The 69,755-nt window shown below is 44.2% G+C and overlaps 2 protein-coding genes and 1 pseudogene across 5 annotated transcripts; 1 reads left to right on the top strand and 2 right to left on the bottom strand.

The window, feature by feature from the left end:
• Positions 1-33,622: 33,622 nt before the first annotated feature.
• Positions 33,623-37,499, bottom strand: LOC136503571 (uncharacterized; annotated as a pseudogene).
• Positions 37,500-42,742: 5,243 nt separating this feature from the next.
• LOC136503570 (2-oxoglutarate-dependent dioxygenase 11-like) lies at positions 42,743-46,136 on the bottom strand. The gene is made up of 4 exons (XM_066498602.1): positions 45,873-46,136; positions 45,317-45,564; positions 44,815-45,136; positions 42,743-43,307 (listed from the first exon to the last, which is right to left on the bottom strand). The coding sequence occupies exons 1-4, from the start codon at positions 46,134-46,136 to the stop codon at positions 43,068-43,070; spliced, it is 1,074 nt and encodes a 357-aa protein (XP_066354699.1). The 3' UTR covers positions 42,743-43,067.
• Positions 46,137-48,788: 2,652 nt separating this feature from the next.
• On the top strand, positions 48,789-53,892 carry LOC136504428 (cysteine-rich receptor-like protein kinase 8). 4 transcript variants are annotated; one of them, XM_066499357.1, is made up of 10 exons: positions 48,789-48,869; positions 49,046-49,236; positions 49,699-49,793; positions 49,894-50,201; positions 50,286-50,535; positions 50,710-50,932; positions 51,040-51,160; positions 51,786-51,995; positions 52,380-52,447; positions 52,830-53,892. In XM_066499357.1, exons 4-10 carry the CDS (start codon positions 50,040-50,042, stop codon positions 53,602-53,604), a joined length of 1,809 nt encoding a protein of 602 aa, XP_066355454.1. In that variant the 5' UTR covers positions 48,789-48,869; positions 49,046-49,236; positions 49,699-49,793; positions 49,894-50,039; the 3' UTR covers positions 53,605-53,892. The 4 variants fall into 4 exon arrangements, with proteins under 4 accessions (XP_066355454.1, XP_066355455.1, XP_066355457.1 ...); XM_066499358.1 differs by lacking the exon at positions 48,789-48,869 and having other exon boundaries at positions 48,910-49,098; positions 49,179-49,236; XM_066499360.1 differs by lacking the exon at positions 48,789-48,869 and having other exon boundaries at positions 48,910-49,098; positions 49,179-49,236; positions 49,695-49,793.
• Positions 53,893-69,755: the final 15,863 nt, after the last annotated feature.

Below are 69,755 nucleotides of genomic sequence, written 5' to 3'. Positions count from 1 at the left end.
GCTGGAGGAGGGAGGCAGTGCTAGTCGGATGTGGGTGGAGGGAGGGGCACCGGTTGGATCTGGTAGGAGAGGGAGGCGCCGCCGGCCGGTCTGGAGGAGGGAGGCGCCGCCATCCGGTCTTGCATGGGCAGCCACCGCCGTCTTCCGAGGGAAGGGATGGGAGGAGTTGTAGTGGAGGAGGGGGTGGCCGCCGCGACGGTGGTAGAGAGGAGGGGGAGGCAGATCTAGGGGCAGCGGGCGGCGAAGCTCCTTGGTGCGGCAGGAGGCAGATCTAGGGGCGAAGGCGCCGCCATCCGGTCTTGCATGGGCAGCCACTGCCGTCTTTCGACGGAAGGGAGGGGAGGAGTTGTAGTGGAGGAGGGGGTGGTGGCCTCACTGGTGGAGGAGGGGGTGGCCGCCGTGACGGTGGAAGAGAGGAGGGGGTGGCCGCTGCGAGACCTAGGAGCGACGGGAGTGCGGGGCGTGGTCTCGGGCGGGTGCGGGCGGCGTGTTTGGGATAGGAATGGGCGGCCGCGTCTGGAGATAGGTTTAGGGTTTTTTTGCTTGTATATAGTTTTTCTGTACGTGTATATAGTTTTTCTGTGAGTTTTGAAAAGACCGACAGAATAATGTCAATTTTTTGTGTGTATTGACACGCACAGAAAAATCACGCAATTTTTCTGTGGGTTTTCGAATATTTCTATCGGGATTTTTGAAACACACAGAAAAATTACGAAAACGCACAGAAAAATTCATCACCCACAGAAGTATTCGAGTTTCCAGTAGTGCTTTTCTCCTCTTCTTTTTTGTTTGCTTGGGCCAAAATGAAGAAATGATTCTTTTATGTTTTTGTTTTAGAGCCCATGTTATTGTATTTCCATCGTTATCTCCTGAAAATGAACAATGCACCAAAACCTATGGAATTTGTTAGTTTATAGCCCTATCTCTAGTTTTGGTGTTTCATTTGGATGGATTTTATACAAATGTTGGCGGTAAAAAGTGTGAGTTAAGGACCACTCAACTAAGCTTCCCCCACACTTAGTCCTTTGCTCGTCCTCGAGTAAAGTTTAGGACTAAGATGTTTCATTACCTTGATATGAAATCTGCATACAAGTTATTGCAAGCTTCACCTGAACCTGTGAACATTCTGAGTGTCTACCATAATATCTTGGGTAATTGGATAATGGAGTAGCATGGATTCAAATCCTCTTACTCTACTCATCTTTAGAAACTTCGGGTTTTTGTTTGGTTTTGAAAAGGTAAAGATAGCATTTGCTCCTCGAATGATTCTCTCAGACCACTCATATTTGTATTTGGTTCCTCACCAAGGCATATCTTTTGATGTTTGTCTTCTTTGTGATCATCCTACTCTAAGGGTTTATATGGAGCTTTTGGGTAGGCATGAAAAGTGTGGCACAGCTTATCTTGCATATGTTTTATGGTCAAAGCCCGGATTCAAGGAGAGAAGCGTCGTACTCTTAGATGAAAAATATGCATGTAGTGTGGTATATGGTAGAACTATACTCCTTTTGTTTGATATGATCTTTTTCTCTAGCTTTTTATTTTGAGACATGGCTATCATCTTATTATATTTTTTCTTTCTTTCTTTCTTCACTATGAGCCTTCATGTGCTCATGTATATATATTTTTCAATACTTTTTGCATAGACTTTATATCTCTTTTGCTAGGAACATGCTTAGAGAGATCATATATTTAGAGCATGGAGTATTTATTTCGTGGTGATGGATGGCATGTTTTTGCATACTTCTAGTGTAGAAGTAGCAATTGTATATGGCGTGTACGTGATTTTGATCTTGGGAGCACGGAGAATCTCTCAACAAGGGTCGTAGAACTTGATAAAACTCAACACAAAGTAAGTGGCTTATGTAGAAAGCTTTAAGTCGTGTATGATCATATATGGCCTTGGTAGGATTTTTTATCATTGAGGAGCATGCTATTTGAGTTATGGTTTTATAAAATAAATCCCATGTACTTTTGCATGAGAGAGTAAGTTTTATGTCATCCTTCTATATCTCATACTCCAATTACTCATATAAAAATGGGGTCCCTATGATAAGTTGTTCACAAGTCAATAGGAATTTTAGCGAAGGAAATAAAGAGTATGCAAATTTTAATCAAAAGGTAGAATGGAGTTGGAAGCATTTTTAAACATTCATATTTTAATTTGTTTAAATTTTATCTTTTGTTTAGACATAGGGAGTGAGAGTGCACAAACCGATTTAGGAAATGCTGCTCTTTTGTCCATATTTTTGGAGAGAAATGCATGTGTGGATCGTGTCCCCCACACTTGTTTTTGCACCTATTTTTATTTTTTATTTGGAGACAAAGAAGGGAGCACACAAACAAGTGGAGACAACAATTCTAATAATATGCAATGAATTCTTTATTGAACTATCAAACTTGATACTTGGTGCATTACATGATAAAAATGATTGAAATAATTATAGGAATTTAAAAGATGTGCCTAATTATTTGGCGGGAGTGGCCTCAAAGTGTTGATCGAGAAAGTCCACCACCCCAGCCGCCTTGGCTAGCCTAGTGATTTTCTGGCCTATACCACAGCGAAGGTTTTTTATGTCATCTTCAAGATCTCTGATCTTGATGAGACCCTCAGCCAACCGAGCATTAACGCTCCTAACCTCTTCGCGCAAGGTTTTGTTTGCAGCGCTAAGCGAGGCGATGGTAGGACCCATAGGTGGAGCCTCCTCCTCATCACTCTCAAAAAGAGCGGGGGGCGCCGGACGGTGGTTGGCTTCCTAACCCGCTTGATTCTAAGTGGCTGAGAGGATGACTCCACTTGCTCCTTTTCCTTAGGAGTAAGCTTGGACATGAGAGCCTTCCTGTACCCACCTTTGGGCTTTCTTATGCCCACAATGGTGAAGCACGAGCCGGGAAGGGGGTGCTAGAAGAGGTACATAAGAGGGGCCAGAATAAGAGTGGTGAACTATGTCACCCGAAGGCGTTACAAGACAGCCCCTATAGATTTCGCCTTGACGATGACTTGGCTTGCCTTCTTCGGGTGCCTTCCTCTTGAGCCCAATGGCGCCGGTGGACGTCCGTTTGGTTGGCGCCGCATGTTTGACCTTGGCACCGCCGCGAGGCGCCATGGTATGTGCCATGGATCTCATGCTAGTGCCGCCACTTGTGCCACTGTTCGGCAGTGGCATGATTGCTAGAGGCACCAAGGTGAGCGCCCTCTCCTCCTCCATAACGAACTCGCTAGCCAGTAGGAGCTCGCTGGCTGGTTCGGGCATTCCACTAAGGGCGAAAGTGGTGTTTGAGCTAGTGCGGGAAACAAGAGCACGGCCAGCCATGGTTGATCTTGTAGCAAAGAGAGGAGGGGTAGAGAAGAGCTAGTGGTGCTTGTGTGAGAGGAAGAGAGGCCAAGAGGGTGCTACTTATAGGACTTGGGGCCTGTACTACAATGGAAACCAAATGAATGTACTGCCACACCTCAGGATTCAAGCATTAAATGTCATAATGAGTGAATGGCTGAAGACCGGGGGGGCGGCCGCACCATGGGTGCACCCACACCCTAGGTGCACCCCCATGGCCGTGCTTTTGCCAACCCAAACATGTATGTGTGCAGATTCAAGAAATACAGGTTTGGGATTTTATTGAGCAGGATAACTACGTGATTGTGCAATGATTGTGTCATCCAAATGAAATCAAGGTGCATCAAGAATATCCCAAGACGTTTATGCCACATGATATGAGATAAAGAGTGGTGTATGCTTGTGATCTAGCATTTAGTGAGGGTAAAAATGTCATTGATAAATTATTTAGTCAAAATTAAGTTAGATTTTGTTTCAAATTGGTTAAATTAAAAGCAAATTCATTTGAATTTATTTTGGAGTTTTATTCTAATTTGTCAAAATCAACTAAATTGATTACATCAATTTCTTTTTCAAATTTGTATGAAGGCTCTAGGAAAACTTTTAAACGTTGACCAATACCTTCAAGATATTACCGTCATCATCTTGAATTGTGATCGCGCCATGTGGCGATGTGTTGATGACGGTGAACGGTCCTTTCCATTTGTTGCGTAGTTTTCCTTCACCGAAGAGCTTGACTCGAGAGTTGAAGAGTAGAACCTTGTCTCCCTCTTTGAATTTTTTTTTTTGCTTGATTTGGTGATCGTGACATCTCTTGGTTCTCTCTTTGTAGAGCTTGGCACTATGATAAGCCTTCTCCCTCCATTCTTCTAGCTCGGCTATTTGTTTTTGTCGATTTATGCTGGCTAGTTTCACATCCATATTCCAGCTCTTAATTGCCCAGTGAGCTATGTGCTCTAACTCAACTGGCAAGTGGCAGCTCTTTCCGTATACTAGCTGGTACGGTGACATGCCGATGGGGGTTTTGTAAGCTGTCCTGTATGCCCAGAGTGCATTCAGGAAGCTTGTTCTTCCATTCTTTCCCCATCTCATTGACCATCTTCTGTAGGATATTTTTGATTTATTTATTGGAAGTCTCTGCCTGACCGCTTGTTTGAGGATGATAGGGTGTGGCTATGTTGTGCTTTGATCCAAGTTCCTTCAGGAATGCTCAGAAGGTCTTATCCACGAAGTGAGATCCCCCATCACTTATCATCGTCCTTGGTGTTCCAAAGCGAGGGAAGATCACTTCATGGAACATCTTCCTTGCATGCTTGGCAACAGCAGCTCTACATGGCAATGCTTCCACCCATTTGGATACGTAGTCGATGATGACAAGGATGTACTCACAATCTTGGGACTTTTGGAATGGCCCCATGAAGTCAATGCCCCATACATCTAAATATCTCCATTTATAGGTTGAAATTGAGGGGCATTGCATTGCGAGCGGTGATACTCCCATGAATCTGGCACTTTCGATACCTTCTGATGAATTCTTTGGTGTCTTCATACATCGTCGGCCAGAAGAATCCACACTGCCAAATTTTGGCTTGTGTGCGGAATACTCCGTAATGGCCTTCGTACGGTGCGGCATGACATTTCTTAATGATTTGTATTCCTTCCACTATTGGCACGCACCTCCTCAACAATCCGTCAGAACATACCCGTATATAGGTACAGTGTCATCCCAAAGGTGATGTCTGCTCTCGACTTGAAGTTTCCTCCTGTTTTCCCTTGGTGGTACATATCCTGCAACCATGAAATTCACAATGTTTGCATACTACAGGTTGGAGTCCATCACATTCAGTAGCATGTCGTCACGTAGAAAGTCATTTATTGGTAATTCTTATATGTTAGTGACTTGCATACGCGATAAATGATCTACAATAGTGTTCTCTACTCCTTTTTTATCTTTTATCTTGATATCGAATTCTTGGAGTAGAAGTATCCATCTAATTAGTCTAGGTTTAAAGTCTTTCTTAGTGAGCAAATATTTCATTGCAGCATGATCAGTGTAGATGATAACTTTTGCTCGTACTAAGTAAGACCTAAACTTGTAAATAGCGAAAACAACTGCTAAAAGCTCTTTTTCGGTAGTAGTGTAGTTAAGTTGAGCTCATGTCAGCATTTTGCTAGCGTAAGTGATTGCGTGATGCTTCTTATCTTTGGTTTGGCCAAGGGCCTGCCCCAATAGCATAGTCACTAGCATCACACATTATTTCAAAATGCAGTGACCAATCGGGAGATTGGATGATTGGTGCTGAGATGGAACGCTTTCTTGAGAGTGTGAAAAGCGTTCAAACACTCATCGGTGAACTCAAAAGGTGCATCTTTAGCTAGTAGGTTCGTGAGGGGTCTAGAGATTTGAAAAAAATCTCTGATAAATTGTCTATAAAATCTCGCATGTCCTAAAAAGCTTGCGGATTCCGTTCACGTTCACAGGGGGTGGTAGTTCCTCGATAACTTCGATCTTATCCTTATCCACCTCAATCCCACTCTCGGACACAAGGTGTCCCCGAACGATGCCCTCTCGGACCATGAAGTGGCACTTTTCCCAATTTAGTACCAGGTCTTTTTCTTGGCATCTTTACAAGACTTTGTCTAAATTCTCTAGACAATGATCGAAGGTTTTCCCATAGACCGGAAAAGTCATCCATGAAGACTTCCATGATGTCTTCGATCATGTCAGAGAAAATAGACATCATACAGCGTTGAAATGATGTGGGTGCATTACACAACCTAAATGACATTCGTCGATAAGCATATGTTCCATACGGGCAAGTGAAAGTCGTCTTGCTTTTATCATCGGGGTGGATAGGGATTTGATGATACCCCGAATACCCATCAAGGAAACAAAAGAAAGAATGTTTTGCCAACCGCTCTAACATCTCATCAATGAAGGACAGTGGGAAGTGGTCTTTCTTTGTAGCCGAGCTGAGTTTTCGGCAATCAATGTACATTCTCCACCTCGTGACCGTTCGTTGTGAGGTCAACTCGTTCTTACTATTTTCAACGACTGTCGTCCGTCCTTTCTTTGGTACCACTTGGACGGGGCTAACCCAGTCGCTATGTGGTACATGATAAATGATCTCGGCGTGAAGAAGTTAAGAACTTTCTTCTTCATGACTTCCCACATCGCATTGTTCAGCCTACGCTGAGGCTCTCTAAATGGTGCGCTAGAAGGGTCTATTGGAATGCAATGGGTGACAAGAGTTGGACTTATCCCCTTAAGATCTTGCAGGGAATACACAAAATAGGCCTATGTTTCTATAAGACGGCGATTAGTTTGGATGTCTCCTCATCAGAAAGCTTATCACTTATGATTACATGAGTTTCTTTGTCGCCATTTAAGAAAGCATAACGCAGGCCAGCGGGTAGGGGCTTAAGTTCAACTGGAGGTCGTGCTGGTGCTTCTTCCTTAGGAAGCTCGATAGTTTCTCCTAAGTCATCCTCTTCTTTTATGAAAAGTTCGGCATCATTTTCCAAAGATGACTCAAGAGACTCAAAGGGTGAAACAGATATGACCTCTTTGGGTGGTTTTGAGTAAGGGAGAGATTCCAGCACCGAATTTTTGGCTCTAGTGATAGGAATGGAAAACGAATCTTTCCCGAGCTTTATGTCCAGGTTCCCTAAAGTTGGCGTCTCAATGAAAAGCTTCTCTAAGGGATGCCCTATCATGATATCGAAATCTTGGATTTCGAAGACATGAAAATCAAGAGTCACCTCAGCTTGTAAGTGCTGGACTGTTATGTTGTGGAGAATTCCACGTCCTTCCAGGCTAAACCGTGGGGCGCCTCCGCTGCCTGCGCTTCCTTCCGCCGTGTCGTCTCTGACGGCCGTTTTCTCTGCCGCTTCGGGTCCCTCCACCGCCGGCCCGTCCTTGGGTTGCTGCTCGACGATCATAGTCACTGCGAAACCGTCCTTGGGTTGCTGCTCGACGATCATAGTCACTACGAAACAGGATTATTCTACGCAGCCCAGCCGCCGCGGATCTCCGCTCTAGCCGCTGCCAGCTTCGCGAAAGGCGCCGACTTCAACTTCGCTTTCGTCCCTGACCGCAGCCACTGGCGGGTCTGTGACGTCCGAGACGGCCGCGTCCTCCTCACCCGGCGCCCTAATCTTCATTACATGTTCGAGGACCTTGTGGTCTACGACCCCTTGCACTGGCGGCACGTCCAGATTCCAGCAATCCCCGATGACCTGCTACTAGCTGCAGAGCACGGTATCGATGGCAACAACAAGATATTGACATTCGATGATCCCTTCCTCGCAGCCGAGGACGAGATAGATGATGATGATGATGAGTCGTCGGTCCGGTTCCGGGTTGTGTGCACTGCTCTATCCAACACGGAGCCACGGAGGTGGTGGCCTTCGTCTTCTCTTCAGCCAGCGGGCAATGGCGACGCGGCACGTCATTTCACAATCTAAGCTATCATTGGACGAATCTACCTTGGTTGTGGTTTCGCCGGTACGTGCACGGCTGCGTCTGCTAGGAGCATCATGCTGCAAACTTCATGCTTGTGTTTGACACGCGTGAGATGAAACTCTCGATCGCTGACCTCCCACACGAAAGCATTGGCAAGTATAAGATGGCCGTGGAGGCAGGGGATGGAAGGCTTGGTCTATTACTTCTCGGCGATGGATGCACAGCGATGGATCTGTATAGTAAGGCTTTGCAAGGCATCCAAGAACCGGAAGAGTGGTGGCACGACGGTTCGATCCCACTAATACCAGGCTTTCATTTGATGCAAGCTTCCCTCCTCCGTTTTCTCCACCAAGTGTATGAAATTGTAAGAACCTTCCTTTTTCTTTCTTTGCCCGTCGATGACTGGAACATGTGATCATATTCATCGATCGAGCTGCATTATTATATTAGTTTGGGGCCTCGTTTATTTGGTAGAGCTCTCACAGGGTCCAACCTCGCACTGTTCATGCACTGTTCACGTGAGCTTTTTCTTTCTCTCCTATCTCCTCCTCTCACAGAGCCGGTAGAGCCAGTTTTTTTGCTTCACCTGGCATCACGCTTTGTGAGAGGAGAAAGGAGAGAGAAAAAGAGCTGGAGGCAGTGGGAGATCTACCGAACAGGGCCATAATATATTAGGAAAAAGTCTACTTGACCCCCCCAACTATCATACTTGGTCTACTTCACCCCCTCAACTATGAAACCGTCTGTTTTACCCCCTGAACTATCTAAAACCGTCTGTTTTACCCCCTGGGGCGGTTTTCAGCGGCGGTTTTGCTACAGTAACAGCGGGTTGCTACAGTGACAGCAAACCCGCTGTTGCTGTAGCAAAACCGCCGCTGAAAACCGCCCCAGGAGGTAAAACAGACGGTTTCATAGTTGAAGGGGTGAAGTAGACCAAGTATGATAGTTGGGGGGGTCAAGTAGACTTTTTCCTAATATATTATGATGCTTTAACTAACAGTATTCTTGGTCAGGCTCTTTAGTGTTGACATCTACTTGTATTAGTCTGATAATCAAGCTCTTCTCTTTAGTGTCTGCATTCTTGGTCATCCCTCTTCCCTATATATTGTACGGACTTTTAAGCGCTCTAATAGTATATTATTAAAATTGTTGAATGTTTTTAAAGATAGAAAAAGGAATATTTCTGGAGTGAAATGGATTTGTACAATTTGAACCTTTTTTGTTAGACTAATTGAGAACAACATGGTGATTCAAATGGATTTTCAAACAATAGGTTCATTTATTAGTAGAGGAGTAAAAAGTTCACTCACACACGAAGCTATGGGTAGTCCGCATATGCAGTTCGCAATACGCAGGCAGGGAGCAGACGGCAAAGGCTTTGGTTGGCTCTAATCCAGATGATTGTCTTGATTTGGTTACCAAAATAATTTCGGTAATCCTTACAAGTGGAGAGGACTTTTTTATTGGGATTTGTGTAAAAAGGTAATTTTATGGTTCGTTTTTTTTATATGTATGTGATACAAGAAGGGGTAGTTTCCCAAAAGAACCCTCTATATATGGAACATGAAGGTACCTCTGAAAATTAAGATCTTCCTTTGGTACCTTCAAGAAGGGGTTACTCACAAAAGACAATCTAGCAAAAAGAAAATGGCAAGGTAGCACCAATTGTTGTTTTGTAGCTCTACTATACATATGGATCGAGACGATACATCTTTTCTTTGATTGCCACTTTGCAAGATTTGTTTGGAATACTGTTTATATCACCTTTGGAATTCAGACGCCTTCTAGCTTTGCGAACATGTTTGATTCTTGGTTGAATGCCATTTGGCCAAAACTTAGAAATCAAATTTTTGTAGGAGCTGCTGCTTTATGTTGAGCTACGTGGTTGAATAGAAATGATATGGCATTTAATAATTCTAAATCTAATACATTTCTACAGGTCATCTTCGGGGCAATATATTGGATTAGACAATGGTCCCTACTACATAAAGAAGATCTTCAGCCTGTTCAGCAGGCTGGGCTTGCTCGTATACGATCGTAAATTTTCAGCCGGAATAGTATTTTTCTCTCACACTAAACCAGTCAAACCAGCCAGCAGTAAATAATCCACGATCGTTTACGGCCTGCTGAACAGGCTGGGCAAACATATTGGATTTGACAATGGTCCCTACTACATAAAGAAGAGGCCATATCAAACCTCAAGAATGGATGCAGATTGTTGGAGACGGTAATTATGGAGGTTTTTGCGAACTTCGCTTCAAAATTTAGGAATTCCTTTCTTTATTTGCAGTTTGATCTCTCGTGGTGTTGGAGCCTATGTGTTTGTTTTTGTATTGAACAGCTCTGTACTTTCTGCTTGCAAAGTAGAAACTGGAACTTTGTTCATTATTAAAAAAATCACTTACGAAGCTATATGGGTGTCCGCAGTCCACTATCTGCAGGCATGGGAGCTGGCTTTGGTGTTCTTCATCGAGCAGACAGAACAGATGCATGTCTCGGCATCTGGAAGTTGGGCCGCTTGAGCAGGCCATGGCGTTACCGTGGACGTGGAGCTATGTTTGGGCTGGGCTTTAATTGGTTTGGGCTTTCAAAAATATAATAACTAGTTGGACAATTTGGATCAAAATCTAGGATAGTTTTAGCCAAACTACCCACCTCTACACGCGGGCAGCCGACGCACGACCTCCCTCGACTAGTGTGGTCGTTCGATTTTTCCTTCTAAACTACAAAACCAGTTTTTTTTTACCACCTTCAAGTTTCAAAACCATTTGTTTTTTTCCTTTTGGATGGTTTTGATTATGGTTTTGCTTATGTGACACCACGTCAGAGAGAGTAAATTAGAGAGGTAAATCCGACCAGAAATATTTTTATAAAGAAATATAAAAAATCATAAAAATACATATTCAAAATTTTATCTAAATATATTTTTACATGGAAAAACCAATGCAATTAATGAAAATCCTAAAATCTAGTTTAATCTTAGAAAATCCGTAGAAAATTTATTTTACCTCAAAAAATTATGAAACTAATTTTAGACTTTTTTTTAAATCATGCTTTATCTTATCGTGCATAGCTTGAAATTGTTGGAATCCTTATGGACTCATTTGGTCCGAAAATCTCGTCATTTGGTAGTCGCACCCTGCGCCTGCACCCGCTCGCCTGCTACGCTACCGCCTCCGCACCATTGGCACCTCGCCGAATCCGGCAGAGTGCAGATTGAAGCGAGCGGCGTTGGTAGCGAGTGTGAAGCCCTCGAGTAATATGAAATAGAGAAAAGGGAAGGAGTCCATATCGGACACACCAGGAACTTCGCTTTGGATTCAATTCCGATTTACCATGCCAATGACTAGGGATGAAAACGGATCGGATACGGACGGATATCACCGATATTACATTTGTTTTCATATTTCTGTCCGGATTCGGATTCGAATACGGATAGTGTCAACTGTGTCGGATAGGATACGATTGGATGTCGACATCATAAATATGCGATTTGAGTATTCGGGTACGGATACGATAGCGGATGTTGGATATCCGGACTCGGATACGGACAGACCTCAACCCCTCTAAATGGATTCGGTTTCAAATACGATCGGAAAATATCCATACCGTTTTCATCCCTACCAATGACACATAGCGTCGAGAAGATGTTAGGAGAAGGTTAGCAGAGCTTGCAGCCATACGAGGAAAGGCCAAGCGGGGCTCACTAGTGCGTTGTGTGGTTGGGCTATATTGAATGGGCCAGACCAAAAATAAGACAGCAATTTTGCGTCTTTAATGTTATAATAATAATATATAGATATATAGATACAAATTATTATTATTAGAGTTAGAGTTAAATGCACGAGAGGCACTCGAACTTGTCATGGGCTGTCACTTAGTCACCTGAACTTTAAAACTGTGTTTTTGTCCCTAAACTTTATTTGTAGAAACCCCCCCTATCTTTCTTTTTCTGTCACATGCTTACCCTCCCTGCCCAACGAGGTGCACTGCAGGCTGAACGACGGCGCTTGGTCGCTGCCCCTAACGCGGGCCTTTCTCTCTGGTTGCTCCTCGCTGGTCGCTGCCCTGCACGTGCCATGTCTACCGCACACGCTGGTTGCACCTAACGCCGGCGTACCAGGTGTGTACACGGGAGGCGTACCGTGTGATGCACATGCACACATCAACGTATATGCATGCATATATGGTCGTTGCATGAAGATGCAGATAACTAGCTATATTAACTTGTTTGCCTCTTGAACACGACGCATGCATGGACGACATATGTGTAAACGCAACTAGCTAGCTAGCTACTCAGAGTAGTTAGTACGTACTGTGTGTTCCTTAGCACATGCGAAGATACGCACATACGTCTTGTATGCAAGTACGCAGAGCACCTGCTAGCTTCTTCTAGCATTGCTTTCTTTTCCCTCTTAAAGCCCCATATGCAATTAGCTAGCTTTGCTTTCTTTCTTTCTTTTCTCTTCTAGCATCTTTGAAAGCACATATAAATATACCTGCGAATTTAAAAAGTTTTAGCTCGCCGGCGTTGGAGACGAGAGTAGTCGAAGAAGAGCTGCTGGCGCACGGTGACCGGCTGCTCGACGGCTCGACCCAGTGCCGGACAAGAAGAACAGGGCCACAAGGGCAGCAAAGGTGCACACCGCGGCGAGCAGGTTAATTATCTTGATCTCTTGCTTGCTTTGCACTGCCCTGTGGTCATGCTGTGCATTCGACTTACGTGGGACGGCGGGCCGCCGCGCAAACCACAAAACCAGGTGAACACGAACAGCGTCGTGGGCAGGGGCGGATCCAGAACGGGCTGCGCCCCGGGCTGAGCTGCTGATTCACGTTCAAAATAGTCTGATCTTACTTCCTAGGCCTTCTTTTGTCTAATTAAGATCATAGTTTTTTAGGCTAAACACCACATATGTTAAAGGGGCTACCTGGACTCGTCCCGGGCTGCAGCCCGGGCCGTGGATCCGCCCCTGGTCGTGGGCACGCTGGGGTACATGTCGCCCGAGTACGCGATGGACTCTTCTCCGTGCGCTCCGACGTGTACAGCTTCGGCATCCTCGGCTCCGACGTGTACAGCTTCGACATCGTCGGCTACGCGTGTGTTAGCAGATTCGTAGTTGGGAGGAGTAGGATTTAGGAATTTGGGGTAGAAGGAAGCATGAACACGATAGGTGGGAGGAATACAGCTTGCAGAGGTAAGCTTAACACAATTCAGATTTTGGGTTTACAATTTCGTTACCCTTCCTCTCTTTCTCCCCTTCCTTAAGTACTATGCGCTAACAGCTAATGGCTCCACATTGGGCCCGATACAAAGGGGTTGGGCTTCTTCTTCCTGTCGGCCGGAGTAGCACAGCCCACGTCCATCGCTTCAGGTTCTTCAGTGATTGCCTCAGGCTCACCAGTACTTGTTGCCGGATCAGGTACAGTCTGACATTCACCCTTCCTTCAGAACCGGCATGCCCCCATGCCAGAGCGCGCGGAAACTGCTGCTTGAGCTGTTCGATGTTCTCCTAAGTTACCAGTGACACCGGCATGTGGGACCACTGAATGAGTACTTGCTCAACTGGATGTTCGCCTGTCAACCATCGGCGCTGGAGCACGCGTTGAGGAACCTGAAACTCAACAGCAGAGTTGGGAGGGTCGGAGGTAACTGGTTCAGTACCGTGAGAAGCCTTCAGCTGGGAGACGTGGAACACCGGGTGGGTTGCGCCTTGCGGAAGTAGAAGGCAATGCCAGCTTGTAAGCAACTGCACCAATACGTTCCACAATGCGGTATGGCCCGAAGAAACGAAAGGACAACTTCTGGTTAGAGCAATAGCTGACTGATGACTGAACGTAGGGTTGGAGCTTGAGGAAAACCCAATCGCCAACTTGGAATTGCCGCTCTGATCTTGATTTGTCAGATTGGCGCTTCATTCTTTCTTGAGCACGAAGAAGATGTTGACAAACGAGACTCTGCATCAGTTCACGCTCAGACAACCATTTAGACAATGACGGGACTGCGGTTTCAGTCGATTAAGGAGTCAGGCCATAGTAATAGGGCTCACGGCCATAAAGCACGACAAATGGAGAATGGCCTAAGGCAGAGGGCAAACTTGAATTATACCAGAACTCGGCCAAGGGTAACCACTAAATCCATTTTGTCGGGCAAGCATGCACAAAAGCACCGCAGTAGGTCTCCAAACATTGATTAAGGCGTTCGGTTTGTCCGTCCGTATGAGGATGGTAAGCTGAGCTCAGCCTGAGATCCACGCCAGCCAAGGTACATAGTGTTTTCCAGAACTGACTTGTAAAGATCCAGTCACGATCTGACACAATAGTATGGGGCAATCCATGGAGATGATAGACATTATTAAGGAAAAGCTTAGCCACGGTTGCTGCAGTAAACGGGTGCTTCAATGGAATGAAGTGACCAAATTTAGAGAATCTGTCGATCACAACTAAGATAACATTGGCAGATCCCAATTTTGGAAGTCCTTCAACGAAGTCCAAGGATATGAATGACCAGGCAGTTGAAGGCAACGGCAGCGGTTGGAGCAACCCAGGGTAGCGGGCTCTGTCAGGCTTAGCCTGCTGGCAAGTTCGACAACTCTGAACCCACTGGTAAATGTAAGATTTCATGGATGGCCAATAGAAAAGCTGACGAATACGGTGGTATGTGGCAGGGGCAACTGAATGGCCACCTACCGCACTTGAATGCAGTGCAGCAAACACCCTGGAATGTAAGGTAGAATTGGAGCCCAACCAAATCTTACCATTGTATCGAAGGAAGCCACTGTGTAAACTAAAATGGGGATCAGTAACACCACATGACTGCCAACTTACTCAACATATCTAAAGCCACAGGATCTGATGCATAACCTGTACTGACATCTTCCAGGCACTGAGGTGTGATAGTACTTACTGACAGCAAGTGATCATCATGTGGCATGCGTGATAGAGCATCAGCAGCACTCTTGTCAATTCCTCTTTTATAGACAATCTTGTAATTGAGTCCCAAAAGCTTGGTGAACATTTTTTGCTACCAGTGTGTATGAAGACGTTGCTCATTAAGATGCTTCAAGCTCTGCTGGTCAGTGTGAATGATCAGTTCTCCTTGCAAGAAATATGGTCTCCACTAATCAACAGCAATCAAAATGGCAAGATATTCCTTCTCATAGGTCGACAGACCCTGGTTTTTGGGACCCAAAGCCTTACTAACATAAGCCAAGGGATGACCATTCTGCAACAAGACTGCTCCAACTCCAACTGCAGATGAATCAGTTTCTATATGGAATGGAACTGAAAAGTCAGGCAATGCCAGACAAGGAGCAGTGGATAGTGCCTGTTTCAGCAATTGAAAGGCAGCAGTATGAGTGTCAGTCCATATAAAGGGAGTGTCCTTACAGAGCAACTGAGTTAAGGGCTTGGCAATAATGCCAAAATTCTTGACATATTTTCTGTAGTAGCCTGCCAGGCCAAGGAATCCTCTTACTTCCTTCACATTTTTAGGTGTTGGCCAGTTTTGGACTGCCTGAACCTTAAGAGGGTCTGTAGAAACACCAGATGCACTGATAACATGGCCTAAATAAGCACTAGACTACTGGGCAAACTTGCACTTGCTGAATTTCAGTTGCCACTGATCATTAGACAGCCATTGAAAAACTTGCTGTAAATGAGATATATGCTCAGTGAAGGACTGACTGTAAACAAGGATATCATCAAAGAAAACCAGTACAAATTTTCGAAGTCCAAGAGCCAATGTGAGCCCCTTGGAAGGAAGCAGGAGCTCCAGTGAGGCCATCTCTAAACTCATAGTGACCCAAATGAGTTTGAAAGGTTGTTTTATACTCCTCTCCAGGTTGAAGTAAGATTTGGTGAAAACCAGCTCTGAGGTCCAGAGTAGAAAACCACTTGGCATTTTCTAATTCATCCATCAACTTGTCAAAGATAGGTACTGGAAACTTGGACTTAAGTGTAATTGAGTTGAGTTGCCTATAATCAACACAAAACCTGTATCCACCATCTTTTTTGGGCACCAGGAGCACAGGAGAAGAAAACTCACTAGCACTTGGCTGAATAATCCCTTGTTCTAACATCTCTGCCACTTGTTTTTCCAACTCATCCTTTAACTTGGGTGGGTACCTATATGGTCTAACAGCTACAGGTTTAGATCCAGGTAGCAGAGGTATAGTATGATTACAACCTCTGGTAGGTGCAAGGCCAACTAGAGGGTTAGACAGATGTTTGTATTGCTCTAAGAGTGACTACAATTCAGCTGGTAACAATGCTATATTAGAAGACTGTTGCTCAGTGGTGACATAACAGACCTGGAGTAGTAGTTTATCTGAATGCAAAGGAGATAAACCCTGGAGAGTTATCTGAGAACCATGATATTGAAATTGCAACCATTTACTTTTCCAATGAATCTGCATTGGGCTGTGTTTCTCAAGCCAGTCCATACCCAAGATGACGTCAAAATGGGTGAGAGGCAGAATCTTCAGATTAGAAGTGAAGGAATAATCATCAATCAACCACACCACATTCTGCAAAAATCCAGGACTGGCCAACATACCTCCTCAAGCAACACTAACATTAGTACTGTGAGAGTGAAAGGTCGGAGAGCTCAACTGCTTAGCAACTGTTTCACTAATGAAAGAAGATGTACTGCCAGAATCTATCAATATGGTCAGAGGCAAACCTTGTATAGATTCCAAGAACTGAACAGTACAGGGAGCAGGAGCACCAGAGACCGCTGCTTTGGAATAGCCAAACATAAATAATCTTCAGGTGTGGACAAGTCAGACACATCAGAAGAACCATCATCAGGTAGTGAATCCCACAACTCCTATACTGCATGCAACACATCAGGTGGACATTTATGGTCCTTAGTTCCTTACTCCATTTTTTGCCACACTTGTAACGGAGACCCAGTGCTCGGCGGTAAGCTTTGAGAGCAGACAGTTTAGATGCATCAGAAGATGGTGGAGTAACCATTTGAGCAACAGGTTGAGTGGGCTTGTCAGACTTGGGAGGAGTAGGCAGGGGATGTGCAGGCTTCAGAGCAGCTTTATAAAATGGGGGTAGTAGCAGCTCTAGAAGAATCACGGTGTCCACCAGCTTCTTCCTGCAGTAAAGGCAATGTGCAAGCAATATCCAATGTTTTGGGCCTTTGGGGTAGTAGCAGCTCTAGAAGAATCACGGTGGAAGTCTGTTTGATTTGGTATAGCTGACGGAGGAGCAGCTCATGTTGATCTCTATCAAAACGCTCACTAACCATAACACAGAATTGCGCCCAAGTGACAGACTCAAGTTGGGACTCAACGGATTGGTACCAACAAGAGGCAGGGCCCTCAAAATGCATCTCAGCAACACTAATCCACAAAGACCTGCTCAATGCCATACATGCTAAAATACTTCTCACTAGCGCTTGCGCCAACAGCGAGGATTCTCACCTGTCGAAGGATGGAAAGGGGAGCTTAGGTAAACGACCAAGGTTTGGTGGATTGTGGGGGTTTGGTGGTGGCGGTGGACGCGGCGGAGGTAATCGACACATAAGCAATGGGGTGCTGGTAACGTACCATTGGCCGGTACATGAGTTGGAACTACAAGATATCCAGACCCATCATCCCGTGGAGGAGTTGCAGAGCCGTGCCCCATGGGCTTGTCAATGATGAGTCCAGCAGGAGGACACGCGGCCACGGACTGGTGGTGAAGTGTAGAGTCCGGGCTAGTGCGACGATGAGTCGAACACCGTGTGGTCGTAGAGTTTGGAAACCTTCTGGACCGGAGCTTGAGGTCGTCGACGACGCCTTCGAGTTCCGGTCGCCAGGAATTGACGTTCTTGGCGTTAGCCTCCAGCGCGGTCACCCTAGTGTCGTGTTCGTCAGCGATGTGCGCGACACGGATTAGCTCGAGATCCGAGAGGCGCTTGTCGATGGTGGAGTCCTGCTCGGTGTGCGTGGTCTCCAAGGCGGCGAGGCGCTGCGTGACGTCGGTGGAGGTCAAAGCCAGGACTGATCGACCCGGCCGTCCTGTCGGCGTGTGCCTGTGCGGGAGGCGCTGTGCGCTGCGTGCACATGGCGCTGTTGCGCGTGCAGGACCACGTGTGCGACTGCCTGGGCATCCCCTACGTGGTCATGGTGCTCGGCAGCGACAGCTCCATGCTGCCGATGCCCAAGCCGCCGTCGTTCACGCTGCAGTGCACGTTGTCGGACAGGGGAGGGTAAGCATGTGACAGAAAAAGAAAGATTGGGGGGTTTCTACAAATGTAAACATAAAACGAAGATGTACGGGCCTACGGCGAATCAATTAAAAAGTTTAAGGACACAAAAATACAGTTTCGAAGTTAAAGGGTCGAAGTGACACCACATGACAAGTTCGAAGGCCTCTTACGCATTTAACTCTTATTACTATTAGGTATAGATATAGATATAGATTATATGTTTTTGTCAGAGACACCGATATGAATAAGCATATCTTTGATACTAAATAAAATGAATAGTTGTACGGATTCACATTTTGATATCCATGTAACTTTATGTCATATAAATATCTCTCCGATGAAATATCAAAATATAGTAAGTATATACTAAATTTTTATCATACTTACTTAGATGTGTTTTTAATAATCTTGAAAAATTTTATTTATTCGGTAATCATCCGCTTCCTCTGATTGCCTAACCATATGTGAATCGATCCTACACAAACGTTCCGATGGACGTGCAGTGGCTTAAAACCCGCTGCATCGATCTATCACCAGCTGCGCCGCCGCCAACGACGTGATCGATGGCCTCTGACCTCCCAGTTGATCTCCTGGAGGAGATCTTCCTCCGCCTCGACGACACGGCCGACCTCACCCGCGCCTCCGCTGCCTGCGCTTCCTTCCGCCGCGTCGTCTACAACAGCCGTTTCCTCCGCCGCTTCAGGTACGTCCTCCACCTCCGGCCCGTCCCCGTCCTTGGGTTGCTGCTCGACAACAATCGCCCCTGCGAAACAGGAATATTCTACCCAGCCCAGCCGCCGCGGCGCTCCGCTCTGGCTGCCGGCGTCTTGGCGAAAGCCGCCGACTTCACCTTCTCTTTCCTCCCTGACCCCAAACGCTGGCGCGTCTGCGATGCTCGCGACGGCCGTGTCCTCCTCACCCGGGGCCCTCATCGTCCCTACATGTTGGAGCTCGAGGACCTCGACCTTGCGGTCTGCGACCCCTTGCACCGGCGGCACGTCCAGATCCCGACCATCCCCGGCGACCTGCTACTATTGCTAAGCAGGATGGCAATAACTAGGCAATGACATTCGGTGATCCCTTCCTCGTGCGGCCGTCGACGATGATGATGAGTCGTCGTTGCTCCGGTTCCAGGTGATGTGCAGTGGCCTGTCCAAAACGGAGGTGGTGGCCTTCGTCTTCTATTCAGCCAGCGGGCAATGGCGACGCGGCGCGTCTTTTCGCAATGGAAGCCACGAATGGACGAATTTACCTTGGTTGTGGTGTCGCCAGTACGTGCACGGCCACGGCTGCGGCGTCTGCTGGGCGCATACAGCTGCAAACCTCATGATTGTGTTTGACACGCGTGAGATGAAATTCTCCATCACTGACCTCCCACGTAAATGCATTGGGAAGTTTAGGATGGCTGTGGAGGCAGGAGATGGAAGGCTTGTTGTGTTAGTTCTCAGCAATTGATGCACGAGCACGACGATGCATCACTAGTAGAGAAACGACATTTGATCCACTTCAAAATTTGGCTGTAGTTCCGGTATTTTTCGCGTCCGAAACTAGAGAAACCTTTAGTCCCGGTTGGTAGCTCCAACCGGAACTAAACGTCCCTGCCTAACGGCTACTGTGCCAGGTTTTTGCTGAAGGAGACCTTTAGTCCCGGTTGAAACTACCAACTGAGACTAAAGGTTACTTTTACTCCCGGTTTGTACCTCCAACCGGGAGTAAAAGTCTACTCTCGGCTGGAGGCTCCGTCCGGGACTAGAAAGGGACATTTAGTCCCAGTTTCTGTCTACAACTGGGACTAAAGGTCCCCTCCTATATACCCCTTGTTTCTCCCCGAGCCCGAGCCACATCGAGCTCAGTGTTCTTGTTTCATCGCCGGCCTCTCTTCTTCCTCATCACCGGTAATCACAAGATCTCTTCCATTCATTCATCGATTCTTCGGTTCCAAAGGTTAGCAACTTTATACTCTTATGTTTCATTAGTAGCTTATTTCATTTTGTGGACCAGATATATGTGGTTTTTTATGGTAGATTTTTTTTATTTGTAAGCCATTTAAGCTCAAAATCATTTTAAAGTTTGCATATTTGGATGAAGGAAGGCTAAAGTAGTTATTCAAAACTAGTATTGAGCTTTCATTTCTAGCATGCATAGCCCACTTCATGCTTTATAGATATAGAGAATTTTAGAGTTTTTTTAATTTTCTTTGTTTATAAAATAAGAAATTTATATTATATTAAAAATGAGTATAGAAAGTAGATGGCAACTGCTTCCAGGTCCTTGGCCTCTCATCGGGTTACAAAGCGACTGAGGCCGGACCTCCCTCTCATTGCATGCGGCAAGTGTGAGAAGAAGATTGTGATAGAGTACCGGGTGAGGAAGGAGTGTCCCAACAAGGGCCGTATCTTCTACGAGTGTCCGGATCACAATGTGAGTTATTTTGTCGTATTTGATGATTATGGTTAATTTATACTTATTTTCATGATGATTGTGATTAAAGTTCTAATTTTGTTTTAATTTCAGTGGGATGGCACTGGATGTTCAGGCTGGTACTGGGAGGAAGAGTATGTTGAACACGTGCAAAACTCTCTTGCACAGGCGGTTACGGTGGCTGATGAGGCAGTGATCCTGCGGAAGAAGCCCATAGATGTTAAACAAACGCATGATCTGTCTGTTTTAGTTGGGATTGGTCGCGAAATCCTTATGCTGCTGAAGTGCATTTTAGCTTTAGTTTTTTTAGTGATAGTTGGGATTGTCTACATTATAGCGAGACTTTCATAAATTAATACCTTGTGTGGTGGCATGCATATCGTATAATTAACTAATTATGTTCTAGGTTTTAATATGGTATGTATGTCATGTAATGCAGATGAGACGGTATTGGATGTACAATGCTGATCGCCACTCCCAAGAGTTCATTGAGGGCGTGCATTCTTTCTTACGTGTGGCCGAGGCAAACAAACGCGATGGTTTCATGTGTTGCCCATGTGTCATATGTAAGAATTTGAAGGAATATGCTAGCTCAAGGAGTCTTCATTCGCACTTGTTGAAGTCAGGGTTTCATGCCAAACTATATTTGTTGGACGAAGCACGGAGAAAACTAGGGTTGTAATGGAAGAAGGTGAAGAAGAACAATGGGACGATGATGACATTATTGCTGAATATGGGGCCTTCAATGATACTACAATGGGGGAGCTGAAGAAGAGGTAGGGGCAAAAAATGAGCCCCACTGATGATCTTGGTCAGGCCATTCGTGACGCACAAAGAGAATGCGAAAGTGAAAAGGAGAAGATCAAGTTCGAGCGCATGCTAGAGGATCACAAGAAATTGCTATACCCAACTTGTGATGCGGGGTAGAAAAAGTTGGGTACCACACTGGAATTGCTGCAATGGAAGGCAAAGAATGGTGTATCTGACAAGGGATTTGGGGAGTTACTGAAAATCCAAAAAAGATGCTTCCGAAGGATAACGAATTGCCCGCCACTAGCGTACGAAGCAAAACAGGTAGTCTACCCTTTGGGATTAGAAATCCAGAAGATACATGCATGTCCTAATGACTGCATCCTCTACCATGGCGAGGAGTATGAGAAGTTAGATGCATGCCCGGTATGTCATGCATCGCGGTATAAGATTAGGCAAGATGACCCTGGTGATGTTGAGGGCGAACGTCCTACGAAGAAAATCCCTGCCAAGATTATGTGGTATGCTCCTATAATACAACGCTTGAAATGTCTGTTCAGAAACAAAGACCATGCAAAGTTATTGCGATGGCACAAAGAAGACCATAAGGTAGACAATATGTTGAGACACCCTGCTGATGGGTCCCAGTGGAGAGCAATCGATAGAGAATTCTCGGAGTTTGCAAATGACGCAAGAAACTTAAGGTTTGCTTTAAGTACGGTTGATATGAATCCTTTCGGGGAGCAGAGCAGTAGTCATAGCACTTGGCCTATTACTCTATGTATCTACAACCTTCCTCCCTGGTTATGCATGAAGCGTAAGTTTATTATGATGTCAGTGCTCATCCAAGGCCCAAGGCAACCTGGCAACGACATCGATGTGTACCTGAGGCCACTAGTTGAAGAACTTCTACTTTTGTAGAACAGATCAGGTATACGTGTGTGGGATGAGCACAAACAGGAGCACTTTGACCTACGAGCATTATTGTTTATAACAATCAATGATTGGCCTGCTCTAAGTAATCTTTCAGGACAATCAAACAAGGGATATAATACGTGCACGCACTGTTTCGATGATATTAAAGGTATATTCTTAAAAAATGTTGAAAGGTCGTGTACCTTGGCCATCGTCGATTTCTTCCTGCGAATCACCCCCTAAGAAAGAAAGACAAGCATTTTAAAGGTAAGGCAGACCACCAGACCAAGCCAGGCAACCGAACTGGTGAGGATGTACTCAATATGGTCAAGGATGTGAAAGTATTATTTGGAAAGGCACATGGCAGCGAACCTGTTCCGAACGACGCTAACGGTCACGCACCCATGTGGAAGAAGAAGTCCATATTTTGAGAGCTACCCTATTGGCAAGTTCTAGAGGTCTATAGCGCGATCGACATGATGCACCTGATGAAGAATCTTTGTGTGAACCTGCTAGGCTTTATGGGTGTGTATGGGAAGCCTAAGGACACACTTGAAGCACGATATGACCTACGGTGTTTGAAAGAACGAGACAACCTACATCCAGAGAAGACAGATGATGGACGCCATTACTTAAGTCCTGCCACCTACACTCTTAGCAAAGAAGAGAAGGAAAGCATGTTTGAATGCCTAGCAAGCATCAAGGTACCATCTGGATTCTCCTCGAATATAAAGGGTATAATAAATGTGCCAGAGAAGAAATTCCTAAACTTAAAGTCCCATGACTAACACGTGCTCATGACATAATTGCTTCCCATTGCATTAAGAGGAATTCTACCTTCAAATGTACGTCTAGCCACCGTGAAGCTATGTGCATTCCTAAATGCAATTTCTCAGAAGGCAATCGATCCAATGGATCTAGCTAAACTACAGAATGATGTGGTTCAATGTCTTGTCAGCTTTGAGTTGGTGTTCCCTCCTTCCTTCTTTAATATCATGACACACCTCCTAGTTCACCTAGTCAAGGAGATTAGCATTCTCGGTCCTATGTTCCTGCACAACATGTTCCCCTTTGAGAGGTTCATGGGAGTCCTAAAGAAATATGTTCACAACTGTGCTTGACCAGAAGGAAGCATTGCCAAGGGCTATGGAACAGAGGAGGTCATTGAGTTTTGTGTTGACTTTATTCCCGACCTTGACCCGATTGGTGTTCCTGAATCACGACACGAGGGGAGACTAAGTGGAAAGGGGACACTAGGAAAGAAGCTATATATTGGTATGCAGGACAATTATTTTAATAAAGCACACTACACAGTTCTGCAAAACTCCTCTTTGGTGGATCCGTATATCGAGACACATAAAGAGTTGCTCCGATCCGAGTTTCAAGGGAAGTCTGAAGCTTGGATTACGCGTCAGCACATAGAAACTTTCAGCGACTGGTTGCGAAAAGAATGTCAGGGTGATGAGAGTATTGATGAGCAACTTTATTTGTTGGCTAGGCAACCATCGTGGCATATCCTCACATACAAAGGGTACGAGATAAATGGAAATATATTTTACACAGTAGCCCAAGATAAAAGGAGCACCAACCAAAACAGTGGTGTCCGCATAGATGCCACCGACCCTAATGGAAATAAGCAAACATATTATGGCCGCATAGAGGAGATATGGGAACTAAACTATGCACCTACTTTTAAGGTACCTTTGTTCAAGTGCCAATGGGTAAAGGCGACTAGAGGCGGGGTAGCAGTCGATAACCAGTATGGAATGATAACCGTAGGACCTCAACAATATTGGGTACAAAGACGAACCGTTCATCCTTGCCAAGGATGTGAATCAGGTGTTCTATGTCAAGGACATGGCTACAAAACCGAAGAGAGGGAAAAACAACAACTGACCCAATCAATGAGCCAAAGTGCCACATAGTTCTTTCAGGGAGAAGAAACATCGTCGGAATTGAAGACAAGTCAGACATATTAGAAGATTATGAAAAGGATGACCAAATTCCACCCTTCACAGTGAACAAAGACTCAAGCATCTAGCTAAATGATGAGGACACTCCATGGTTACGGCGCGATCATAACCAAGAGGATATATGTTAAGAAGAAGTTCACTACTGTGCCTGCTTGATATATATAGTGATGTATTAGACCTATTATGTAATAATTGTGACTTCAGATTTTATTGTCGTGTTTTCATATTTTCTACTAGTTTAAATGAATTTTCTGCTAGACGGTGGATTTCCCGTAGAGAATGTGTGATGAAAAACCAAATGATGAACGTTAATAAGATGTGAAAACTAATTTCCTGTAAAAAAACAATAGTTTTAATGATTTTAATTAAGTAGTATATTTTTGCATGGTGTAAATTGTAATTATTATTTACACTATGTCAAATATTTATACAGTAAAACAAAAGAGTTTAGTTTACAAATTTTTGTTGCGTATAATAATGCAAAACCAAGTCCAAGAATTTTTTTATAATTTTTTGGATAATATTTTATTTATTAGGCAATTAATAACTCTCTGCATATTTATATAAAAGAAATATATAAAAAAGGAAAAAACTTATGGTAATCGGAGAAAGCCAACTGCAGCTCCCCTTTACTCTCGGGTGGATCAACCACCCGGGACTAAAGGTGGAGCTTTAGTCCCGGGTGTATCCACTAGCTGGGACAGATCTCCCTTTATTCCCGGGTGGATCAACCACCCGGGACTAAAGGTAGAGCTGCAGTTTTTGCGGCCCGCCCAAATGCCCTTTACTCCCGGGTCATAGGTACACCCGGGACTAAAGCTCAGACCTTTAGTCCCGGTTCTAATAATAGCCTGAGACTAAAGATTCTTTAGTCCCGGTTGGTATTTCCAACCGGGACTAAAGGTATCCCTTTATAAACCACGCCCTAGTTCTCTTCCTCTCTGTCTCTGCCATGCCGTCACCTCATCTTCTCCACCAGATCAATCCAGCAGTGCCGCCGCTCCTAGGCGACCACCCTAGCCTCGCCTCGTCAGCGCGCCTCTTCTCCGACTAGCCAGCGCGCTTCTTCTCTAGCCGGCTAGCGCGCCTTGCTCGTCCTCGCTGGAGCGCGCCGTCCACATCCCCAGCCCCCACCTCACTCGTGCTCACCGGAGCGCGCCGAGCCTTCACCGCGTTGCCTCACCGGAGCTCGCCCGAGCCTTCCCCGCACGCGCTGCCTCACCGAAGGGTGGCCGAGCCTTCCCCGCGCTGCCTCACCGGAGCTCGCCCGAGCCTTCCCTGCACGCGCTGCCTCACCGGAGCGCGGCCAAGCCTTGTAATTAGTTTCTCTTGTATGTGCCTGTCAGTAGCATTGTATGTTTGAGCGTGTTTGAGTTTCTGTAAAACACGACATGCGGGACGGCGGAGAACTCGTGCTACCAACTCCACGCGGCTGCGGTGCCTAGCGGTGCGGCTCGTTTCCATCGGGAGCGCCAGGCAGGCGTCAGTCATCGTTCAGCTCTGCCGGTCATGGTTTTGCGGTTGCGTTGCTGTCTTGTGCACTTCGTTCGTAGAATCAGAGCCCGAACAGTTGCATTCTTAGTTCGTGTTGTTTTTTAAAGAACGGTATAAACGCAGACAACTATATGTATGTAACTGCACACGTCCGATGAATAAGTACATAGAAATCATATCTTAGTACCTCCAAGGTGCTAAGCTAACATATCTTAAAATTAACGAAAGAACCAAAGTTATCTCGTTGTTGGGTATGTTGTTTACCATTAAAAAATAATTAACCACAAATACTAGCATTCATGCTGAGACTCAAACTATATGGACATGTTTCACCATAAAGATTCTGACCAATTGAACTATGACCTAGTATTTTTGAGTCTACGTGATAGGTTGTTCATTTTGTTAACAACCTAAACTCCTAAAGCCTAATATTTGGCTTGTATAACACCATACAGTTCTAATTTATAATATGTAGCAAATATAGAACACATATTTGAGCATGATTTCATAAATTCATAGAATTTATGCATAAATTGAAATTGTTTAACAATTAACATAAATAAGTGCCAATAATTCAACATATCAAAGTGGCAACATACGTATTAGTTGAATTTGTGGACTGTGTTCATCTCGGCGAGCATGTTCTCTGCCAAGCGGTAACGGACATCAAGGAGGAGCTTTGATTGTACGAGGGAGAGCGGCAATGGTCTTGGAAGACCGTGTTCCCTTCCTTGTAGAATCGGAGCTCTTCCTTGGCCAAGTACGGTGCCGTCCGGTGGAGAAATGCTCATCGAGATGATCACGTAAGCAAGGTCAACTAGTACGGATGGTTATTTATTGAAACATGTTTTATTTTTTATAGATATATCTAGTGGAATAAAAGCTAGATGGCTGCCCCGAGAGACAACATGGATAAAGAAATGATGAATATTATCAACACCGGCACTCAATTTGCCGATGGTGACCAGCAGGATGTAGATGACGGGAGTCAATACCTGGCTCTTGAAGAAAACCAAGAAAATATTGTGCAAGAAAATACTGGCGAGGTATATATATTTATATATGTATTTGAATATTGTATATATATATATATATATTTGAATATCTATCATCTATTATGTGTACACATGATATTTATTTATTCTTTTTTTATACGTAGCCCTCTGGATCGACGACCACAACGGCGAAAAGCAAAAATATTCGAGGCCCGAAAAAGCCATTGGAGGGGCGCTACATAATATCGGAATTCAATATCGAGATAGGCGAACCACTTGGTCCACATGCAAGGAAATTCATGCAACACTATGGGTACCTTGTAAGGGACAGACTTCCGATCAGTGCTCGTGAATGGAAGCAAAAGATCAACGAGCCTCATGTTAGTTTTATCTCAGATCTTGATAAGAATTTAATTTGGGATGATATCCTTCAACATTTCATGTTGCAAGCGGATGATTATGATGATATCAACGATAATGAATTGAAGGAGCTAGTTCGAAAGTGGGCTATGAAGAAGATGGCCACACAATTCCAGACTTGGAAGAAATCCATATACACGAAATACATCAAGAAGAACCTAACGCCGAATTTCAATACTAGTGGCCCGCTCGCGAAGTTGAGGTCCTACTGGAATGATTTTGTACAGTACAAGACATCAGAAGAGGGTGAGGAACGGATGAGAAGGAACCAAGAGAATGCCCAACAGAAGGTATACCACCATGGCATGGGATCAGGTGGCTACGCGACTGCCATTCCCAAGTGGGAAAAAATAGAAGCGGACATTCTTGCCAAGGGTATCACACCAGAATCACTCAATTGGCCCAAACGCGTGAAGAATTGGTTTTTCGCTCATGGGGGAAGACTGGACCTAGAGACCGGGAAGCTGGTTCATGGCCCAAAACTCAAAAGAGCAATACAAATATTATCTTATGCTCTACAAGCTAAAGCTATTGGTGCGTTCAAGCCCAATAGAGAGAAGGATGAACTGACGTATGCCATTAAGACTGCTGAACACAGTGGCCGAACAAGAGGTTTAGGACGAAACATTTCTTGGGAGCATGGTTTCCCTAACGACAGAGATACCTACAGAAGCCGGCAGAGAAGGAAGGATGAGGAAGCAGCGCGGGATCAGCAGGTTGGAGGAATATGTTCGTGAGTCAAGGGAGGCGTTGCTTCAAGCACAAGAGCGCGAAAAAAACATGCAAGCTAGAATGCAAGATAAAATCATAAAGCAAGTGCAAATAGCAATGAGTGCCCAAAGGCAGGCATCAGATGCAGGAATCAATATTAATATTAGCCCCCCTGATCAGTTGAAAAGCAGCTGCGCTTCCACGGAGTTACCAAATCAAGATAACATAATGCTACGTTTCCCTATGGATGACATCACTGCACCGTTTACATCATGTGAGCTACATATTCCAAAAGAGAATGCCACCATCATGGTGGCTCTCGGTGTTTTTCTTCTCTAGATCCTACCAAGACACCAAGAATCCATGGGGCAATAATACCACCTGGATATGTTAGCATCTCAGTGGATAGAGTTAACAAAGGTTTTAGTAATCTGGCTCTTGACATTCCAGGAGGTGTTGGGAAGAAGACTCTAGGAGAAGTAGAGAAGACATTCATACTATGGCGCAAGCGCTACATCATTATTCCCGGGGTCTCAAGTCCACCGCTGCTTCCTCAATTGCTAGACAATAGGTGCGGACAAAAGTGAACAAAAAACTTTTCACTAATTTTCTATTGACATGCATGATTAAAAATAACAATTTCTTATACCTAATTATTCTTTTTTATACTCACACAGCAGGGTCTTCGCCAATCTAAGTCCAATTATCCAATCTCCAGACCATCATAGTGCTCCGAGAAATCAGGTGGCAACGCCGCCACCGCCGCCACCTCCAAGGAGGTCTCCAACGCCTTCTCTGCCTCCCTTGATGACTAAGAAGAAGCCAGCTCCTAAGAAGTCCGCCCCGCAAACGAAGCCGTTGGCCCACCAGCCGGTAAAGAAGAAAGCCACATCTAATCCAGTTATTCCCCAAAAACTGTCTTATGAGAAAAGTGAAAAGGAATTAAATGCTGCAGTATAAAAAGATGTGGACAGTTTCTTCGAAAAAGTGAAAAAGCAACGAGAAGCGAGGGAGAACCCAGAGAAACCGTACTTCTACCTATCTCCAGATCTTCTAAGAAAGAAGGTGGACCAGAAAAAGCGGGAATCTCAAAAGACCCTGCCAAAATCGGACTACGACCGTTCTCTCACCAAGTCATTTGAGGCGACGTAGAAAAAGACTAGACCAGGGAAAGGTGTTGCACAACTCGGACAACAATCGCAACAATCAGTCCTCCCTCTTATCGTTTGTAATGAATATGGTTCGAACTTAGACTTAGACATCCATTTTGAGGAGCTGGCTCGGTTTTACGAGGAAACTGGTTTAGACCTTGCCCAAGTGCTCGCTGAAGGACCATCTGCTCCGAAAGTAGATCCTTAGAAGAAATTTGAACATGGAAAGAGTCTATACAACCATGAGGCCTTAGGTGAACTGGGTACGCAAATGTACCTGCTAAATAAGTGGTACATGACGGCGTGTGAACGGGGAGAGGCCTTTGTTCCTGTCCGAGTTAGAAACCAACATTACTTCCATGGCGATGACGTTATATATGTCGAGTTTGTAGAATTACACAACTATGCCACCTGGACTCTCTCGACAAAAGTCTCATTAGCTGCTATTGTCTGTAAGTGTGATTATTTTCTACTATTAAAGTGTATATGTATAAAGCTACATGTATATATATATAAATTATATATCCTCACACTATATTTTTATATATGCAGATATGAGATGACAGAACTCAGAAAGAGAAATGATAATGATATTGATTTCATTGATCCAAATGTCATATTCAAACACCCTAACCCCCCGCTTCAATGGAAAGCTGATCTCGAGAAAAATCTCATGAGGTTCTTAGTGAACCAATAAAACAAGAACATACTCTTCCCCTACAACTTCAAGTGAGTGTTAAATAATTAATGTCAATTATATGGACATTTGTTCAATTATTTGCTTACTAGCTAAGCTATCTCTCTCTCTCTCTCTCTCTCTATATATATATATATATATATATATGTTAACTCTAGTTGATGTCGATCATATTTGTGTATAAAAACATATGCAGCAATCACTGGATATTGATGGTCATCGATATGGCCAATAGTCGGTTGAGCATCTTAGACTCGTTAAGAAAAGAGCAAACAGAGTACCAAGACATGATAGATATTATCCAAGGGTAATTTGGTCTCTCTAGCAACTATATATACCCCGATCTCTTAACTGTAACAATTATTAAAGGCCAAATTAATTTTTTATTTTATTGGGCGTAGTGTTTGGAAAAGTTTTATTGAGGAACACCACATAAAACATTGCAAAGTGTCACTGGATGTAATCGCACACAAAGTAAGTACTAGCTACATATATATATAATCCATGCATGCTTTCAATTCACCAGATCTTTTTTCTCGTAAAAGTGGGTTCTGAGGCAAGAACAGGGGAACAACTACTGTGGATACTATGTTTGTAAGTTCATCATGGCGTTTGCAAAAAGAACTCCTGAAGAGATCCTCAAAGTACGTTATATAAATATATTCATATATTCATAATTTCTTTTGTTGCTCATATATATAAGTAATCACGTGACCAACACACACATATATATATATTAATACTTTTCCTTTAACTTTTATTGAAGACTCTATGGTTGAAGGAAAAAGTCATACGACGTGACCAACTTAAAGCAATTCAAGAGACCATAGCAGGATTTCTTAATGACCAGGTCCTCAACCCTGCCGGCGAGTTCTACAATGACGTCAATAAAACATGGAAGCCAAACCAGATGAAGTGAATTTGTTATCCCAAGGATATGATAGAATATACAATGCAAGCTTTATTTGTTATATATATATATATATATATATATATATATATATATATATATATATATATATATATATATATATATTATATGTACATAAAATAACGTATAATATATGTATATGCATGTAATATATACGTTAGTTTCATACTTTAGTTTGTATAAAATGTTCGAACATTATAAACGTGTAGAATACGTATATTACTAGCAGCGTAGAATACGTATTCAAAAATCTATTCGAAAACCAAAACGAATCATCAATTGAAAATAGAAACGAAAAAAAAGAAAAAAAAGAAAACCTTTAGTCCTGGTTGGTATTACCAACCGGGACTAAAGGGCCACCCCACGTGGCCAAGTCGGGAGGCCTCTTTAGTCCCGGTTGGTCTTACCAACCTTTAGTCCTGGGCGAGAAGCCGGGACTAAAGGAGGGGCCCTTTAGTCCTGGATTCGTGCTCCCGGTTGGAAAACCGGGACTGAAAGGGTTTTTCAACTGAAAGTAAAGCCCGTTTCTGTACTAGTGTCCGTATACTAAGGCATGGCGAGACATCCATGAACCGCAAGAGTGGCGACACGAAAGTTCAATCCCAATGCCCGGCTTCCATCTGAGCCTTGCTGACATTGGTAGTTGAGAGGCTGTGTGCTGGAATCCGATACTCAGCAAAAATTTCTCTAGGCAAGCTTCCCCCCACCGTTTTCTCCACCAAGTGTATGAAATTGTAAGAACCTTTCTTTTGCCTTCGTTGCCCGTCGACAACTGAAATATTTGATTATATTCATCGATCGATCTGCATTATTATATATATTATTAGTTTGGGGACATCTCTCTATATATTATGATGCTTCAGTTAACAGTATTAATTCTTGGTCAGGCTCTTTAGTGTTGACATCTACTTGTATTAGTATGATAATCAGGCTCTTGTCTTTAGTGTCTGTATTCTTGGTCATCCCTCTTCCCTATATATTGTACGTACTTTTAGTTGCTCTAATAGTATATTATTAAAATTGCTGAATGTTTTTAAAGATAGAATAAAGGAATATTTCCTGAGTGAAAAATGGATTTCTTCAATTTCAACCTTTTTGGTTAGATTAATCCAGAACAACATGATGTTTTGTTAGCTCTATGGAGACAACACAACATCTTTTCTTTAATGCCACTTTGCAAGATTTATTTAGAATACCGTCTATATCACCTTTCGAATTCATCCCCCTTCTAGCTTTGGGAACATGTTTGATTCTTGGTTGAATGCCAGTTGGCCGAAACATAAATCAAATATTTGTAGGAGCTGCTGCTTTTATGCTGGGCTATGTGGTTGCATTGAATAGATACGATATAGTATTAAAAAATTCTAAATCTAATACATTTTGGCAGGTTATCTTTACAGCAACATATTAGATTTGACAATCACTACTACATGATCGAATTTGCGCGACGTCGCCCGGGTGGCCTCCGTGGCGGGCATCTTTTTACCTGCCACGGTTAATGCCTGTCGATTTACGGAGGCGGGCGTTTTTTATTTTCTGAGGCGGGCACTTTTGCCCGCCACGGTAAATCGATTTAACGTGGCGGGCGTCTTAAGACGTTCGCCTCGGAAAATAGCCTATTTCCCGAGGCGGCCGTCTTAAGGTGCCCGCTACGGTAAATCGATTTACCGTGGCGGGCATCCTATATGGCCCGCCTCGGAAAAGGCCCAAGCCCAAAATCCCCAGCAAGGCCCGATTTTAACCTTGAACTATATATACGAGGAGTTAGGGTTTTCTACCCCACTCCTCTGTCTCTCTCTTCCTCCACCGGTCGGCCCGACCTCCTCTCCGTTCCGCGCGACTGAGTCCGAGGCGAGGCGACCTCCCCACTCCCAGGCTTTTTACATATTTACCATTATTACGATCACCACTTATAGGAATCACACTCTTAGAATGACGCTTACAAATTTAGCCGTTTTAGTTCGCGCTCCTTTTATTTTTACCACTTTCGCCTATGTGGCACGCCAGCTCGTGCTGACACGCTGGCACCGGCACGGGAAATGACCCCACTGCCCCCAGCCATCTTTCAATTAGACGCGCCGTTGCCCTCTCCCTTTTCCCCCTCCCCATTTCGTTCGCCGCCGCCTCCTTCCTCTGCCCGCCCGCCGCCCCCATCCTGCTGGTCTCCACCGACACGGCCACCACGGACGGCAACCATGTCGCATAGGGCGGAGTCATCCAGCTCGAGTAGGCCGGCGAGGAGGCTGAGTTCCATGGTCGCTAGGTTTGTGGCCTATCCGGTTGGTACGGAAACAGGGCTCCCCTGGATTGTCTGCCCCGATTGCAAGTTCGCTCGTGTGATTGAGCTTCGCGTGGTGCAGGACACTCGAAACAAGGGCCGCAGCTTCTTCAAATGCCCTAGAAACGGGGTGAGTTTTGGTGATTTTCCTTTTTCCTTCATTCTAGCCCTAGCTTGTCTTATTTATTTCTTTTTTTTGCACAATCCGCAGCTCTGTAGCTTCTATAGGTTCCAGAAGGCTTATTTCGATGAATTGGTCGACAAGAAGATCATCAGGATCTGCTGCGAGGAGATTGAGGAACTGGTGGAGGAGGGAGGAGAAGAGCACAGTGAAGGCGCCCATCTAGGGGTGGAGGGCTTGAAGGACCTGAAGACTGAGGCACTGGAGAAGAAGCTTGAGAAGATGTCAAAAATGAACTATGTCATTGTTTGTCTTGTGATTGTTGTGTTTGGAGTAGTTTTCAAATCTATGATGACCTGATGTAGTGACTTTGTATGACAATGAACCCTTTTATTTCAATGAAATTGGTTGTCCAGTATGCTTGAATGAATGAGCAGTTGGAATTGTGCATTCTCAGTTTCAAATGAATGAGCAGTTGGAGTTGTTTTCAGTGAATGAGCAGTTACAACCAACTTGTAATGAAAAAAGCAACTGCAAGGTGACATTAAAATAGGGGCTAATTGTTTGCCATTACATTACATAAATAAGATGTTCTTGACATTCAAATAGGGACTGGTTTGCCATCACATAATTGAGATGTTCTTCACTACCAAAATAAGGGCACCATGCTTACTGTTTCTGTGCCCATTTAAGTACATAACATAAATTACATGACATTGAACACAAAAGTTCCAGATCATTGCATAAAAGACCATCCATGGTCACTTGGCCTTGGCCTTGCCCTTCCCCTTGTCCTTCTCTCCATTCTTCTTAGGTGGTGGAGTTTTCTTCACTTTAGTTGCTAACTGCTTCCTCCTTGGTGTAATTTTCTTCAAAGGCTCAGGTTGGACTTCATCTTGTGCAAATAGTGCCCTACTATAGGAAAAACATATTTAGTTACCAGCATAGTTTCAATTAACCATCTTAAAGAAGATGAAATGAGTACCTTCTAATTGGTGTTTCTGGTAGAACAGCTTCCAAAGCCATTAGTTCTATGCCTCCTTCTTCTTCCCTTGCTGCTGCAAATTCATTTCTTGTAGCTTCCATTTCCTCCCTTGCTGCTGCTTCTGCTAGTTCCCTTGCTGCTTCTGCCTTCATTTATGCTTCCAGGGCCTCCCTCTTAGCTTTTGCTGATGCTTCTCTTGCCAATGCTGCTCTTGTCTTGGAGTTAGTGCTTCATCACCACCAAATGTCTTGGCCTTCTTCCTCCCAACCTTGGCTGGTTTCTTCTTACTTGCTCTCTTCCTACAAAGTGTAGGGTCAGTGCACTACTACACAAACTTTACTGGAGGCGGGCATTTTCGGTTTTCCGCGGCGGGCAAAGCCGTCCGCCGCGGCCTAGAGGCCACGGTAAATCGTGGCTTAACCATGGTGGGCGGCCTTGCCCACCGCGGTTAATCGATTTACCGCGGTGGGCGGTGTAACGTGCCCGCCGCGGTAAATATACTTTTACCATGGCGGGCACGTTAGGATGCCCGCTGCAGTTAATCATTTAAAAAAACAAAAAAACCAGTAGCCCGCCGGTGAGCCCGTTCTCGAGCCCACTAGCGAGCCCACCGGCGACGGATCCGGGCTTCCCATGGCTGCCACCACCTTGCCAGTCGCTCGTAGGGGACCACACCGACGCCTCCTCATGGATCCTGCCGTGCCGTGGTGGAGGGAGGCCGCCGCGCCGACGCGTCCTCACCCGCCATGGTGGAGGTCCCAGCATCGTGGCCGTGGTGGAGATCCACCACTGGATCCGGTCGCTCCACCGCCAGATCCACAGAGGAGGAGGGTGCAGCCGCTAGATCCGTGGGGGAGGAGGTCACCGTCGCCGGATCCATGGAGGAAGAGGTCGCCGTCGTCGGATCTGGAGAGAGGAAGAGGGAGGAGTGAGGGAGATGGAGAGAGGAAGAGGGAGATGGAGAGGAAGAGGGAGATGAACTCACTGGATTTGAAACCCTAGCCCCGCGCCATCGTCGTTCATGGAGGATCCATGGGGGAGGAGGAGGGCGCAGCCGTCGCCATCATCCAGCGCGTGCCGCTGTAGGGGGCGGCGCTATGGAGGAGAGCTGTGCCGCGCGCCGCTGCCTGCATCGAGGGAGAGTAGAGGGAGGCAGAGGGAGAGTGGGGGAGGCGGAGAGCTGAGAGAGAGAGTGGGGGAGGTGGGGAGCTGAGAGAGAGGGGGGGAGGCGGCGACGATGGTGCGAGGGCCTCGGTTTATATTAGAGATGGCTATTGGGCCTGCACATTTTCCGCGGCGGGCATCTTAAGACATCCGCCACGGTAAATCGATTTACCGTGGCGGACGTCTTAAGATGTCCGCCGCGGAAAATAGGGTATTTTTCGTGGCGGACATCTTAAGACGTCCGCCACGGTAAATCGATTTACCGTGGCGGGCAAAAAAGCCCGCCGTGGTAAATAAAAAATGCCTGCCTAGGTAAACCGTGGCATTTACCGTGATGGGTAAAAATAGGTGCCCGCCTCGATGGCCTCTGGGGGGGGTGTCGCGCAAAATCATTTGTGTAGTAGTGGTGGTTATCATTTACAAAAAAACAAAACCAAGTAAATCACAGTTAGAAGGCACCTTTTCTTTGTTCCAGTGTGGGGACACTTCCAGCTACTAGCCCTATGACCATACTCTTTACAGTTTGGGCACCTGACTTGCCTAGTTGCTTTGCTTCCTGTCTCCCTTGCTGGTTTCATCCTATGTTTCCTCAATCTTCCAGGCTCTTTCTTTTTCTGTAGTGGAGGGTGGACTTTGTACCCCTTGGCCACCTCAGGCCATTGATTCCTATCAGTGATGCTTGGAATTATACCTGCATATGCTGCTTGAAACTTGGCCACAGAATAATAGTTGTCCACAAAGGATCCCATGTCAGGGTTCCTCATGCTGGTGATAACTGTCAGTGCATGTGGACATGGTTTACCAGTTAGTTGCCACTGCCTACAAGTGCAAATTTTCTGAGGTAAGTACACAACATGCCTTCTAACTTCATCTTTGTACACCTTAGTGACCTCAGCTTCAGTAGGGTGACCTTTGGAAACATGCATGTGACCTAGTCCCCTGGAGGCAGCATTGAGCTGATAGATGACAGCAGGCAATATACCAGGAGGCAATGCTATAGAAATCTTCCTTCTTTTGGCAAACAAGATCATTATATGCTCTCTAATGGCATCTACCATGCAGTGCATAGGCAGGTCTTTGTGCTCTTTGATCCAAGCATTCCAAGATTCTGCTAGATTGTTGTTTATGTAGTCACACTTGATATCAGCAGAGAACTTGCTTCTTGCCCAAAGAAATGGATGGTGCTCATCAAGCCATTTCTGCACCTCTGGACTAGCTGCCAACACTTTGTCAAAGAAGTACTTGAACTTATGTGGGGAATATGCTCTAGCTGCAGGCCACATATTCTTGCCATACACATCACCTGTGTAGTACTTCTTCATATTCTCCATCAAATGCATAAAACATTCTCTCCACTCTGCATCTGGAAACACACTTTTTATAGCTGACTCCAAACCCTTGCATGCATCCGTGCAGATTGCTAAGTGCTCTATGGGTCCAATTGCTTTCCTAAGTTGTTCCATAAACCAAACCCAATTATCTTTTGTCTCAGAGTCAAAGAAGCCAAATGCTAAAGGAAACAACCAGTTATGGCCATCTAGAGCTAAGGCTGCTGGCATGTGGCCATTCTAGGACCCATTCAGAGCAGTGGAGTCTACACTGATATAAGACCTACAGCCATTCAAAAAACCATCTATATTTGCTTTGAATGCACAGAAGAATCTGCTAAACCTAACTTTGCCTTCATCATCTGTGATAGTGTCTATCTCTACCACACTACTAGGTGATCTCAGTTCTATCTCAGCCTTTATCCTATACAACCAATCGAAAGAATCATTCCACTTATCAAAAAGCTTTTCAGATGCTCTCCTAGTCCCATTGTACACTGTCTAGTAGGGGATGTCAATACCATATTTGAATTTCAACTCCTTTTTCATCTCTGTAGCCCCCATTGATGACTTCTTCTTTAAGAATTGAACTGCTCTCTCTACCACCCATTTTATTGAGGCCATAGTGTTAGCTTCAACCCTTTGTGTAGATGCACACTTATGATCTTGTTTATTTATTTGAATCTGCATGTACAAAAAAAGCCATACATAAGTATAATTGAAAGGCTTCAAACCACCAGTTCAATGGAGAAGATGCAATGCAAACAAAAACTACAACAAACATGTGTATAAAATCAGAAAATGTACCCTGACACTGCCATCATGTTGGGTTCTGGCTCTAAGTTTCCATGGGCAGCCTAGAGCACCACAGCAAACCCTGTATCTTTCTGTGTCTGAATGCTCAGTAACAAGCTCAAACTCCCTTTTTATAGCATATTGTTTAATTGCTAGCCTAAGCTCCTCCATGCTAGGATACACAGTGCCTACACTCATATCAGGATTGTCCCTGTCCCATTCATACAGTGGCTCTTCATGAGCAATGTCATCAACATCAATAGTTGCTGCATTCATGTCTTCATGCATCTGTGCTGACATAGCTGGAATTGGCACCTCTTGTGTACCATGTTCTTCCTCTCTTGCCTCAGCTTCCTTGAATCCCATAGCCTCATATATCTGATCCTCATCAACAAGCTATGTAGCAGTACCATCATCTTTAGGGTTCTCTTGAATGGTTAGAATGCTCCAATCAACTACTAGTATAGGTTGTTCATCATGGGGGGGTGCTACAAGTATCACCACAGCCTTCAACATCATTAGGCTCTGCACTATGTTCATTAGTCACACCAGAGACACATCTAGCTCTAGAAGCAGTTGAACAAGCATTGTCATTACACACACCTTTCTTGACAACATCAATTGTAAGAAAAGCCACCCTCTCATCCTAGTGGTCCTTAATCATTTGATGCACATGTTCATCCCTCCTAAGCTTCCACTCAGAGCTAGTCTCTTGGTCTACAACCCAGACTGCAAGTGTTTGAGAAGGCCCCCAGATAGTCTTGGTTGATAAATCATCATGGAATTTAGCAAGAGAATATTGATCGTTCCTATCAAACCAGATGTCATGCTGCTACTCTGCCATGACCACTGGACCATATTCATCAGCAACATATGGACCAACCTTAACAACTAGCCTAAATGCACTGCCAGGATCGATCCTGGCATCATCATAGACATGAAAAAACATGAGCAAGTACAGACTAAGTACTACACACCTACTGTGGTAAAGTGCTTACCAAGGAGGGCAATCACCAGTGGCCATTGTGACATGGATCAGATGGAGACGTACTACATCAATCGCCTATGAAGAAAATAGTAGAGCAAGACTAAATCAGCAAACATTAACCTAATCCCTAACCCTACTCGGTGCGGGCTCTCTACCACACTATGAAGTAGGGCACGTACCTTCGATCCGTCGATGATGGATGTGCCGAAGAACACCAAGGTTGTCGTCCGTGGTGGGCGTGGCGGTGGAGACGAGCAGGATGGGGGCGGCGGGCGGGCAGAGGAAGGAGGCGGCGGCGAATGAAATGGGGAGGGGGAAAAGGGAGAGGGCAACGACGTGTCTAATTGAAAGATGGCCGGGGGCAGCGGGGTCATTTCTCGTGCCGGTGCAAGCGTGTCAGCACGAGCTGTCGTGCCACATAGGCGAAAGTGGTAAAAATAAAAGGAGCGCGAACTAAAATGGCTAAATTTGTAAGCGTCATTCTAAGAGTGCGATTCCTGTAAGTGGCGATCGTAATAATGGTAAATATATAAAAAGCCCCCCACTCCCCACTCCGCGCGAGACCGAGGCAGTCTCCTCTCCACTCCGTCGTCACCACCTCTCCACTCCTCTCCCGATGCGACATCCACCGGCTACGCTGGGGACATGGGGCGCGCGTCGGCTTCTACGCGCGGGACCTGGCTCCCTTCCTCGCGTGGCGGCGCGACATCCACCGGTGGCGCGCCCTGGTCTCCTCTCTCTCCCTCGTGTGGATCTGGCCCCCTTCTTCCTCCCTGGCCGAATCTGGTGGGAGGCGGCCTCCCCATCCCTCCCTGACGATGGCGGCGGGCGGTTCTAGGTGGAGGGCTGCCGGATCCTATAGGAGGGTGGCTGGATCCAACGGATCCTGGCCAGATCCGGTGAATGCCGTGACGGTGGCGCTGCCAATGCAGGTACAAGTCTCTCTTCGTCTCCCTCGCTCTTCTCTCTTCATCTCCCTCACTGTTTCCTCTCCCCTTTCCCAGATCTAGAGCCAGCACGGACGTCGAAGCTGCGGTGGCGGCGCACGCGGATGCGCGGCTGCTCGGCGCCCTCCTCCTTTCTAGCCTCATCTTCGGCAGCGGCGCTGCAGAGGCGGCTGCAGCTGGATCTAGGGACGACGATGGCGGCCCTAGGGTTTTGGTTTGGGATTGGGCTCGCCGGTGGGCTCAGTCAATGGGCTCGCCGGTGGGCTTTGGTTTTTTTATTTTTCCAAACGATTAACCGAGGCGGTCGGTGTAACGTGCCCGCCGTGGTAAAAGTATATTTACCGCGGCGGGCACGTTACACCGCCCGCCGCGGTAAATCGGTTAACCGCGGCGGGCGGCCTTGCCCGCCGCGGTTAAGCCACGATTTACCGTGGCCTCTAGGCCGCGGCGGACGGCTTTGCCCGCCGCGAAAAACCGAAAACGCCCGCCTCTAGTAAAGTTTTTGTAGTAGTGAATGGTCCCTACTACATAAAGAAGAGGCGAGATCAAACCTCAAGAATGGATGCAGATTGTTGGAGACGGTAATCATAGAGGGTTTTGCGAAGTTCGGTTAGAAATTGAGGAATAGAATTGAAGTGTAGCTTCTTTCTTCTCCTTTCTTTATTTGCAGTTTGATCTCTTGTGAGTTATGTGCTTGGTTTTGTATTGAACAGTTTGTGTACTCTTTTCTTAGAAAGTAGTAGCCGGAACTTTGTTCCATTATTAAAAAAGTCACTCACGAAGCTATGGTTAGTCCGCAGTCCACACTACACTTGCATGGAGCAGTTTTTTTTTTTTTTTTGAAAGCAAAGCAAGCTTTGTTACTCGTCTAACCCAGCTGAATCGCTAGTCACCAACTCCTCAACATCTTGAGGAACACCATCCCAAGTTGTGAGGCAGGGGAGCAGGCTTTTTGCTGTTGGTCAAGCGGAGAGAACGGATGCATGTCTCGATATCTACTAGAAGCTGGGCCGCTCGAGCAGGCCGTGGCGTTACCCTGTAGCTATGTTTAGGTTGGGCTTTAATTGGTTTGGTTTGGGCCTTTAAATATATAATAACTATCGGACAATTTGGATCAAAACCTAGTGTAGGATAGTTCAAGCTGGACTACCCGTGGTCCCGCTTCTACACCGGAGTAGCTGATGCGCCAGATCAGACGGGACCTCTCTCAACTATCACGGTCATCCAATTTTTTTGTCCAAAACTACAACTAGTTTTTTTTTTACCAACTTCAACTTTTAAAACCGTTTTTTTTTCACATTGGATGGTTTTGATTGTGGTTTTGCTGATAATTATTGGACTAAGTTAAAAGTTTAGTGAAATAAATCGAAATAGAAATATTTGAAAAAAGAAACATAAAAAATTCATAAAAATAAATTGTCAAAATTTTATGTACATATTTTTACATAGAAAAAATAATGCAATTAACACCCTAAAATCTGATTTAATCTTAGGAAATTCATAGAAAATTTGTTTTGCCTCTGAAAATTATGAAACTAATTTTTTTTTCTAAAATCATGCTTTTATGTTGTCATGCACAGCTTGAAATTGTTTGAATGTTTCTAGACTTATTTTGATGCTTATTTGTCAGTAGAAACTGTCGATGTTGATCATCCGGTGGACCAATGGTGGATCACGCGCATGGGGCAGGGCGCAGAGTCGGCGAAGGGCTGGGCTGGGCTGGGCTGGGCTGTACTGTGTACATACTGATAACAGAGCGGCAAGCAGCGGTGGTGTAACTTGTATGGGTGGCGTGGCGAGCAGAGGTGCTGCGGCTTTACGTTGATGGCAATTATATATGGGAGAGTGTGGGCATCTCCGCACCTGATCGATGTCAGATTATTAACACGGGACGGAGAGGAAGAGTCAGCGAGGCTCTGATCGACCATTAGCATATATGTGGCCCCGTCGTCGTTCCGTCGGCAGCTTGTCATCTTCTTCTTCTTTTCGATAGGGTTCTGCTGCTGCACTGCAGCCCGCGAGGATCCATTTGCCTGAATCTGAATGGCGACCCAACTGGCGACGCCATGGGCAACAAGAGAGCGGCAAGCTAGCAGCGGCGGTGTTAAGGATGGATGGCGAGCAGAAAAATGGGGCGCAATGCTTATATCTAAGTAGAAGGTTAATATATAGCTCGGTTAACAATTTACCTTGTATCCAACTAATTACTAGCTCATTACTCCCTTGCTTCTAAATTATACTGTAAGTCGTTAGCCGAGTGCCCGTCAGCTTATTCGCTTGGTCGTATTTGGCTTATAAGCCATGATTTATCAGCCAACGAACAGTATTTTTCTCTCACACTAAATCAGCCAACAGTACTTTCAGCCATGGCTTATAAGCCAAATCAGCCCAAACAGGCGCTAGTCGCTCCGTCACATGCTCGGCTGACCGCGACCCTGGCAATAATCTCGGTGACGGCCGGTGACGCCGTGACGGACAAGTACAGGAGGCTGCGGGTTACCCAGGTGCCAGGCCTGCGACTGTACCTGCAGATTGCTGAATGAAGGTGCTGCAGTATTGTAGTCTGACGACCAACACGAAGAAGGCAAGTAGCCGACAGTGGTATAGGTATTATTTTCTTGTTCAATTTTAGTCAATTAATCTTCCTACTAATCATTGAATAATAGAACCAATTAATCTTCCTTATTAGTGAATACCAGAATAGTCCTATATTTTCCTTCTAATTTAATTAGGTGTTGGAATTTATAAGATTACCAAAGAAATATCTGTCATGGGACAGAGAAAAGAAAACAAAGGAAACTAGAAGACCAACTTATATTCTGTTTTTTTGATAAAAACACTCAAAAGAGTGTTTCACATGTCAAAGATCAAAATGGTCGTCTTCTTCTTTCAGGACGTCCACTGCGTGCCGGAGCTTGAAAATAGCACGGCAAAGGCAGCAAAGAAAAGTGTCCACCTGCAAACACCCTCGCCAAACATGGTTTTGAAGACCGCAAAATTCCACCCGCTTGCAGTACAACAGACCAAAAGAATGAGGTCAAGATCGCCGCATCGAAAGCCAACCAACTGTTTTTTTTCTGATGAGCACACCAACTGCCAAGATCTGAAGAAGATCAATAGATCTGACAGAACAGACTCTCACTGGTCCTTCGCTGATGCCAAATCAAATGTCGTCGAGGTAGAGAGAGACCGGAGAGACCTTATTCCAAAGTACCAACGTTGCCGCTACCTCGGCGATGACACCAGAACCAAACCCTAGATCAACAAACCTAACCTAATCTAAAGCTACGAAGGTAAAAGAGATCGGATCCCTGCTCCTCTGTCCACTGGAGAGATCGCCGATAAGGAGAGAGAGGAGGGGGACCAAGCAGTTTCTGAGAGAGGGCGATTGCGGCGCTGTTTTTCTTTTTTTTTTATTCAACGTGACCAACTTATAGTCTTCATGATAAACAAATGCAGAAATATCTTTTCATGAGAAACAAATGGATGTTGACGGAGTTCTATTCTTCCGTTTTATGTAATGATGATATTTTTTTCATTTAATTCTTCTTTTTTGTCCTGATATTGTTTGTCGAGTATCGACCATTATTAACAATATTAAATTAAGACTATGGGTTGTGGCATTAGACTTATTTCTCTTTTTGAAAGGTAAAATTACACATACATACATACACACACACGTGGAAACACTACACAAATTTATACTATACATAGACGTAAGGGCTCATTGCGATGAATTCGCTGTAGAGCCCTCGGAAACACGTAGGACCAACGCTGCGAACATGCTCGACCTTCAACTGTCTAAGACTTTTCTATATTATTACTTCAAAGTTCAAGCATAACTTCAAAACAAAAGTGCAAACATATCAACTGATTCTTTGGCTGTTTACTACGCTGGAGCTTCATGTTTTATTGAATGGGGGGAAAAGGAGGCTGACGATGTGGTGGCATTATGTGTCTGTTTTCTCCATAATATAGGTCTTAAAACGTTAGTTCGTGCTAGAAAAGCTTCACATAATCCAAGGCTCGCTTTCCATCAAGTTTGTTTGACATGTAATGCGCAAAATAATCCTCCACTTTCACTGTCTTGTACAACACCTTTTCTGTTGTAGAGCCCATAACCGGTGAAACCACCCCATCGAACTTTGGATTGTGGAATGCAGATACCGATAATCGTTCATTACAAGCATTAATGATGACCCTATGCTCAATACTCTTGAACTTTCCGTTCGTCATAATCTGCAAGTGATAATAAACTCGGAATGAGGAAATATGAGATGCACAAGAATTTATCATGTATTACATAGCTTAGGTTGTGTTTGGTTCTAGGATAAGAGGGATGGAATGGATCCACTCCATTTTTTAGGATAGGATGGTTCCATCTCGGTGTTTGGTTGGGAGGGTGGGGATGTCCTTGTTGCTCCGCGTTTGGTTGGAGGGATGGAGAGGAAGGGGACAACATCATGTTTGTGCGCCGTTAGACAACTGTTTGGTGGGGCCCACCCATCATCCTCTCATTGCTTCTTCTTCTTCCTTCAGCACGTCTTTGATCCGCACGCGCCATGCGGCTTCCCTCGCCAGGACACCTGCGGCGCTGTCGGGGCTGCCCGCGCCGTCGCTGGGGCCGAGCTCACCCATGGCCAGGGCCACCAGGGCCGAGCTCGCCCGCCCCTGCCTCGTCCGGCCCCACCCCGAGCGCCCCGACCGACTCCACCCCGAGAGGGCGCTGCTGGAGCTCCGCCCGGATCTGCCGCAACATGGAGGTGTGGAGCTTCGCCTCGAGCGAGCGCTTATGGAGCTCCGACCGAATCTGCCGCCTCCACATGGGGGTGCTGCTGGAGCTCCGCCCTATTCCGCGCCACCTCTGCCCCGACCGACCCGACCTGACGCCGATCCAACCGACCCCGCCCCGAGCGCCGCACTGACCAACCCCACCCCGACCGCGCACGAAGAAGAAGAGGCCGGAGCCGCGATAGCAAACGGAGACAGACGACGTCCGCAAGGGACGAGTTGGTAACTGGATTTTTGTGGCATAGAGCGAGCCCCGAATCTAGAGGAATATTCCTCTCTGGGGACGATCCCATCCCTGGACCTTGTTTAGATCACCTCCAAATTCCAAGTTTTTTCACTCTCTCTCCATCACATCAATTTTTAGCCGCTTGGATGGAGCATTAAATGTAGGTAAAAAAATAACTAATTGCACAGTTTAGTTGGAAATCACGAGATGAATCTTTTGAGCTTAGTTGGTCCACGATTGAACAATATTTACCAAATAAGACGAAAGTGCTACTATTCATCGGGTTGAAATTTTTTGCAATCTAAACATGGCCCTGATGTCTCCCAACCAAACACCGGGACAAAGTGGGATATCCCACTTCGTCCAGTCCCGCCTCTAAACCAAACACTACCTTCACAGGTACATCAGCTTAGATTCTTGGGTGTGTATTGGATGATAACCAAACATCGCCAAACTTCCTAACTACACTCTAACTAAAATGTTGGCTAACAATTTGTCCGTGACACTATAGATGATATTTAATTTAGCAAAGAAGTGAGTCAATTACCGGTGGACCAAGAATGTGGCAAACTTATATGTTAATGCTAAATCAGGCCAACACACTGGCAAGGGCTAGATCGTCGAGGCAGCACACGTCTTGGATACAGCGAAGGTAGCTAGGTCAAAATGGCGATGCCGACCAGCAGAAAACTGTACATGAGTAAGTTGGTTCTCCCGGGATATTCGTACCTCAAGGAGATCGCCAACATTCACCAGTAATGCTTCAGGGTGTGGTTTCACCGGGATCCATGCATCGTGCCTTCTTATTTGGAGGCCTTGGACTGAATTAACTTGTGAAAGGATGGTAAAAAAAGATCCATCTGAATGTGGCGAGAATCCCAAAACCTTTTCGGGCATCGACGTGCACGGAGGGTAGTAATTCATCCTTAGAACTTGCACGGCATATTTGTCACTCATCAGTTCAGGATCGATATTTAGAATTCTTCCTATGGCTGTTGCAATGGAATGAGCAACTTTCTTCAATTCAAAAGAGTAATCATCAACGGATTTCCTGACATCGACAAAGGAATAAGATATGTTGTATAAGTCACTATGTAGAGAATTGATTTCAGCATGTAGTATTTCACAAAGTAATGCCAAAGCCCCTTGGACTTTTCTATGACCTCATCATAAAATTAATAAACGTCTATATCGCTATATATGTGTGCCCATATATGTCTTACGTACTAACCTGAAAGTAAGAGGTTGAGTAGGCCAATGTTTCATGTCACGAGCTGCAGGAGGCTGAGTAATGATGCCAAGCATGTCTGACCAGTCAAGCTTCTGATCATTGGAAACAACATATGCTTGACCATATCCTTGAAGGTCTCCTGGGGTTTGTGCGTAACAATTCTTCACATGTAGCGGAAGCTGAAAGAACTCCTGAATATCGCGCTTTATGTTTGCCATAACCTCTTCTGGAACTCCATGACTCAAAACCTGTGAATTAATTAATATTTGCAAATAGTTCAACATTCATGATTCAATAGGATTGGAATTCCCTTGGGAGAAAATGGTGGAATGGTATTGCAGTGAACTGCTATTCACCATTATATTTTCGATGACGAGTCTACACCGTACCTACTCATTCTCCCCATTCCAAACTGTAAGTCGTTTTGGATTTCTAGATACATACCTTTTATTTGTTATGCATCTAGGTATCCACTACGTCTAAATATATAATAAAAGTTATGTATCAAGATTCTAGAAAACCTAAAACAACGTATAATTTGGAAAGGAGATAGTACCTGAAAGAAACCCCACTCCTCGCAAGCAGATCTGAGCTTGGCTGCCTCCTCTTCCCAGGACTGTGGGTTGAGGAGTCTTCCAAGGTCTACCACCGGAAGCTCACCGGAGTGCTCGTAAAGGACTGCGTCCTTGTCGATGTCCGGCCTGATGTACCGCTCCAGTGCCTCAGCCGTTAGGTCGCCGGCGTCGCAAGCCGCGAGATCCTGCACGTTCCTGACGGGGATCGTAGTACCCACCTGTGCTATTCTGCTCTCACTGGCCATCACTAAACTCTATCCAACGCTAAAGCTTATTGCTTGTTTTGTTCAGGCTGTCAGGGTGAGCACGCCACTGCTAAGACAATAAGACTTATAAGAGCAAGGCTAATAATACAGCCGGCTTGCTGGATGTAAGGTTTCTTATAGCCTTCTCTCAGCCCACTCATACAGTAGATAGCTTTTTACAGTTAATACATGGCCCACTTGTTTCTCTCACATACTTTCTTGGTTCTTGTGCCCAAGCCGACTGTAAGCTTACAGCCCGCTTCTCCTCTCTCTCCTCCCCTCTCTCCTCCACCTCAGCATTTAGTCGGCTTACAGCCTGCTATTATACTTGCTCTAAGGTTGTACTGTATATATATTATATATATTTAGTAAGTACTCTACAAGTATTCGTCCTCCATTGTAAGTATCACGTAGCCAATCAGATGCATTCTTATCCCTTTCGTGAATGTTCCAAAGGTGCTCTGATCTAAGTATGTGTTTGGACTCTGGACCACCGATCGATGCTGCTAAAAGAATATATGGCCGGCGGCTAAGAGTTGGATTATATAAATAAGTAAAAAAATCAATTAATTCCTAGTGGTGCACTAACCCATATACTCGATTGATTAGTATAATATTAGAACTCGATTATTCAGGGGCGGTACTGCCTGCCTGAGGTTGAGGGTTCGTACTTGTTTGAAAATAGAGCCAAAGGTGGGCGCATATATAAATGAAAAAACAATGTAACATCATGTAATTGGTCCCTGGGTTCAACCTCAACATATCCAAGAGCACAAAAACATCGTATTCCTTGGAAAAGCTTGTTTTCTTGTAGGAGTTGTACTTGATATGATTTAAATGTTGAGTTAATTCATCAGAAGATGCATTGTCATGCTCAGTTAGCACAAACATTACGTTTATCAAAACTCACTGGAGTCTGCTTGCACCATATAAATCGAAGCATCGTTGGCTATGGCCTCGTTCGTTTCGCTGAAAAAACAAGACAAAACACTATTTCGGCTGATTTGTTGTGAGAGAAAAACACTGTTTCGATCGAAAAAACAAACTGAAAAATACGAATTATAAGACAAGCGAACAGGGTATGCACGTAAAAAGCTCATCTATGCGCCGACATATGCTGCCACAGTAAAAGCTATGCACGTAGAAAAGCTAGAACGACATATAATCTGGAAGGTCGGAGTAGTGGGCAAATACCCAACTAATCCGGGGTAAAATCATCAACCGACAACGAAAAGACCAAAATACCCTGCTAATAGTGCCAAAATATAGCACATGTAGAGATCCAACAATTCTAAGGGCACAACTGACTTTTAACATGATTCTACATATCTATATATTGTATTGTACATACTCGACCAATTTTTTTACGCAACCGAGGCACTCTATTTTAGTGCTATTCGTTTGTTAGTCATCATGTCTCGAGGCACTTTTGTCACAAATCAGAGAAGCTTCGTGGAAGTCCAAGCCTACTGAGGAAGAAAAAGAAAATATAGTGATTATCAAGGGGGATTTTCTGTCTCCCTTAAGAGCAATGTAAACATGCCTTCACACTAAATCCTTTTAATTATTTGCATGTGACTTCTGAGAAATCTTTTAATTGCTGTAATAGTATATCTATTCAAATTGTTTAATGATTTAATTAAAGAAAGAAAAAGAAGAAATGTTTCCCGAGTGAAGAACGAATCTGTTCAATTTGAACCATTTTTTGTTAGACTAGTTGAGAGTAACGTGGTGATTGAAATGGCTTTCGAACAACAAGTTCATTTAGTAATAAGAGTTAAAAAAAAACTTGCTCACGGAACTACACTGTGGTAGGTGGTAGTCCGCACTGCGCCGCACAAGCAGAATTTGGTCGAGCGGAGAGAAGGGATGCATGATGTCTCGGCATCTCGAAGCTGGGCCGCTCGAGCAGGCCGTGGCGTTACCCTGGAGCTATAATTAGTTTATATTTTTAGTATCTTAACGACCTAACATGTAAAAACTTAAAACTATAAAGTTATAGATCTCGATAAGAGCTACAATATTCATATAAAAAGTATCTTTATTTAACACTAGAAAGATATTATTTTTCTAAGGCAACAAACGTGTGTAAGCGATTATTATGCTACTAAAATTTTATACTATTTTTTAACTTTTTTTTTGTGAGTAAAGAAAGATTTTATTAACTAGACACCATCGTTAACACAATCGGCATTCAGAGGGTCCCAAGCACACAGATGCGTGGCCCAACCAAGCCACAAAATGTTTGCTACATCTAGCTAACTTAGGCATAGCATTTAGCACCTTAACAAGCTCAAATGAGAAAACTCAAAAATAAAAAGTTATAGATCAATTTTTCATATACAAATCATCTTTATCCAACGGCGTATGAAAAAAAATATGATTTTTCTAATATTGAGTCTTGCCACGCCCTGTTGGCGGTACAAAACCTGATAGATCTCGTCGCGCCAACACATGTGTGGCATGGCAGAGTGATTTTGTCACACAAAGGGAGAGTTGCCGCGATAAAAAGAATTAAAATAAAAATAAAAAAATAAGTGAGGCTATTTTAAAATAAAAGGGAAAAAAGGGGAAAAAATTCCCATGGGTTACGCAGTAGGCAAGCTTCTTCCTGTTACCCGCGCCATAGCAAGGTCATCACTTTTTAACAAAAGCTCCAGGGCACAGCAGTTAGCAGGCGGTGAAGCACGCGAAGGTTCCACGGTCTGCGGTGGTTGCGGAACGCTGCAAAAGGTACATTCGTCTACTCTGAACACATCCCAAATCTGACCGGCACACCACTGTTCTCCTCTAGCTGACTCACTCCCTAGTCAAAACACGCTACTCCGTCTAGCTAGCTCTGTCGCCTCCGGCCCTCCGCCACCGCAGGCATTCTGATCCATCCCCTCTGCCACCGCTGCCGCCCGCAGGTCCTCTCCGCGTGCGGCCGCTGTACCCCGCTCTTCATTCGCGGGTAGCCGGAGTAAGCGGATATCCGAGCATCCCTTGCTCCCTTCCTTTGCTGGTTTCAGATGCAATCCGGGGACCTAACACCAATACCAGCGCGCAGGCAACGCCAGAACGAAGCATCGCCTCGACTGCGTAGCTCCGGCTTCTTCAGGTAGTCAATAATTCTCCCTACGTTTCAAATGTTAGCTTCCTTTCGTTTCTTCCCTTTCCTGATTTGTGTACCTACCTTTTTTATATAACACACACACACACACACACACATATATATATATACACACTAATCAGTACTCAGTAGGCTGTCCTGTTCATGTTTGCAGCTTTGGATCATTTGTCAGTCACATAGGAAATAAGAAAAAAATTATATCCATATGAAGAGAATCCCAAAATAAGTCATGTATACATATACTCATCCACATGTTAAACTTGTAAGCTTTAGGAAAAGAAAATTTTGGCCCTGGTATTCAAATTGGCAGTGCCCTTCAATCCCACTTTTTTTACATGATTCAAACTGCAACATTATTTACTAAATTGGCTTTGCACTGGTAAAATACTTCGTGATTTTCAAAATTTTAATGATTTTCTGATTATAAACTTTTTTTTTTGTGCAAGCCAGCCAGGCTATGGTGTCCGGGAGCTGAAAATCTGCACCCACATCCACACGCCTGCTTTTGCTGCATCGGAAGATGCTGTCTTCGCTTCCAACATGATGTAGGTCATCTGACCTTTTATCAAAACATTGTTGTTTCCACACGATGCCACCTAGGTCATCAGAAGCCTGCTAATTTTTAACCGTGTTTTCTGAATAAAGCTCACCTTGTGTTTGGCACCAAATTTGCCTCGGATGTTGGAGAGACACCACTCAAACACATGCCACAGTAAGCCTGCCTATATGTTTGCAAAATTGTTCATAGCAAAGTTTGTATAAAAAAGATACAGAGGCACATCTTAGTGCAAATGGATCACCAAATCAGAGTTCGCCGAAGTGATCTGGAAAGCATGTTATTAGATGAAAGTATACAGCCCAGGGACCTTCCATTACCACTTTTAGAAGACATCACAGGAGGCTTCTCCTGTGATCAAGAAATTGGCAGAGGTGGGTTCGCGGTGGTTTATAAGGTACTATATATGACTAGCCATTATCTGAGTTTTGATGAAAAACTATTCTAGACAATGCTGACACTACAGGTCCTTCACATGCAGGGAACGCTTACGAATGGCGCAGTTGCTGTAAAGAAGTTGATCAACACACATATTCATGAGACTAAGTTCCAGCAAGAGGTTGGTTGTCTCATGAAGGCGAAGCACAAAAATGTTGTGCGGTTTCTGGGGTACTGTGCTGATACACAAGGTAAAATGGCTAACTACAACGGGAAATTTGTCATGGCAGATGTACAACAAAGATTGCTATGCTTTGAATATCTACCAAGGAGTCTTGATGTTTACATTACAGGTACGGTCATGTGGAACCCAACATTTCTTTGCATATTTTCCCATAATCAGAGATCATTTCATTTGAATATTCCACAGAAAAAAATGAAATTGTATGCATCTCATCTTTTTTATTATCACTCAAGATATTAAAGAATTGAAGTATCTCACTAAACTCTGTTTCCTCACTTTATAGATGCATCTAATCGGCTTGAATGGACAAAGTTATACCAAATAATCAAGGGTATCTGCGAGGGTTTGCATTACCTTCATGAGAACAAAATTGTACATCTAGATATCAAACCTTCCAATATACTGCTAGATGATAATATAGTACCAAAAATTGCTGATTTTGGTCTCTCAAGGTGCTTTGATGAAAACCAGAGTCGGGCTGTTACTTCAAAATTGATTGGATCGATGTAAGTTTATTAAGCCACTTGATGGAACTTTTTCTTGGTTATAGGTACGAAGAATACTCTGGTGGTTCCTCCCATTCATTGACCAGATTGTACAAATTTTAATGCAGGGGATATATGGCACCAGAATTCTATAGTGGGGAAATCACATTCAAGTCAGACATATATAGCCTTGGTGTTATAATCACAGAAATACTGACAGGAAAAAAGGGGTATGCCGAAATTGATAATGTAAGAAAAGCTATTTGGCTGTCCCTAGATAAGCATTACAATTTAAACAAGGGGAGTTTTGCACCTTTGCCATTAGTCCAACTCCTAACTTACATTGTACCATGACTTGACTACACATTGTACCCTGTTCCATTAATTAATTTGTACGCTTATCACTTCTGTCAATTATCCAGCAATATACATTACCAACTCTAACCCTAAGATAATGAGCACAAGTGACAGAATCCTATAGTGGAGGTCAGTTTAGTGGCAAATGTGTACTCCTAGAGAAAAATTTGAGAACATATTCATATATATATTTGGGCATGCCATGCATACTCGTATTTTTTTTCTAATAGTGTGTACTTCAGTTCCGAGAAAACTGTTTTGATACTCACAAATTAAGTACTGGTTAGCCCTCCATCTTTTTTTTTTGTGCATAACACAAAAATAGATATTTTTTTAAAAACTACATTTTTAGAGTGTTCTGACATTCAGGTCTCATGATGTTTGCAAAATAATTTAAAGTATCAATTAATTCTTTAAAATTTGTTTTCGAAAGGTATTTATGTCAACTCTTTTACTATATACATCGTTTCCCTATCAAAAAAAAAAACTTTCTGTAACACAAAACTCATGGCTATAGGTACTTGAAAGTTGGAGGAACATGGTGGGGATATCACAAGGAAACAAAGAGTTGGAACAAATAAGAGTATGCGCTGAGATTGGATTAGAGTGCATCGACAGTAATCCTAGGAGAAGGCCAACTACAGAGCATATACTTGACCAACTTTATCAAATGGAAAGTACGAACCTGTCCACAGAAACTAGTGAGAATAGTACATCAGTAATGACTGTAAGTATTTTATATTTCACCTCTTTGAGTAAATTGATATTAGATTGTAGTTTCTGCATTATTACACCTTAGGTCCTAATAAATCACATTATAGTTTTTGCAAATTTATTTATTCGAGTAATGAACTCTCTTGCCCTCTTTTACACAATATGTTCCCACACAGGGTTTTGCCTTTTTGCAACAAAACATTAGAGAACATAGGGAATAATGGTCCAAAGTTATGTCTCGTTTTCATATTAATTGGTAAACACACAGTAGTTTCTTTCTCATATTCAGGCGAAGGTGCTATCATGACCTTAGGATGATTGGACATTATGTTGTGCTTTACATTTTGCTATAGGAGTTTGTATATTCTCCTTTAATATATTTCTTTATTCTATTCAGCAACCAGAGTGTTACATCAGTGAAGGGTGTCACCCATCTGCTTCCAGAGCCAAAAAGCCCAATGATGAGTAAGTTGAAATGCATGATGTGAAAATGTACTATAGTAATCATCCCAGCAAGAACAAGAACATGTTGGTTACTTAGCTGGTGCATATATGTATTAAGTTTGATCATCCATAAGCCTTACACTATTTTTACTGCATTATGATATCTTCAGTTTAAATTTGTAAGGGGATGTGGCAAACCCAATATTAAATTTGCTAGAGTTACATTATGTCCTTCGCCAACCCTCTTTATACAATAAAACCATCAGAGTGAATTTTCTAAAATTTTGTTAGACATAACTGTTTTTCAATTCTGTCAACATATTAGATATGTTAACTTCTCTTTGGAATCAACAAGGTACATATATAATCCTTGCTAAGATTAGCATTTATCTACCATTTTCAGGCCATCAGTTAAGCAGAAAAGGGATTCTAAACGTCAACAGGAATCTGTCAATAATAACCAATGCAGTGGCTATTACACATGGCAAGAAATAAAAACAGAAAAAGGAGACAATTATTTCAATGCCAGTTTCCACGATGACCAAACGAGCAAAAATTTGGAATATTTTGTGGTAGTAGATTTTAAGGCGACCTGTGAGAAGGGCAAGCAGATCAACCCACAAGAGATCATCGAGTTCTCATCAGTGCTCGTTGACGGCTCCACTGGCCAGCTAGAGTCCACATTCCACACCTATGTACGACCAATGCAGCACCCCAAACTGACGGACTTCTGCAGGGACCTCAACGGCATCCGGCAAAAAGATGTTGACGCTGGCGTGGAGCTAGCTGTGGTGCTTCGGATGCATGGCGAATGGCTGCAGAAGATGGGGACGAAGAAATGCTCTGGCTTTCGCTTTGTCGTGGTGACGTGGGGGAACTGGGACTGCCGGAGCATGCTGGAGTCAGAGTGCCGGTTCAAGGGGATTGACAGGCCTCCATACTTCGACCGGTGGATCAACCTTAGGATCCCCTACATGGCGGCATTGGGCGGCAGCAAGCTGGGAGCCGATTTGGCAGATGCAATGAGGATTGCAGGGTTGGAGTGGGAGGGTCGTCCGCGTGGTGCGTCTGATGACGCGTGCAACACGGCACGGCTGCTTGGGGAGCTGTTGCGGCGGGGCGTCCAGCTTGGCATCACAAGCTCTCTGGCGCCGACGCCGACACCACAGCTGCTGTAATTCCAGGGACAGTGTGGCCTCGTTGCCATTGGGAGCAATGTGCATGGTATGATACCTCTCATGTGGCCAAGTTGTTACTTGTTAGCGTGAAATAATCATGTTGGAGTTCATGTCAGAATAAGAGTCTCGGAGCCAATCATGGAACATGTATTCTCTTTCCTGAAGCCAACTTCCAGTCTTGCAGAGGTTTGATATATAGAACATGTGTGTACATTATATTGTTTAGTCACGACTGACGAGTAGTCAGTCAATCAGTAATTTGAGAAATATACTCCTATATATATACTATGTGGCGCATGATGTCTCATGCACGTTCTGACAATACGCCAGCAACAAGCAAGAAAATGTTGCGGCAGACCATTTCCTTCTGGTCCAGCCCTGCGGCACATTGCAAACGACTTTATTTTGTGAATGCGTCACGGATGTGTGTCAACCACGACACAAAAGCACATAACTGTCGCGGATGTGCTTGATTTGTTTTGCACCAGTTTAAGGGGCAAAACTGCATTTACTTGGATAATGGACATGTAGCCTGTTCGTTTCGGCTGGATTGGCTTATAAGACATGGCTGAAAGTACTGCTGGCTGGTTTGGTGTGAGAGAAAAATATTATTCAAGCCATAAATTATAAGCCAGATACGAGTAATCCAGCCGAAACGAACAGGCTGATGATGCACTGACTCTGACTGTAAGCTCAGCCTTTCAAGCGCCTTCTCCTTGAGGTCTTGTTTGGATGCGTATGTATTTATCTCAATCTACGTGTGTTGAAGTAGATTAGAGTGAAATTAAAACTAAGTTCCATTCCAATCCACTACAACACATATGAATTCCAAACAAGGCCAAACCTGTAATTTCCCTTCCCCATGGTTCAGAAATTACAGCACCTCAGTCCTCTACTCCTCTTGTACCAAATGTAGCAACAAGAAATCGGATTCAAGCGCCTTCCGAGAATTTCTGAACCTGTGGTTTTCTACCACATGCAGTCCTCGAGTTATTTTTTTATAGTCACAAGGGCAAAAATGGATAATTTTAAAGTATGTGTAGAGTACTTTGAGGTAATTTGGGTTAGTTAGTAAAAAAAAGATATATACTTAGAGTTTACTTTAAGCTATTATCATAGTTGCAAAGGAGGATATTTTTGAAAAATATAATGGCCCTGTTCACTTGTCTTATAATCCGTATTTTTCAGCTTGTTTTTTCAGCCGGAACAGTATTTTTCTCTTACAACAAATTAGCCGGAACAGTGTTTCGGCTTGTTTTTTCAGCGAAGCGAACGGGGCCAATGTATTCAGTGGCTATTGTTGTTAATGGTTATTTGGATCCACCACTTGATCTTTTTCTATAAAGGAAGTTGTTATGAATTTCAAGGTAACTACATAAAGATAATACAATCACCTTGAAAGCACTCTCGACCATTCCATATCAAGATATGCACACAGCAAATTGGAAGAGTAAGGGTACATTAGTCTAATAATTATCACTCCAAAGACTAGCTAGAATGCCACCGATTTGCTTGAGAAAACAAAAACTGATCACTTGCACCACCGCGACGCCTCACTGCCAACTCCCAAGACACTGAAGACACTAGCTTTCTGTAGGATAGCCACATACGAAGCCAATTGATGACTGAAGATGACTTACAAAGGAAGAAGATGAAATTTTGTTTTAAAATACTAAGTCATTCCTGTAAAGACAAAGCGACTAGCGGAATAACAGAAATTGTGACACACTACGTACTGAACTTATTGAGAAAGACCCCAAGGCACATTTGACTTATAGCCCTACAAACACGAGCAGACAGCAATTGAAAAATAGATGCTTAATTGTCTCACCAATGTGAAGAACCGTTTCCCTTTTGCCAAATTATATATTTTTTTCTAGTACTATTGCCAAATTATCTTTAGTCAACACTACTCCAATATATATAAATAAATACCATAAAAGGATTTTTTTTCAAGACATGACCAAAAGGGTGAGAGCCCCATCTGAATGAATTTTTCATCGATGCCAGCAAGCCGGTGGATGGAGGGTGCCGGAGCACCTACGAGCGTCAAAAGAAAAGACCCAATGTCATTGAGATAAAAGGATCTTGGTTTTGAAGGGAACGCATGGCAGTGAGACATCGATGGGAAAATTCTCACATATAAACCAGAATATGTAGATTAGTGGCGAGAAATACCTCCTTTTTATTAGATACACAAGTTGTTGACTCGGTGCTTTTGTTTTCTTCTTTATTTCTCTAGAAGTCGAACTTCTGCAGGATGCTTGGACATACCATGTCCACTGCACTAGTACAACGCATTTTTCTCAAAATATCCATGGTCGTTTTTGTATATTTGGCTGTAGCTTATCGTACACAATCGTAAATTTCCAGCTGGAATAATATTTTTTTCTCACACAAACCAACCAGCAGTACTTCTTTACGAACCAGCAACGATACGAAAAACTTCACAGTTTTTTAGAGAGTGAGTCTCCATGGCCACTGACATTTCTGTCGACGCCACGTGGCTCTGTCTATGAGGTCTACAGTACACATCCACTGGCTCGTGCCTAGTGCTACGGCGGTGTCCACCCTGACATTGCGTTTGCTGGACCTGCTGGCCGTGAGATCTGAGTTGCACGTTTATATGTCTTGTGGCTTTAGGCCTGGTTTAAATTTTAAATTCAAGTGTAAAATTTGGGGTGTCCTGTCACATGGAGGTGTTACATGGGGTGTTCGCATACTAATTAAAAAGCAAATTACAGAATCCATCGGTAATCCGCGAGACGAATTTATTAAGCCTAATTAATTCGTCATTAGCACCACATTTTCAAATCATTAACTAATTAGGCTTAAAAGATTCGTCTCGTAAATTAGTCGCAAACTGTGTAATTAGTTTTTTAGTCTATATTTAATATTTTATGTATGTGTCTAAATATTTGATGGGATAGAAAGTAAACTTTAAAGGAGAAACTAAACAAGGTCTTGTTTTGTAGGATATAATTAAATCACACATCCTTTCTCACAATTTTATGGCCATTCTCACTGTGAACAGGGAGGCACAGGAGAGCGCGTGAACACTGGAAACTCTGTCGATGCCATATGATGACCATACGTCCGGCAGTTGACGCGCGTTGACGCAGTGGATGATGATGTATTGGTGTGCCTGCTTGCTTGCCATGTGCATTATTTGCTCATTGGCTCTACTCCCTAAAAAAAATAGGTTCAAAGCTACAATTATGTTTTTTTTTGGACGAAGGGAGTACACGTTTTTTTTTGTTTAGAAGCTGATATATTATTAGTGATATTTATAGTTGGTATAGCTTCTTGTCAGGGACGGAGCTAGGATCCATATACAGAGGGGCCAATCTGCCGAGGCATAGGATGACAAAAATATATAAAAGTTTATAAAGGTCCTCATTATCGGCATAAAAAGACTAGCAATTGTTTTTACCTCTTCGTCTGGGGCAAATGCTAAATGTCTAAATAGATGAGATAATATTACATTTATTTAATCTAGCTAGCAACTTAGTGACATTTGGCTTTAAGAGATGATTCACCGATTTGAGAATGGAGAAAAAAATAAACTAGTACTACTGTGACGCGTGCTGCAGTACCTCGCCGCTTTAGCGTCTCTTCGAGGTTCTAGCTTGGCAGCTTGAAGTTTTCTTCAACAATACTTTTTAGCGAACGAATAGTATTTTTCTTTCACAGCAAATTAGCATAAGCCAAATTATGGTACTCGTGCAGCAACTCTGCTGAGAGTGTTGCATAAGGTGCTGTGACAGGCAACAACACTCACGGACGGAGAGCCGAAGAAAACGATCGCAATCTGCACAGCCAGGCTTAGCATGACTGTTTAGGGTGATTAAGTAGGACATCTAACCAGCCCCCCCCCCCCCCCCCCCCCCCACCCACCCCCCCTTCTTGTGGCTATGGCTCCTCTATGCAACTGTAGCAGCATTGTTTATATGAGCTACTTTTCTCTCCCATTGTGAAATGAACTAGAGTTCATAGAAGCCACAATTTATTGCTTCTGCGGTATTATAGCAAGGAGCAAGAATTAAAGGAGTCCAACTAAACATGATCTTAGTAGAATGATTTTGAAAGCTCTCACACATTTCCGATTACTTTAGATATTATCATGACTGCAAGGGAGGGTATCTTTTTGAACAATATAATGTGGTGCTGTTTAGTTGCACTTCATTTTGCAAAATTTTTCAAGATTTCCCGTCATATCGAATCTTTGGACGCATGCATGAAGCATTAAATATAAATAAAAAATAAAACTAATTACACAGTTTAGACGAAATTCACGAGACGAATCTTTTAAGCATAATTAGACTATGATTGGACACTAATTGCCAAATAACAACGAAAGTGCTACAGTACCGTTTCCCAAAAAATTTCGCGGACTAAACAAGGCCGGTGTTCGGTGGCTATTGTTGCTAATGATTAATAGGGTATACCACTTGATCTTTTCCAATGATGGAAGTTTTTATTAGTTTCAAGATAATATAATCATCTTGAAAGCACTCTTGACCTTTCCATATATATGCAAACGGCCAGATGAAAGAACAATAGTAGATACTCTAATCTAATAGTTATCACTCCGATCCGAAGACTAGTAGATATATACTCTAATCCTACAAAAGTTAGGAGACATAAATGTGCAGATCAGATCATGGCCGTGTACATCCTGATATGGAAATGTTAAGTGAGCACTAGAATTCAACCCTGTTTACTTTTGGAAAAATGAAATTTGTTCAATTTTTAAACCTTGTCTTCTTTAAAAACATGTCGTGCAAAGCTTTAATTCGGAAAAGTTTAGTCTAAGATTTTGAAATAGAAGTAAGAGTAAGGGTGTGTAGAAGGTTTTGGTGTAATTAGACATGCAACACAAAATTACACAAACATTTTAAATAGTTCAAATTTTTGCATTACATAAAAACTAGAAATGTTACGTACCTTCTTCTCTGACTCCGGCGGATGTCAGGGTTAAGATGGCCGATTTGTACATGGGCCTACCATGGTTGGAAGCGTGTGGCAACGCACCGCACGCCAGATATGAATTTGTCATGGTCATGGGCAGATGATGGAATCTTACTCCCCCTTGTCTCTCCCACTTCGTCACCACCAGATCTCGCATCACCGGTGTCTTCATTTTCACCGATCTTTTTTGCACGGTCTTGAGAAAGTGGGCCTACGAGAGTACGCGTCGTCAGTCGTCATTTCAATCAGAGTTTATTAGTCAGTCAATAATATTTTTTTTCTCATAACAAACCAGCATCAGCCGAGTTTATCAGCCTAGAAATTAACTAGCGATCAGGCTCACCGATTGTTGTGTCGATGCCACATGGTGATATGACACCTGACACTATGTGCGCAATAATTCTAAACGCGTACGCTTGGCACCTTTATGTCTCCCAAAATATTTTTACTCACGCATAATATAGAAGTCAATTTCGAAAATTTTAATCAACGTTATAAACACGTACGAAGATGAATAGACCCACCACCAAAACATTTTGTGGTAGAGTTAATGAAACTAACTGATCACGTTCGGTCAAAATAAAACTAACTGATCACGTACATGTTAGTACATTTTTATTTTAAAAGTTGAAAGGTAAGCCTAGTATACTTAATTTTCTTGTGGTGTAACCTACCTACTTCAATTTAAGTCTTCGGCTGGGAACGAGTGATCATATTTTCTTTTAGATTATTTCAAGATATAACGGTAATATATTTTTAGTGGCCAAATATCTTTAGTGACTTCACAGATATTGAGATCCGTAAGTTAAGGTCACGTTTGTTTGAGTTTTTGATCACTTTTAAACTACTAGCTTTTTGACTTTTCAAAAGCCAAACAACCTTCATAAGCCAAAAGCATGCACGCTCACTATAGTAAAGCCTTTGCTTCTGGCTTTGAAAGGTCAAAAGCTCTTAGAAAGCCCAAACAAACATGTTCTAAGTTTTTTCTGATATGCTCATAGGAGGGGATGTGCAAGGCCTATCTGTGTGATTTAGGGAAAAAAAACTCAGTTAATTTAACTAGCCAAAATCGACCGTTATTTTTGAACGAACGAACCGGTTCAACTTCTCGTATGAACGGTCCTCATCATATTTCCGCTATAGCATAATTTCCTTAGAATTTCCCTGACCACTCTGTGCAGAGAGGCAGGCTACTCTGTCGACCCACGCGGTGATCGTCCCGTATGTGCCCCCAACGCACTACCGGAGGCCGCGGCTGTGCCGAGTGTTTTTACACTCAGTAAAGAGCCCCTTGTATTCGGTAAAGGTTTTGCCGAGTGTAGCACTGGGCAAAGTTCGTTCGGCAAATTTTTTCTCGACAAAGGGTCTTTGCCGAGTGCTTTTTATTCGGAAACTCGGCAAAATAAAAAAAAAATTTGCCGAGTGCTTGGGACGGCACTAGGCAAAATATTTTCGGTCGTTGCGGCGCCGGCCGTTAACGGTTATTTTGCCGAGTGCCCGACCCAGCACTCGGCAAAAAAAAAATATTTTTTTAAAAAATTACTTTGCCGAGTGCCCCAGCCCAGGCACTCGGCAAAGTTTTTTTTATTTTTTTTAAAAAGTACTTTGCCGAGTGCCCCTGCCCAGGCACTCGGCAAAGTTTTTTTTATTTTTTTAAAATTATGTTGCCGAGTGCCCCTGCCCAGGCACTCGGCAAAGTTTTTTTTATTTTTTTTAAATAATTTCTTGGCCGAGTGCCCCTGTTTAGGCACTCGGCAAAGAATTTCTGAATTTTTTTTAAAAAAATACGTTGGCGAGTGTCGCGGCAAGGCACTCGGCAAAGACCCCAAGAATTGCAATTTTTTTACATTCCATTGTAACAGACAATATATATATATATATATATATATATATATATATATATATACATCAATCATCACATCTATATCACCAACATGCATTATATATCACAAGCACACGCATATTTAATAAATCCATCGAAAATCCATCACAAATGCACCAAAGTTCAACATCACAAGTTTATTATTACAAGTTCAACATCCCTACTGCGGCGACGGAGACTGCAGGTGTGGCCCCCCGGACTGCGGTGAAGGACCGAACTGCGGCGAAGGGTTGACGCGATCAGCCGCCGGTGACACGGTAGCGGGATTGTTTGAACCCGCCGACGGAGGCTGCACAAAAGAGAAAAGATTGCATATGTTAGACTCAAAATTGAAAATTTCGGCAGCACCTCCCCTGCACGGGGAGGTTTCCAACCTGCAAGAAACAATGGCACGAAGGCCGACAATCACAACGGCACGAAGGCCGACAATCCCAATGGCACGAAGGCCAAAAATCACAACGGCACGAAGGCCGACACGCATTAAACTTTCATACTCACAGGAGTGAAGTGTCGAACCAGAGCTGGAGCTGGCAACTGCACTTGGACACCCGATGCTTGCCCGATGGTTTGAATGATCTGGTACATGTCCGCCATCTGCTTCGTCGTGGCCTTCAGCTCTGTGGTCAGGTGCGCTTGCGTCTCCCTTGTCTCTGCCAGCTCGGCCTACAGTGTTTCAATCACATGTTTCAATATTGCAAATCTGATCAATGTGTGTAACATTCAATGTACGATGAGTGAAACCGGAATTACCTGAAGTTCGTCGACCCGCGACAGTGTTGGAGTAGGCCGTGCATGTATGGGAAGGCTTCTGGCCGTGCTCCGTGCCCTCGCGTCGGAGAGAGAGGGTGCAGAGCTCGAGGAGTCGGCACCGTCTGCAATCCACAACCGTCCGTGCTTCCTGCCTTGCCCCAACCTCACGATCACCTCTGTCTTAAGGGGCTGAGTGCTCAGATTGTGATCTGAGCCACGGAGCGCCCTAACCGCCTCCGTGTAGTCTCTGACCTTAGCGTGGACGCTCGGGTCAGAGTAAGCCTAGGCAGTGGCATCCGGGTTGAAGACGACACCAGATTTCACCGGGCCCATGTGGGACACAGCCCATGCCCCAAACTCTGACACCGGCACGTCCGGGTGTGCCACCTCCTGCGAGAAAGACGGCAAGATGATTAGAAATCAGGCAAAATTGAGTGTTAGAATAGATAAATGACATCTCGTACAAGTGCCCGCTTGAATGCGGGGAGGTTGCGGCTGCCTTGGTGGTGAGTTGGACCGGTCCTCAGTGCCCGCTTCCGCTTGCCTTGCTCGTGCTTTGCGATGTACGCCGAGTCAAGGTACATGTCCATGATCCTCGACCATGCCGATCTATGCGACATGCACCATGAGGCCGGCACCTACACATCATCAAGTGTTTGACATATAAGAAGATCAATTCTGGACCTACTAAATCTCAAAACGAATCAATTTTAAGCAGTACCTGAAGGTACTGCTCCTTGGTCAGCGCCACCTTTCTTGCGCCGGTTTTGTTGAGGGGCTCTTTCTTGATGGACCTGTAGTAGTCGACGTGGGCCTAGAGTCGTGCCTCGTGAATCATGTCGCCGACGTACTTCTTACAGGCTCTATGTGCCGTCTGATCCGCCAGGGTCTCTCGACCTTCTTCGGCCTTGAAGTACCTCTGCATACAAACACGATGTATCCGTTCATTATTTCAATAAAAGACTTAACCAATGGAGGAGATGTATTGAGCTATATTGTGAGACACTTACCCAAAAGTCCGCCAAAACCCGCTCCTGCTTGTTGTCCTGCTCGTCATCCGAGCCGAGCTTGTACCTGTCCCACGACCAGGCCTGCTCCCACCTCCCCTCTTTCAAGTCCACAAGGCCGGGGAAGTGTTTCCTGCACAGACATCCTAGGACGGTAGCGGGGGTGCATGGGGGGTCAAGAGTACCTGACATAACTAGCCAGCCCCTGCATAAGTGATTAAGAAAAATTATCAGTTTCTCTTTTGATTTTCAACATATCATATGAAGTACCAGTGATAACATCTATAGTTACTTACCTTCTTCCCACAGGACGAACTAGTGGGCGTCGATCAGGAAGCAGAACCGGAGGAAGGCTTGTGGGACCTCGCAGGTAGGGAGCCAACTGAGCAGAACTGTCCTCCGTCTACTGAGTCCCCTCGTCCCTCGACGAAGTGTCTATGGTCATGCCCGTGGCCGCCATGTGGTCCTCCGGGGTAGGAGATGGGTCCTCCGGCTGGTCGAGAGCCAGGGGAGGAGGCGGGTCCCTCCTGGGGTGACCCTGGCCCCTCCCCCTCCCCCTCCCCCTCCCGGTGCTGGGGTGACCCGGGCCTACTCTCGCTGCTGGGGCAAAGATGTCCCCTCGCCTCCATCAGGAGGGCATAGCCTCTGGTACACCGAGAGCACCTGCCTCGGTGAACGGTTGCCCACCATCTCTGTTCTGTCACCTACAATGTACAAAGAATGAACAACAAGCGTTAGTACATACATGTCAAATAGTTCAAAATGAATAAACATAACAAAATTTAATAAAAAACATAGTATTACATGGTTTAGGAATAATCTTCATGATTGGGGTCATAGGTCTCATCATCATTGTCAAAATTGTCCAAATGGGCAACACTATCTGAAGGTTCTGTGTCTTCTTCATTGTCTTTGCCTAAATGGAATCACTCAAGCATTTGAATGTCCTTTGGATTTAGCACTACATCTCCAGGGTCCTCGTCATCAACCGTTTCATTGTCTACTTCCATGGCGGTCGTCACACCAGGTAAGACTATCTCAAAGCTCCCTTGTAGCCCATCTGCTTGATAGAACTCTCCATTATATGTGTTTGTGTCGAAGGTGTAATCTTCATCATTTGGAACAGGTAGTTTACCGTGCGAAGATACCTGGTGCACAATAGACCAACCCTTAAGATGGTCTTTGTCTTGGCACGCGTATGACATATGATACACCTGCACGGCCTGTTGAGCCACAATATAGATATCTTTTCCTTTATAGATGGAATCATGTCTAATCTCGACTAGCCCAAGATGAGGGGTTCGTCTCATTCGTCCAGGATCAAACCAGTGGCACTTCAACATGACAGGAGTAAGAGGTACCCGGCCCTCATATTTAAGTTCATAGATCTCCTCAATTATTCCATAGTATTCGACGAGGTACTCGGCCCTCATATTTAAGTTCATAGATCTCCTCAATTATTCTGTAGTATTCGACGCCATTAGTGCCCGGCGTAAAAACTTGGCTGTTGGTGGTTTTTCGACTGGGCCGAGTCTGCTCGTGTCTTGACGTGTGGAAGCGATATCCGTTCACGTCATAACCGGTATATGACTTCACCCTTAACTTGAAGCCATTTGCAACCTGTCTCAACTCGTCACTCATGGACGCATTGGTTTGCGCCTGCAAGCTCAAGCATGATACATCGTTATCCTATTGGAACGTACGAGCTACTAAGGAATATCGACGAACATACGACCTTTTGTTTGAACCAAGAAATGAAATCAGGCCTCTCAGCTCTCGCACCCTCTGAAAAAAGGGTATCATGTTCGTGCGGGGTAGGATCCCTTGATTGATGCCACTCTGAACAAATTCCCTGTACCAAAGAGAATCAATGGGGTTCGATATAGAATAGTGACGTCGTATTGAAACAAGTTCATTGAGAACTTACTTAATGAATGGCGCAACCTCGACAAGGTTGGTGAACACATATAGCGTGATTCTATGCCACTCTTCTGGATCCAATCTCTTGGGGGTCGATCCACTTGCGCTGCCTAGTTGGCATTTGAAAAGGCTGAGGGTCGATTCAACTTCGCCAGCATTGTAATGAGGGGGTGGATTATGCTTGCTAGGAAGGTTCGGCTTGTAGTAGGATGTCGTGAAGTTTGCAACCTCCTCCCGAATGCTTGCCTCTGCAATGGAAGCCTCAATTCTGGCTTTATTTGTACATTTCTTGCGAAGAGTCTTTAGACATCGCTCGATTGGATAGCACCAACGGGCCTGCATGGCCCCCCCAACTGTGCCTCGATCAGGAGGTGCACAATCAGATGCTGCATCAGCAAGAAGAAGCCAGGTGGAAAGATCTTCTCAAGCTCACAGACCAACTCAGGTGCCATAGTTTCCAATTCTGTAATGACGGTCGAAGATAGCTCCTTGGCACAAAGTTGGCGAAAGAAGTAGCTCAACTTTGCCAGCACTAGCCAGACATGCTCAGGGACATAGCCTCGAACCATCGACAAAAGTATCCGCTCAATCCATATGTGGTAGTCATGACTGTTCATCCCGTTGACTCGCAGAGTCTCTAAGTTCACTCCCCTGCTCAGATTCGCTGCATACCCATCAGGGTACATTAAATTCTTGATCCATCGAAGTACTTCCCTCCTTTGATCAATTTTCAAGACATAGGGGGGCCCTAGGCCTTCTCCACTACTTTCCTGTTGCAGGAGGCCGCATCTCTAGGTTTGGCCTATCGCACAACGTCGCCAGGTCCACTCTAGCCTTAGGGTTGTCCTTAGACTTGTCAGTGTCCATGAGCGTTGCCGAAAGTGCCTTGGCGATATTCTTTTCAGTGTGCATGACATCAATGTTATGGGGTAGTAGAAGGTCATCAAAATAGGGGAGCCTCGTCAAGCCGAACTTATGAGTCCACATATGTTGCTCACCATATCCCACGAAACCACCATCTTCGTTGGGCACGAGAGCATCTATCTGAGCACGAACCTCTACCCCAGTCCTCAAGCGCGGTCTAGGGTCCGTCACTTTGACACCTTTCGTAAAGCTCTTGACGTCTTCTCTGAATGGATGGTCAAGAGGGAGGAATTGATGATGTTTGTCGAACAACGAATACTTGCCACCCTTCTTCAACCATATGAACCTCACAGCTTCCTTGCATATTGGGCATGGGAACTTCCCCTGAACACACCAGGTGCACATTAACCCGTACGCCAGGAAGTCGTGCAGGGAGTAGTGGTACTAGACGTGCATTTTGAAGCAAGTCTTCGTAGCTCAGTCGTATGTCCACACCCCTTTGACCCAAGCATCGATCAACTCATCTATCATAGGCTCCATGAAGACACCCATATTACTCCCCGGGTGTTCAGGGATTATCAACGATAGGAACACGGTATGCCATTGAAAGGAGACACCAGGGGAGAGATTCAGGGGGATGACGAACATGGGCCAACATGTGTATGGTGCAGCCATCATACCATATGGATTGAACCCATCTGTTGCCAGCACGACACGTACATTACGAGCCTCCTTTGCTTTGAGAGGATGCCGCGAATTGAAGTACTTCCATGCATCAGCATCGGATGGATGTACCATCTTCTCAGGATTGTACCGTGTGCCGTTTTTGTGCCATGTCATCTGTTTCGTGGATTCCTTAGTCATGAATAGCCGTTGGAGCCTCGACAGGAATAGAAGGTGTCGTAGGACTCTCATGGGGATCTTAAGCTACCTCTTCTAGCCATCGCTTGAGTCTACCTCCATGTACCTGGAGGATTTACACTTTGGGCAGTACTTTACATCTGCGTGTTCTTTCCTAAATAGGACGCACCCCTTCGGACACACATGTATCTTATCATACGGCATCTTAAGTGCAAGAAGGAGCTTCTCTAACTCGTACAAGTTCTTCGACATAATGTGTGTCTTTGATAGCATATCGCTCCACACGACCACCTGAAAGGATCTAGGATGTCGCCTAGAGGGGGGTGAATAGGCATTTCTGAAAAATCAACACCTTTAAAAGCGGAAACGATTAGTAATAGGAGTTTCCACAATGGAAACTCCAAATCAAAGTAATACAACCCCTCACAAGTTAGCCACAAAGTATATAAAAGATACTAGATAAACCTAGGGAGCCAAACAATGGCAACCAAAGAGTTGAATCAAAATGCACTAGTCAGTTAATGTCGGAAGTCCCGACAGTTAGGGTCAGAACTTCCGACGTGTCAGAAGTCCCGACGTTTGGGTCAGAACTTCCGACGTGTCAGAAGTCCTGACAGTTTAGGTCAGAACTTCCAACGCAAACTGTCAGCACTTCCGACCCCTACGGGAAATGAACTACAAGTGCTAAAATGAACTTTGTGATGCCGATGACTTACAAACCCACTTCCTAGTGGTAAGGTAAGGTGTTGGGTCACTCTCTTGACGTTGATAAGCCACCACTCCGTAGATCGAGTCCCAAACCCTAAGAAATAGCTAGAGAGAGGGAAACAACCAAATACAAGTAATTTCGAGCAAATCATAACAACAACAAGCACGCGGGAGACAAGAATTTATCCCAAGGTTCGGCAGCCCCACAAAGGAGCTCCTACGTCCTCGTTGTTGAGGTGACCACTTAGGTCGGAGTCTCTTCCACCTCCTTGCCTCACTCAAGGATACCACAAAGGTCACTTGAGTTTCTTCACTAGAAAATAAGGGTAATACAAACTTTCCAAGGCTCTTCCACAAGATGGAGGCTCTTGGGCGATGCCTCGCCGGCTAGGGGAAAATCCCCAAGAGTAACAAATGCAAATCAAACCGGCTTGACAAAGAAATCAAGTGCTCAAGCTTGCTCAAAGTGTTTTTCTCACTCAATCCACTCTCCTTTCACTCAAACCCTTTGGGAATCAAAGTTGGAAGCAAAGGAGTGAAGAGAGGGGAGCCTAGAATGCTTGGGGGCTGTTTTGGCCGAGTGTTCGTTGCAATGAAATGAGTGGGCCAACGGTTAGAAATGAGGAGAGGGGTATATATACTCCAAGGCAAAATCTAACCGTTCAGATCTACATCGGGAGTTCCGACGCAGATCTCGGGACTTCCGACTTATGAAGAAAACACTGTTCATGCGAGGTCAAAGTCCACTCGAGACAGCCAATGTTGGAACTTCCGACAAACGTCGGGACTTCCGACGGTCGGAACTTCCGACAAACGTCGGGACTTCCGACGGCCACAGTCAGCAGTCAGTAGAACCATCGATGCCGGGACTTCTGGCTTGGGTCGGGACTTTCGACTGTCGGGAGTTCCGACTCACGTCGGGACTTCCGACGTCCACAGTCGCCACGCAGGCTATGACTGGGAGTCAGCACTTCCGGCAAGAGTCATGACTTCCGACTGTCGGGAGTTCCGGCTTACGTCGGGACTTCCGACACCGACAGTCAAAGAAAATTATTCTATGTGCTCGTAAAGTGCTAGAGTGTCTCTCTTTTGATTTAATTATTATGCTTGAGCACTCTATCTTCCTCAGACCACCTAAACTTGCATCCCTCTTAATAGTACGGCATACCTATTAACTCAAGATCAAAAGAAAAATGAAATTAAACCTTTTGAGTTGATCTTCTTTAAATTGATGCCGTGTCTTTCAATCTTCATCAAGTGTGGGTGCCAACATGTCAATATTGATCTTTTCACTTGAGCATAGCCATCTTGAGCATGTGACTTGATTCCATTCATCAAATATGAATAACTCCAAATGCATCAAGTCACTTTAATCAACTTGTCCAATATAGATTTGATCCTTCACATCAATATGACCATCTTAGCTTGATTAGTACCTCAACTAAATGCAAGTACTTTCTTCTTCACCCTAGCTAGGTTCTTTGGCCGCCAAGCCGTCGCTTGCCCTTCACCCTTGCTTAGTACCTCGAAGCCTTTCCTTGCTATCTTCACCATCTCAAGCCATTAAGTCACATCTTGTGTTGAATCATTCATTCATATGTATTATTATCTTTTTCATTTCAATTTAGCAAGCTTCAAATATGGGACTATTCCATATGCAATCCCTCATGTCTCATTAACTAATACTCACGAGCTTGCTTTCACATAGTATATGGAAATCCCACAATAAACAAGCATTTGCATGAATTCCATTTGCATTGTTGTCTTGTGCTTGAACTAGATTGTTTATACAACAACACTTCATTTTGGCTTTCATTAAGTACCTGTGAGATAACCTATTACCTGTCCACACTTAGCAAACAGGTTAGTTCTTTAATCATGTTGTCATTCAATCATCCAAAACCCACTAAAGGGCTAGATGCACTTTCAATCTCCCCATTTTTGGTGATTGATGACAACTTGATTAAAGCTTACAAAATGATATAAACATTTAAACTTTTGGGTTCAATGATTTATGAGAGGCTCCCCCTTAATATGTGTTTATGATTAGAATTCACAAAATGACCTCAAATGTCAATTGCACATACTAGAACATATAGGAGACTCCCCCTAAATCATTGCATCCGTGGGGTGCATGTGTGTGTGACAAAATTAAACCGTGATGCATATGACAAGATATATCACACAAGAATAAATATAAAGGCATCACATCAAATATTTTCATTCTAGCATGCATAGTCCTTATGAAAATAAATATAACACATGTAATTCACACATAGCACTCATTACGTATTTTCTCAAGTCCACAAGCCACTAAAATATAAATAAAGATCATGTCTCAAGAGATACATAGATAAAGCATAAGTAAGTCTCATCTCTCACATGATACAATCTATCTCAAATCCAAGATACATCAATGAAGCTCAAAAACAAGAAACGATAGCCTGCAGTACATATCTTCAGGTACAAAGATAAGCAAATGAGACTATCCTGAAGCTTTAATCAGTCTCTCTCCCCCTTTGTCATCTATCACCATAAAGGTCCAACAATGACATACTAAGGACAAAGGGGCTACAAGCTGTCATACAAAGCACAAAGAATGCTTAAGGTTCAAACTTTGTACTAATCTCTCCCTTTGTATTAAACTCTCCCCCTTTGTCATCTTAAAGAGGTTGTACTTGTCACTTGTTTGCAATTCAAAATAGATCAAGTACATGGGTTTACTAGCTCATGAACAAACTCATACACTAACCACTAGATCATATAATCATTAAAGCAATAGTGGTAGTCTATGAATCAAAAAATTTTCATTTATAATGCATGATCCTATAAGCATGTACTATATGCACTAACCGCATACTAGTAAGGGATGAAAAATGATCATGCATAATACAATGATACCTTTGCTATATTGGAGAGGAAGATAGTCATATAGATTTCAATTCATTTCTCCAATAGCACCATGAAGTCCAATTATAAGCTTGGTGAAGACCAATAGATACCAATTCTTTGAATTCCTATTCTTCACCCATATGAATTGAGAATCACTAATGATCAAGTGCACTCTTCTTGTTGTGGTTGGCTTGCTTCTTCTTTGATCATTGCTTGCTTGAGAGAACTAAAAAGATGCACCACTTGTAATACCACTTAAAATTTCATGACTTGTTCTCTTTTGGGTGTTGCTTGCT

This window comes from Miscanthus floridulus, chromosome 14, assembly GCF_019320115.1.
Source record: "Miscanthus floridulus cultivar M001 chromosome 14, ASM1932011v1, whole genome shotgun sequence".
NCBI lineage: Eukaryota > Viridiplantae > Streptophyta > Magnoliopsida > Poales > Poaceae > Miscanthus > Miscanthus floridulus.
The sequence above is the reverse complement of the archived record's forward strand: the minus strand, read 5'-3'. Positions and strand labels throughout refer to the sequence as shown.

Excerpts from the sequence above, each read along its gene's own strand:
- LOC136503570 (XM_066498602.1), bottom strand. The coding sequence starts at position 46,136 with ATGGCCAGTGAGAGCAGAATAGCACAGGTGGGTACTACGATCCCCGTC. Across the intron at positions 45,565-45,872 it reads AGGAGTGGGGTTTCTTTCAG|GTTTTGAGTCATGGAGTTCC; the intron begins GTACTATCTCCT and ends ATTAATTCACAG. Across the intron at positions 45,137-45,316 it reads ACTCAACCTCTTACTTTCAG|GAAATCCGTTGATGATTACT; the intron begins GTTAGTACGTAA and ends TGTCGATGTCAG.
- LOC136504428 (XM_066499357.1), top strand. The coding sequence starts at position 50,040 with ATGGATCACCAAATCAGAGTTCGCCGAAGTGATCTGGAAAGCATGTTA. Across the intron at positions 50,536-50,709 it reads TCTTGATGTTTACATTACAG|ATGCATCTAATCGGCTTGAA; the intron begins GTACGGTCATGT and ends CTCACTTTATAG. Across the intron at positions 52,448-52,829 it reads GCCAAAAAGCCCAATGATGA|GCCATCAGTTAAGCAGAAAA; the intron begins GTAAGTTGAAAT and ends TACCATTTTCAG.